We start from the raw sequence: 71,376 nt of genomic DNA on the forward strand, positions 1-71,376 counted from the left end.
CACAGTTCCCCGTCACAGTGCCCCGTCACAGTTCCCCGTCACAGTGCCCCGTCACAGTGCCCCGTCACAGTGCCCCGTCACAGTGTCCCGTCACAGTGCTCCGTCACAGTGTCCCATCACAGTGTCCCATCACAGTGACGGGCCGCCGGGCTTCCTGATCATTATTTGAAGTGTCGGGAACCAGTCCCCTCATATCTTCCTGTCACGTGACGTCTCCTCGCCGAGCCAGTCTATCTTTTATTTGCCAATCGCTTCAGAAAATGTCTCTACTCGTGAGAATTTGCTATGACACCTGCCCCGTTATCTGGCGCTGACACTCCGTAACAAAATGCAACGGTTTTATCTTATCAGAAACGTCAGTATGCTGACACCTGGTCTAACCCAGCGAGGCCGAGGGTCGGGAAAAGTCAGCATTGCGGTACTTTAATTCATGCTAATAGGCAGCATTTTTAACGCAATGGTCGAGTTGGTGAAAAGATAAAGCGATTTGTTATAAGAGTATTGACCCAACGCCCCGTCCCCAGTAGTCACTACGCGTCCCCAGTAGAGTCACTACGCGTCCCCAGTAGAGTCACTACGCGTCCCCAGTAGAGTCACTACGCGTCCCCAGTAGTCACTACGCGTCCCCAGTAGTCACTACGGGTCCCCAGTAGAGTCACTACGCGTCCCCAGTAGAGTCACTACGCGTCCCCAGTAGAGTCACTACGCGTCCCCAGTAGAGTCACTACGCGTCCCCAGTAGAGTCACTACGCGTCCCCAGTAGAGTCACTACGCGTCCCCAGTAGAGTCACTACGCGTCCCCAGTAGAGTCACTATGCGTCCCCAGTAGAGTCACTACACGTCCCCAGTAGAGTCACTACGCGTCCCCAGTAGAGTCACTACGCGTCCCCAGTAGAGTCACTACGCGTCCCCAGTAGAGTCACTACACGTCCCCAGTAGTCACTACGCGTCCTCAGTAGTCACTACACGTCCCCAGTAGAGTCACTACACGTCCCCAGTAGAGTCACTACGCGTCCCCAGTAGAGTCACTACGCGTCCCCAGTAGAGTCACTACGCGTCCCCAGTAGAGTCACTACGCGTCCCCAGTAGAGTCACTACGCGTCCCCAGTAGTCACTACGCGTCCCCAGTAGAGTCACTACGCGTCCCCAGTAGAGTCACTACGCGTCCCCAGTAGAGTCACTACGCGTCCCCAGTAGAGTCACTACGCGTCCCCAGTAGAGTCACTACGCGTCCCCAGTAGAGTCACTACGCGTCCCCAGTAGAGTCACTCCGCGCCCCCCAGCAGAGTCACTCCGCGCCCCCCAGCAGAGTCACTCCGCGCCCCCCAGCAGAGTCACTCCGCGCCCCCCAGCAGAGTCACTCCGCGCCCCCCCAGCAGAGTCACTCCGCGCCCCCCAGCAGAGTCACTCCGCGCCCCCCCAGCAGAGTCACTCCGCGCCCCCCCAGCAGAGTCACTCCGCGCCCCCCCAGCAGAGTCACTCCGCGCCCCCCCAGCAGAGTCACTCCGCGCCCCCCCAGCAGAGTCACTCCGCGCCCCCCAGCAGAGTCACTACGCGCCCCCCAGCAGAGTCACTACGCGCCCCCCAGCAGGAGAGGTCCAGCAGAGTAACTACTCCCACCCCCAGCAGGAGAGGTCCAGCAGAGTAACTACACCCCCCCCCAGCAGGAGAGGTCCAGCAGAGTAACTACACCCCCCCCCCAGCAGGAGAGGTCCAGCAGAGTAACTACACCCCTTCCCCCCCAGCAGGAGAGGTCCAGCAGAGTAACTACCCCCCCCCCAGCAGGAGAGGTCCAGCAGAGTAACTACACCCCCCCCCAGCAGGAGAGGTCCAGCAAAGTAACTACACCCCCCCCCCCCCAGCAGGAGATGTCCAGCAGAGTAACTACACCCCCCCCCCCAGCAGGAGAGGTCCAGCAGAGTAACTACACCCCCCCCAGCAGGAGAGGTCCAGCAGAGTAACTACCCCCCACCAGCAGGAGAGGTCCAGCAGAGTAACTACTCCCCCCCCAGCAGGAGAGGTCCAGCAGAGTAACTACTCCCCCCCAGCAGGAGAGGTCCAGCAGAGTAACTACTCCCCCCCCCCAGCAGGAGAGGTCCAGCAGAGTAACTACCCCACCCCCCCAGCAGGAGAGGTCCAGCAGAGTAACTACCCCCCCCCCAGCAGGAGAGGTCCAGCAGAGTAACTACCCCCCCCCAGCAGGAGAGGTCCAGCAGAGTAACTACACCCCCCCCCAGCATGAGAGGTCCAGCAGAGTAACTACACCCCCCCCCCCAGCAGGAGAGGTCCAGCAGAGTAACTACTCCCCCCCCCAGCATGAGAGGTCCAGCAGAGTAACTACACCCCCCCTCCCAGCAGGAGAGGTCCAGCAGAGTAACTACACCCCCCCCAGCAGGAGAGGTCCAGCAGAGTAACTACTCCCCCCCCCAGCAGGAGAGGTCCAGCAGAGTAACTACACCCCCCCCCCCAGCAGGAGAGGTCCAGCAGAGTAACTACACCCCCCCCCCACCAGGAGAGGTCCAGCAGAGTAACTACACCCCCCCCCCAGCAGGAGAGGTCCAGCAGAGTAACTACACCCCCCCCCCCCCAGCAGGAGAGGTCCAGCAGAGTAACTACACCCCCCCCCAGCAGGAGAGGTCCAGCAGTGTAACTACCCCCCCCCCCCCAGCAGGAGAGGTCCAGCAGAGTAACTACACCCCCCCCCCAGCAGGAGAGGTCCAGCAGAGTAACTACACCCCCCCCCCAGCAGGAGAGGTCCAGCAGAGTAACTACACCCCCCCCCAGCAGGAGAGGTCCAGCAGAGTAACTACACCCCCCCCCCAGCAGGAGAGGTCCAGCAGAGTAACTACCCCCCCACCAGCAGGAGAGGTCCAGCAGAGTAACTACTCCCCCCCCAGCAGGAGAGGTCCAGCAGAGTAACTACTCCCCCCCCCCCAGCAGGAGAGGTCCAGCAGAGTAACTACACCCCCCCCCCAGCAGGAGAGGTCCAGCAGAGTAACTACCCCCCCCCCCCAGCAGGAGAGGTCCAGCAGAGTAACTACGCCCCCCCCAGCAGGAGAGGTCCAGCAGAGTAACTACCCCCCCCCCCAGCAGGAGAGGTCCAGCAGAGTAACTACGCCCCCCCCCCAGCAGGAGAGGTCCAGCAGAGTATCTACACCCCCCCCCAGCAGGAGAGGTCCAGCAGAGTAACTACTCCCCCCCCCAGCAGGAGAGGTCCAGCAGAGTAACTACACCCCCCCCCCCCCAGCAGGAGAGGTCCAGCAGAGTAACTACACCCCCCCCCCCCAGCAGGAGAGGTCCAGCAGAGTAACTACTCCCCCCCCCCAGCAGGAGAGGTCCAGCAGAGTAACTACACCCCCACCAGCAGGAGAGGTCCAGCAGAGTAACTACTCCCCCCCCAGCAGGAGAGGTCCAGCAGAGTAACTACCCCCCCCCCACCAGCAGGAGAGGTCCAGCAGAGTAACTACACCCCCCCCAGCAGGAGAGGTCCAGCAGAGTAACTACACACCCCCCCAGCAGGAGAGGTCCAGCAGAGTAACTACACCCCCCCCAGCAGGAGAGGTCCAGCAGAGTAACTACACCCCCCCTCCCAGCAGGAGAGGTCCAGCAGAGTAACTACCCCCCACCAGCAGGAGAGGTCCAGCAGAGTAACTACACCCCCCCTCCCAGCAGGAGAGGTCCAGCAGAGTAACTACCCCCCCACCAGCAGGAGAGGTCCAGCAGAGTAACTACTCCCCCCCCCCCAGCAGGAGAGGTCCAGCAGAGTAACTACACCCCCCCTCCCAGCAGGAGAGGTCCAGCAGAGTAACTACACCCCCCCCCCAGCAGGAGAGGTCCAGCAGAGTAACTACTCCCCCCCCAGCAGGAGAGGTCCAGCAGAGTAACTACCCCCCCACCAGCAGGAGAGGTCCAGCAGAGTAACTACACCCCCCCCCAGCAGGAGAGGTCCAGCAGAGTAACTACCTCCCCCCCCAGCAGGAGAGGTCCAGCAGAGTAACTACCCCCCCCCAGCAGGAGAGGTCCAGCAGAGTAACTACACCCCCCCCCCCAGCAGGAGAGGTCCAGCAGAGTAACTACACCCCCCCAGCAGGAGAGGTCCAGCAGAGTAACTACACCCCCCCCCAGCAGGAGAGGTCCAGCAGAGTAACTACACCCCCCCCTCCCAGCAGGAGAGGTCCAGCAGAGTAACTACACCCCCCCCCCAGCATGAGAGGTCCAGCAGAGTAACTACACCCCCCTCCCAGCAGGAGAGGTCCAGCAGAGTAACTACACCCCCCCCCCAGCATGAGAGGTCCAGCAGAGTAACTACACCCCCCTCCCAGCAGGAGAGGTCCAGCAGAGTAACTACACCCCCCCCAGCAGGAGAGGTCCAGCAGAGTAACTACACCCCCCCCAGCAGGAGAGGTCCAGCAGAGTAACTACCCCCCCCCAGCAGGAGAGGTCCAGCAGAGTAACTACACCCCCCCCCCCCAGCAGGAGAGGTCCAGCAGAGTAACTACACCCCCCCAGCAGGAGAGGTCCAGCAGAGTAACTACACCCCCCCCCCAGCAGGAGAGGTCCAGCAGAGTAACTACACCCCCCCCTCCCAGCAGGAGAGGTCCAGCAGAGTAACTACACCCCCCCCCAGCATGAGAGGTCCAGCAGAGTAACTACACCCCCCTCCCAGCAGGAGAGGTCCAGCAGAGTAACTACACCCCCCCCCCCAGCATGAGAGGTCCAGCAGAGTAACTACACCCCCCTCCCAGCAGGAGAGGTCCAGCAGAGTAACTACACCCCCCCCAGCAGGAGAGGTCCAGCAGAGTAACTACACCCCCCCCAGCAGGAGAGGTCCAGCAGAGTAACTACACCCCCCCCAGCAGGAGAGGTCCAGCAGAGTAACTACACCCCCCCCCAGCAGGAGAGGTCCAGCAGAGTAACTACACCCCCCCCCAGCAGGAGAGGTCCAGCAGAGTAACTACACCCCCCCCAGCAGGAGAGGTCCAGCAGAGTAACTACACCCCCCCCAGCAGGAGAGGTCCAGCAGAGTAACTACACCCCCCCCCCCAGCAGGAGAGGTCCAGCAGAGTAACTACACCCCCCCCCCCAGCAGGAGAGGTCCAGCAGAGTAACTACACCCCCCCTCCCAGCAGGAGAGGTCCAGCAGAGTAACTACGCCCCCTCCCAGCAGGAGAGGTCCAGCAGAGTAACTACTCCCCCCCCCCCCTCCCCTGTTAGACAAGACCTGACACTATTCCCCAGTTATATATAACTGGTGGAATTTGTTTCGTGAGGGTTGCTATGGCTTACTATTTTAGTAAGTAATGTAACTACTACTTATTTTAGTAAGTAAGTACTTACTTACTAAAGTAAGTAAGTAGTGTTTTCTTTAGTAAGTTCGTGCTAGTTGCTATGGCTTACTATTATTGTAATGGTTGCCAGATTCGTGGAGAATTTCGTTGGAAAATGAATCGTGAATGGTATCATTGAAATTGAAAAATTCTCATACACTGGTTTAAACCTGTTGCAACAAGTTGAGTTAACTAATTAGCAGATCCTGTAAAGGTAATCTAAGGTAACCTCTCATCTAAGATTACGAAGCTTATTTTTGTCACATGAGGGCTGCTGGGTAACTCATCGGCAGGTGTTTTGATAGAGGTGTTTTAAATTATTTTTGATGACATTATTTTAATTCTTTCGTGTGTTCATTCGTATATGTTTTTATACAGATGTTGACTCGGCCACACAAACTGCACACTCCTGGTATCAGCTTTGCTATTGAACACGTATGCTATGCTATTGAACAATAGCTTTGAATTAATTATTGAATTAATAGCTTTGCTATTGAACACTTTATAATCAGCTTGCTGATTATAAAGCTGTTTATCCCCTAAATTAAAGGGATTTTTTTTTTATCTCCTTGACGGAGTCTCGACGTAGTTTCGATCCAAGCTCAATCGATCTTTTCGATCCATCATGGCATAAAATTTGGGGTCTCTTAGTACGCCAATCAGGAGAAAGCGCCTAGCAATTACGACTATAAAGCACTTAGAACGGGTCAGTATAAGGATTTGGGATGGGACGGGGGAAAGGAATGATGCCCAACCACTGCAACCTGCTCTCGCACAAAACAGCACATATATGATTTATTGCTTATAGTTACTATTTAGCTTATAAATAAGTACATATGTGACATATTCCAAACCATGTTTTTTTTTTCAAGGCATTAACTTTTTCTCTCAGTTTTATTAAACAATAGAGATTTTATACAAAATTTGACAATATCCTGAGTTACTTTACAATTTATTTAAATATTTAAGTTTTGTTTTATAGTTTTTATAAAGCTGTAAAATCAATATAGGTATAGGTTCAGTACTAATTGTAATATCTTAACATACTAAGAAGGTTAGGTTAGGCTATGGTTTTCTATTCAGCTTTTCAAGGTAAACTCAAATATTCACAATAAATTAGTATGTCACATATGCACTTATTCTTAAGCAAGATATTGACTATAAGCAAGTGCGAGAACGGGGATTCCCCGAACGGTCGGGAAATTGAACGCCGACCTGCATGAAACAAGACCGTCGTTCTACCGTCCAGCCCAAGTGGTTGGGGTGATGGAACTCCCACGATGGTGTATACCTAGCGTATATACATATATTTAAAAGCTTCCTGTCCCCGACGAAAGGAATTATTGAGAGACTTACGAGCGGGTGAGTCTACTGAATATTGTTGAGAAAACACGTTCTGAGATGAAGAATAAAACTAGTTTCAATACTCATTATTTTTATTTATTTTTTGTTGAATTTAAGGTAGATTAGGTTAATTTATTTTTAAATTTAAGTTTTTTTTTTTTTAATTTGAATTTGGTTTGCAGGCGATGAGTCACAATAACGTGGCTAAATTATGTTGACCAGACCACACACTAGAAGGTGAAGGGACGACGACGTTTCGGCCCGTCCTGGACCATTCTCAAGTCGACTGTGACTTGAGATTGGTCCAGGACGGACCAAAACGTCGTCGTCCCTTCAACTTCTAGTGTGTGGTCTGGTCAATTGAATTTATTTTTATTTTAATTCTCAAGGCAAATGACCTTCGACAAGCCGCCAGCTTCCTGTCTTCGTCGAGGCTACTAGGGTTAGTGGCCCTTGTGTTAAACAGGTAAATCATGTAATTTTATATTTATATGTTGTCTAGACATTTATATGTTGTCTAGACATTTATATGTTGTCTAGACATTTATATGTTGTCTAGACATTTATATGTTGTCTAGACATTTCAACGAAACTCAAGGAAAGAGTTTTTAAATATAAAGTCAGTGAACTTATAAATAATGAGTATGACAACTAACTCTCGATAGATACTTCACGCAACCCGTCCTCGACTCAAGTCCATTCCATCCAGCGGTCGACCCCAAAGATGCATTAATAAATGTTAACATGCTATTCATTCAAAACGGGAATGTTCTCAAATATAAATTAATATTATAATATATTAGTATATTGTGCATATATAGGCATAGGTTTGGTTAGGTGTTTAGGTTCTGTTGGCGATTATTTTTATTTGTAGTACGTGGGTGAAGCATATAGAACGTTGTGGTTCGAACAAAATTCGTCAGTGAAGCACTTCTTCCGGAAGTGTTTGGACGTCATCAGTTGTGAATCGTGTAAACCGTTTTTCATTCATAAACAAGGGGTTTGGCGGGTGCATGGAATGGACTTTGGGTCTCTGTTTATGAGGACGGGCTTGAATGAACAGCATTATAACATTTATGAAAGCATCAATAGGGGTCGACCGCTGGATGGAATAGCCTTGGTCAGAGGACCTGTCCTCTGGAAACCTGGAAACCCCTGGAAACACAAACCGAAACTGTCTCTATTTTCCGCTTGTTACAACTTGTAATAAAGTTGTTACATCTTGGCTTAACGTGTTTATGACGTATTAGAACGTTGTTACAACTTGCTATATTGGTTGTTATAACTGGTTAGGTGGTGTTAAAACTTGTTCTAACGTTGTACCAACGTCGTAGTTTCGGTGTGTGTTTGGCGGGAGGTTGCCACGTGATGTCTTTACAGATTTGCCAACGGAACCTGAACACCTAACCTAACCTATTCCTAATTATACATAGAACTTTAATGTAATGTAATACTATTGTAATATTAACTTATGAGAACAAACCTATTTCTCTATTTCTAATACACAACATGTTAGAACTGATGAATGTGTCTAGGGGGGGAGGGGAGGGGGGGGCATGGCCGCAGCTTTAACGAGCCTGGCTCGATGACAGGTTTCCCACAACCTGCAAATGCAAATAATTGTCAAGTACCTAAAAACTAATATATAATAGTATTCATATGTGTATTGAGAACCCCGACAATTGAAGACACAGTCGGTTCACATCAATGGGGTCGGCCGCTGCATGGAAGGACCAGGCACGAAGGTGGAGTGGGTGGGGGGGGAGGGGGGTTCTGGGTCGGTAAACAACTGCAGACTGGCCGACGACTTGCGCGGAGTTGGGAGAGGCGGGTCAGCGCAGAAGGTGGCGGTAGAGTTGGACCAAGTTGGTGTCGAAGTGTTCACCCGGAACATTGTCCATGTTGGGCTTCCTGCCCCGCTGTGTCTTGGTGTGCCACACTAGTACCTGTAGGGAGGTCACGCTGGGTCAACAGGGAGGTCACACTGGGTCAACAGGGAGGTCACACTGGGTCAACAGGGAGGTCACACTGGGGTCAACAGGGAGGTCACACTGGGGTCAACAGGGAGGTCAGACTGGGGTCAACAGGGAGGTCACACTGGGGTCAACAGGGAGGTCAGACTGGGGTCAACAGGGAGGTCACACTGGGGTCAACAGGGAGGTCACACTGGGGTCAACAGGGAGGTCACACTGGAGTCAACAGGGAGGTCACACTGGGTCAACAGGGAGGTCAAGCTGGGTCAACAGGGTCACACTGGGGTCAACAGGGAGGTCACACTGGGGTCAACAGGGAGGTCACATTGGGTCAACAGGGAGGTCAAGCTGGGTCAACAGGGTCACACTGGGGTCAACAGGGAGGTCATGCTGGGTCAACAAGGAGGTCATGCTGGGTCAACAGGGAGGTCATGCTGGGTCAACAGGGAGGTCATGCTGGGTCAACAGGGAGGTCACACTGGGTCAACAGGGAGGTCACGCTGGGGTCAACAGGGAGGTCACACTGGGTCAACAGGGAGGTCATGCTGGGTCAACAGGGAGGTCATGCTGGGCCAACAGGGAGGTCACGCTGGGTCAACAGGGAGGTCACGCTGGGTCAACAGGGAGGTCACACTGGGGTCAACAGGGAGGTCACACTGGGGTCAACAGGGAGGTCACACTGGAGTCAACAGGGAGGTCACACTGGGGTCAACAGGGAGGTCACACTGGGGTCAACAGGGAGGTCATGCTGGGTCAACAGGGAGGTCATGCTGGGCCAACAGGGAGGTCACGCTGGGTCAACAGGGAGGTCACGCTGGGTCAACAGGGAGGTCACGCTGGGTCAACAGGGAGGTCACACTGGGGTCAACAGGGAGGTCACACTGGGTCAACAGGGAGGTCATGCTGGGTCAACAGGGAGGTCACGCTGGGGTCAACAGGGAGGTCATGCTGGGGTCAACAGGGAGGTCACACTGGGGTCAACAGGGAGGTCACGCTGGGTCAACAGGGAGGTCATGCTGGATCAACAGGGAGGTCATGCTGGGTCAACAGGGAGGTCATGCTGGGGTCAACAGGGAGGTCATGCTGGGTCAACAGGGAGGTCACGCTGGGGTCAACAGGGAGGTCACACTGGGGTCAACAGGGAGGTCACACTGGGGTCAACAGGGAGGTCACACTGGGGTCAACAGGGAGGTCACACTGGGGTCAACAGGGAGGTCACGCTGGGTCAACAGGGAGGTCACACTGGGGTCAACAGGGAGGTCACGCTGGGTCAACAGGGAGGTCATGCTGGATCAACAGGGAGGTCATGCTGGGTCAACAGGGAGGTCATGCTGGGGTCAACAGGGAGGTCATGCTGGGTCAACAGGGAGGTCACGCTGGGGTCAACAGGGAGGTCACACTGGGGTCAACAGGGAGGTCACACTGGGGTCAACAGGGAGGTCACACTGGGGTCAACAGGGAGGTCACACTGGGGTCAACAGGGAGGTCGCACTGGGGTCAACAGGGAGGTCACACTGGGGTCAACAGGGAGGTCACACTGTCCCTGACTTGAAGCATTAAGTCTATGTTAAAACACTAGTCCTACACCAACATGGAGAAATAACCCACAACAAATAATAATATTTTCCCCTGTTCATAATTTGTAATCCTGGTTGATACCTGGTTGATACCTGGTTGATACCTGGTTGATACCTGGTTGATGGGGTTCTGGGAGTTCTTCTACTCCCCAAGCCCGGCCCGAGGCCAGGCTCGACTTGTGAGAGTTTGGTCCACCAGGCTGTTGCTTGGAGCAGCCCGCAGGCCCACATACCCACCACAGCCCGGTTGGTCCGGCACTCCTTGGATCCTGACACTGTGTTGTGAATGACTAAATATTGTACCATGGGCCAGAAGATACACATAACATACAGCACCATACACCGGTGGTACAGTATAACATACTGAACCACGGACAGGTGATTCAGTATTATTGATCGTAAACGAGTCTCGGCGACTATACACGAAGTAATGAATGCAATATTTAAAACGGCCTCGTACTCTACAAGTGATATCAAACCATATATATATATATATATACACGTCTAGCAAAGGCTACACTTGTATATATATGAATAAGTTTGAGAAGTTATAAATACGTGTCTCGTGCGGGTCATCAGGCCCTTCTGCGTTGATTCCTTCGTTCAACACCTGACCTCAGTGTTCACACTGAACAAACACATCGCGGCGCGAACGGTTTGTAAACAATGTTTGTGTGACTGAACAAAGCATCACTATAGAGCTCTAAGTGATTGTAGAGAGAGAGAGAGAGAGAGAGTGGCGTGCTTGGGTTTCAAGCGTGCTAAGCTGTAAATGGCTTCGTGTTCTAAGCTGTAAATGGCTTCGTGTTCTAAGCCGTAAATAGCTTCGTGTTCTAAGCTGTAAATGGCTTCCTGTTCTAAGCTGTAAATGGTTTCATGTTCTAAGCTGTAAATGGCTTCGTGTACGAAGTTGAAAAGGGCTTCGTGTTCTAAGCTGTAAATGGTATAAAAACAGTCTGAGGACTGACTGACCTGGCTACAGTCTGCAGGACTGACTGACCTGGCTACAGTCTGCAGGACTGACTGACCTGGCTACAGTCTGCAGGACTGACTGACCTGGCTACAGTCTGCAGGACTGACTGACCTGGCTACAGTCTGCAGGACTGACTGACCTGGCTACAGTCTGCAGGACTGACTGACCTAGCTACAGTCTGCAGGACTGACTGACCTGGCTACAGTCTGCAGGACTGACTGACCTAGCTACAGTCTGCAGGACTGACTGACCTGGCTACAGTCTGCAGGACTGACTGACCTGGCTACAGTCTGCAGGACTGACTGACTTGGCTACAGTCTGCAAGACTGACTGACTTGGCTACAGTCTGCAGGACTGACTGACTTGGCTACAGTCTGAGGACTGACTGACTTAGCTACAGTCTGAGGACTGACTGACTTAGCTACAGTCTGAGGACTGACTGACCTAGCTACAGTCTGCAGGACTGACTGACCTAGCTACAGTCTGTAAAACTGACTAACCTGGCAACAGTCTGAGAACTGATTGACTGACTGACTAACCTCGGTGCAGCCTGAGGCTAGAGGCTCAAGATCTTCCAGTTCCAGCCTGAGTCTCCTGAGGAAGCCATCCTCGAGGTAGGAGACTCGGTGAGGGACGGTGGCCGTTGGGTTCGCATGCAACAGCCTCAGGTTGACAGCGAAGCCCGCCATGTCCAACGCGAACTTCCTTCCGCCCTGAGGAAGAAGACAGGACTCGATCTCAGGACTGTGACGCGGCGGATACTTACTTACTTCCGCCCCTGAGGATTTATTCTACAAATGTTGATTCCTTGATCATTCATCGGTGGAGAGACTCATCTGAAAGATGTCGTATAGGGGGAGACTCGCCTGGAAGATGTCGTATAGGGGGAGACTCACCTGGAAGATGTCGTATAGGGGGAGACTCACCTGGAAGATGTCGTATAGGGGGAGACTCACCTGGAAGATGTCGTATAGGGGGAGACTCACCTGGAAGATGTCGTATAGGGGGAGACTCACCTGGAAGATGTCGTATAGGGGGAGACTCACCTGGAAGGCGTTACAAAGGTGTTAGCGGACAAAAAGAGGAGTTCTAGGTACCTGGAAAGCGTCATGGAAGCCGACCACCTTCCCGCCCCGCACGATGGGAGAGCTGACGCCCAGTTCGAGGATCATCCCCACGGGAAACACCGAGGCCTTCTTCGTCTGCCTGATCTGTTGGGACCGGTATGTGGTTACGTGGGACGGGTATGTGGTTACGTGGGACGGGTATGTGGTTACGTGGGACGGGTATGTGGTTACATGGGACCAGTATGTGATCAGTTTGGACTTTACGTTCGGGAAATCCCGATTCCGTTTAATATATAATTTTATATATAAGACATTTTAGAAACATTTGCCCAGCTCAGAGCGGAGCGAGAAAGAGGTCCCACCCCCCTACAGGAAGAGGTCCCACTCCCCCTACAGGAAGAGGTCCCACCCCCCTACAGGAAGAGGTCCCACCTCCCCTACAGGAAGAGGTCCCACCCCCCCCCCCTACAGGAAGAGGTCCCACTCCCCCTACAGGAAGAGGTCCCACTCCCCCTACAGGAAGAGGTCCCACTCCCCCCTACAGGAAGCGGTCCCACTCCCCCCTACAGGAAGAGGTCCCACTCCCCCCTACAGGAAGAAGTCCCACCCCCTACAGGAAGAGGACCCACCTATAAGAAGGCCAGCCAGGTACTCAAGACCCACCTGATGGAAGAGTCGGACGTCGTAGGAGTTGTCGTCGTCAGCGAAGTAGAGGACGCCGTGGGTCGCCTCCTGCCTCAGCCAGCGGAGACCCTCCCGTCTGTAACACCACCACACTTCCTCTCTTATTGTGCACGTGACCGTCCTCTGCACGTGCGTATGTGTGTGTACTTAACTAATTGTGCTTGCGGGGAGCTCTGACTCTTTGGTCCCGCCTCTCAACCGTCAATCAACTGGTGTACAGGTTCCTGAGCCTATTTGGCTCTATCATATCTAACTTGATGCTGTGTATGGAGTCAGCGTCCACCACATCACTTCCTAATGCATTCCATTTGTCTACTATTCTGACACTGAAAAAATTCTTTCTAACGTCTCTATGGCTCATGTGTGTGTGTGTGTGTGTGTGTTTGTGTGTGTGTGTTCTCACCTAGTTGTGCTTGCGGAGGTTGAGCTTTGTCTCTTTGGTCCCGCCTCTTAACCGTCAATCAACTGGTGTACAGATTCCTGAGCCTACTGGGCTCTATCATATCTATATTTGAAACTGTATATGGAGTCAGCCTCCACCACAACACTACTTAATGCATTCCATTTATTAAATACTCTGACACTGAAAAAAATCTTTCTAATGTCTCTGTTGCTCATCTGGGCACTAAGTTTCCACCTGTGTCCCCCCCTTGTTTGTGTTCCACCCGTGCTAAAGAGTTTGTCATTGTCCACCCTGTCAATTCCCCTGAGAATTTTGTAGGTGGTTATCATGTCTCCCCTTACTCTTCTGTTTTCCAGGGATGTGAGGTTCAGCTCCTTTTTTTTCTCTCGTAGCTCATTTCTCTCAGTTCTGGGACGAGTCTGGTGACATACCGCTGATTCTTCTCTAGCTTTGTCTTGTGTTTAACTAGGTATGGACTCCAGGCTGGAACTGCATATTCCAAGATTGGTCTGACATAAGTGGTATACAGGGTCCTGAACGATTCCTTACACAAGTTTCTAAAGGCAGTTCTTATGTTGGCCAACCTAGCATATGCCGCTGATGATATCCTTTTGATGTGGGCCTCTGGGGACAGGTTCGGTGTGATATCAACCCCCACATCTTTCTCTCAATTTAACTCTTGCAGGATTTCACCTCCCAGATGGTACCTTGTGTTCAGCCTTCTGCTCCCTTCGCCTAATTTCATTACTTTACACTTTCCTGAGTTGAACTTTAGCAGCCATTATCTAGACAATTCCTCCAGTTTGTCCAGGTCATCCTGTAGTCTCTGTCTTGATTCTTCTCATAATTTTTGCATCATCAGCAAACATTGAGAGGAATGAGTCTCTACCCTCCGGAAGATCGTTTACATATATTAGAAACAGGATGGGTCCAAGTACTGAGCCCTGTGGGACTCCGCTGGTGACATCTCGCCACTCTGATGTCTCCCCTCTCACTGTGTACTCACCTATTTGTGCTTCCAGGGTTGAGCTCTGGCTCTTTGGTCCCGCCTCTCAACAGTCAATCAACTGATGTACTGCTAGGTTCCTGAGCCTAATGGGCTATGTCATACCTATATGTGAAACTGTGAATGGAGTCAGCCTCCACCACATCACTCCCTAACGCATTCCATCTGTCAACTACTCTGACACTGAAAAAGTTCTTTCTAACGTCCCTGTGATTTATTTGGGTACTCAGTTTCCTCCTGTGTTCCCTTGTTCGCGTACCACCAGTGTTAAACAATTTATCGTTATGTATCCTGTCAATTCCCCTGAGAATTTTGTAGGTTGTAATCATGTCTCCCCTTACTCTTCTGTCGTCCAGTGTCGTGAGATGAATTTTCCGCGGCCTTTCCTCGTAACTCATGCCTCTTAGTTCTGGGACTAGCCTAGTGGCATACCTCTGAACTTTTTCAAGCTTCGTCTTGTGCTTAACAAGGTACGGGATCCATGCTGGGCCCGCATACTCCAGGATTGGTCTTACATATGTGGTATACAGGGTTCTGGATGATTCCTTACACAGGTTCCTGAAGGCTGTTCTGATGTTAGTCAGCCTCGCATATGCTGCAGATGTAATTCTTTTTATGTGGGCTTCAGGAGACAGGTTTGTTGTGATATCAACTCCTAGATCTTTCTCTCTGTCTGTTTCATAAAATACTTCATCTCCTATTCTATATCTTGTGTCTGGCCTCCTGTTTCCACCGCCTAGTTTCATTACCTTGCATTTACTCGGGTTGAACTTTTGCAGCCATCTGTTGGACCATTCACTCAGTCTGTCTAGGTCATCTTGTAGCCTCCTACGATCATCGTGTGTGTGTGTGTGTGTGTGTGTGTGTGTGTGTGTGTGTGTGTGTGTGTGTGTGTGTGTGTGTGTGTGTGTGTGTGTGTGTGTACTTACCTAGTTTTGCTTGCGGGGGTTGAGCTCTGACTCTTTGGTCCCGCCTCACAACTGTCAATCAACTGATGTACAGATTCCTGAGCCTACTGGGCTCTATCATATCTACACTTGAAACTGTGTATGGGGTCAGCCTCCACCACATCACTGCCTAATGCATTCCATTTGTCAACTTCTCTGACACAATTTTTTCTATGGCTCATTTGGGTGCTCAATTTCCACCTGTATCCCATAGTGCGTGTGTCCCCTTGTGTTAGTCTGTATTTATCCTATCAATTCCTTTGAGAATCTTGTATGTGGTGATCATGTCCCCCTAACTCCTCTGTCTTCAAGTGACGAAGTTTAATTCCTCGTAGCTCATACCTCTCAGTTCGGGTACTAGTCTGGTGGCAAACCTTTGAACCTTTTCCAGTTCAGTCTTATGCTCCATGGTGGAGCTGCATACTCCAGGATTGGTCTGGCATATGTGGTATACAAAGTTCTGAATGATTCCTTACACAAGTTTCTAAAAGGCGTTCATATGTTGGCCAGCCTGGCAGGGACCACAGGTGCATCAAGGATGGGCTGAGGGACCACAGGTGCATGAAGGATGGGCTGAGGGACCACAGGTGCATGAAGGATGGGCTGAGGGACCACAGGTGCATGAAGGATGGGCTGAGGGACCACAGTGCATGAAGGATGGGCTGAGGGACCACAGGTGCATGAAGGATGGGCTGAAGGACCACAGGTGCATGAAGGATGGGTGGAGGGACCACAGGTGCATGAAGGATGGGTGGAGGGAGTGCAGGTGCAGCTGGGGGCCTACTCTGCCCACAGGAGGATGGATGTCGGCCGTGAGGCAAATGTAATGTGGGCGGATAGCTGGTGTGTGTGTGGGGAAGGGGGGGAGATGTTGTCATGGTTACACAAGACTCGTTAATGCTCGCCACCATCCACCATCACCACTACCTCCACTACCACCAACACCATCACTACGACTACAATCACCACTACCACTATCACCACTCCTATCACCACCACTAACTCTACCATCAATACCACTACCACTTAGACGACCACTACCACTATCACCACTACCCAACACCACTAAAACCACTACCACCATCACCACCACCACCACCACTATCTAAGATAGAGATATAGGATAAGGGATAAGGATAAACAAAAATAAGAGATGACGACTCACCAGCAACACTAAACATGGTGTTTCCTCAAGACTGCCACAGACACAGAGAAGAACGTAGCATGACACGCCCAGAGAGGCAACTGACCTATCTATCGACCTATACTATATCTAGTATACAATATAGGACGATGTTATGCCCGAAACGCTTTGCGTAATAGTGGCTTTAGGCATTGTATGTACTAGCTCTACCTATAAGTCAACCAATCTTTGTAAAAATTTATTGTATGTATGTCCCTTACCTAAATAAACATTTTTTTTTTATAGTATACTGTACACTATCGTCCTCCAGTACACAGTGGAACTAAAGGAACTGGATAGACCAAGAAACAGGCTAAGGTTAGGTTAGGTTACAGATCTGGAGATTACAGTAAGGGCTCTGTAGTCTATGTAAGTCCTATAGTTCTGTAGTTCTGTAAATCTAAGTTCCGTAGTTCTGTAAGGGTTCTGTTCCCATTTCTCGAGAGGAACAGGACAACTCGAGAGGAACTTAAAAGCACGGAGAAGTACAGAGGGTTAGGACCAGAGGAAAATAGAGACCAACTACAGTGAGTTGGTTAATGGTTACACCAGAGTCAGGAGGGAAGCTGAGAGACAATTTGAAAATGACACAGCAGCGAAAGCTAAGGATCAACCAAAGCTCTTTTATAGCCATATAAGGAGAAAAACAGCAGAGACCACCTGATAAGGCTAAAGAGGCAGGGGGGGAAGTGTTACGGAAACCGACAAGGAGGTGTGTGAGGAACTAAACAAAAGATTCCAGGAGGTCTTTTCAATGGAACTAATGTGGAGACCAGACCTGAGTGATGAAAGCCCAGAGGAAACACTGGATGACATAGTAGTCAGATTGGAAGAGGTTAAAAAACACCTGATAGAACTAGATTCAATAAAAATCATTTGGGCCAGACTTAATGGTCACCAGTGGCCTCGTAGCCTGGTGGATAGCGAGCAGGACTCGTAATTCTGTGGCGCGGGTTCGATTCCCGCACGAGGTAGAAACAAATGGGCAAAGTTTCTTTCACCCTGAATGCCCCTGTTACCTAGCAGTAAATAGGTACCTGGGAGTTAGTCAGCTGTCACGGGCTGCTTCCTGGGGGTGGAGGCCTGGTCGAGGACCGGGCCGCGGGGACACTAAAGCCCCGAAATCATCTCAAGATAACCTCAAGATAACCATAGCTACGGAAGGAGGCTGCAGAGGTGCTGTGTCACTCACTGATGTTCTTAATAAAACATTCGAAACTGGAATTCTTCCAGAATCATGGAAAAAGACATATATAGTTCCAATATTCAACAAAGGGGGACAGAGATGGGACATTACAGACCAGTGTTACTGACAAGTATTCCCTGTGAAGAGCTAGAGAGAGCCCTCCAAACACACACCGAAACTACGACGTTGGTACAACGTTCGAACAAGTTTTAACACCTCCTAACCAGTTATAACAACCAATATAGCAAGTTGTAACAACGTTCTAATACGTCATAAACACTTTAAGCCAAGATGTAACAACTTTATTACAAGTTGTAACAAGCGGAAAATAGAGACAGTTTCGGTTTGTGTTTCCAGGGAGTAATCAGGTCGAGAACAATGGAGCATCTAGAGAGGATAAACTGCGCAGCAGAACGACAGCATGGGTTAAGGAAGGGAAAGTCATGCCTGATAAACTTGATCGAGTTCTATGACAGGGGCCTGACAGCTGAGTAGATAGCGCTCGGGATTCGTAGATCTGAGGTTCCGGGTTCGATCCCCGGTGGAGGCGGAAACAAATGGACAGAGTTTCTTTCAACCTGATGTTTCTCTTCACCTTGCAATAAATCGGTACCTGGGAGTTAGACAGCTGCTACGGGCTGCTTCCTGGGGGTGTGTAACAAAAGGGAGGTCGAGGACCGGGCCGCGGGGACGCTAAGCCCCGAAATCATCTCAAGATAATTTCAAGAATAATATACTACAATACGACAGGAAAAAGAGAGTTGGGTAGATTGCGTTTTCCCGGACTGTCAAAAGGCTTTTAAAACTGTTCCCATGAGTCTCGTGAACAAGATGGAGAAGCAAGCTGGGGAAATTGGGAAGAGACTAAACTGGGTAAGGGAATACCTGAAGGAAAGTTTCTTTCACCCTGAATGCCCCTGTTACCTAGCAGTAAATAGGTACCTGGGAGTTAGTCAGCTGTCACGGGCTGCTTCCTGGGGGTGGAGGCCTGGTCGAGGACCGGGCCGCGGGGACACTAAAGCCCCGAAATCATCTCAAGATAACCTCAAGAAGAAGGACAGAAGACAAAGAGTCAGAGACGAGGTCTCCAGCTGGAGGACTGTAACAAGTGGGGTCCCCCAAGGAGGGGTCCTGGGACCACTGCTGTTCCTAATTTAAGTTAATGATCGCCTCGAGGGAGTGAGCTCATACATGTCAATGTTTGCGGACGATGCCAAAATTATGAGGAATGTAAAATAGAGAGCTGCAGAATGTTACAAACCCAAACTCCATGAGAGCATAACAAATGGTTGCTGGAGTTCAATCCTAATAAGTGTAAGGTGATGAAGATGGGGAAGGAAGAAGACCAGAAGGTGTCTACACCATTAATGGACGGTAATTGCAGTAATCTGAGAAAGATTTGGGAGTGTATATAATACCATCACTAACACCAGCGGTACACACACAGGCAGGGTGACATCGGCAGCATATGTGACGCTGGCAAACATTAGACACCCGTTTAGAAGCCTAAATCAGGCCACTATCCAGGTAATCTACACAACGTATGTTAGACCAGTACAGGAATATGCAGCACCGGCCTGGAATCCTGGCAGTGTAAAGCATAAAACTAAAACAGAAAAATGTGTAGATATTTACTACCAGACTCCTGGCTGAGCTGGGTTCGATCCCAGGCGCCGGCGAGAAACAATGGGCAAAAGTTTCTTTCACTCTATACCCCTGTTACCTAGCAGTAAAATAGGTACCTGGGTGTTAGCCAGCTGTCACAGGCTGCTTCCTGGGGGTGGAGGCCTGGTCGAGGACCGGGCCGCGGGGACACTAAAGCCCCGAAATCATCTCAAGACAACCTCAAGATACCCTGTACGGCTGGTCAACAAGGAGAATGCACTGAGAGAAGAAGTTGTGGAAGCCACCTCCACCCACAACTTTAAGCAAAGGTTCGACAAAGATATTGAGTGTCAGAAGAGTTAAGCCTTAACGCAATAGGTTCATCAAGGCCAGTAGGCGGGGCACCAAGAGCTAGACCTCACTTCCCCGTTGTCACTGATAGGTAAGTAGTGATAGGTAAATACAGCCATAACCAGTACCACAACTACCACCACCACTATTACTACAACTGCCATCACTACTACTACCGCACATATCACCACGACTACCATTACTACAAATATTACCACAACCACCATTAACATTAATATTAACACTACTACAACTAATAATACTATTACCATCGCTACCAATATCACCACCACCACTATCTCTGCCGCCACTAACCTCTTTTACCACTACCACTGTCATTACTACCACCACAACCACCATTTCTCCCCCACCACCACTACGACCATCTTCACCACCACGTTCAGCACCACCACCACCATTTCACCATCCTCGACACCACCACTACGACCAACTTCACCACCATCACCACCACCTTCAAACCATGATCACCACCTTCACCACCACCATCAGCAGCTTCGCCTTAATCTCCACCACCATTTTACTACCACCACCAACTTCATCACCACCATCACATTCACCACCACTACCACCATCACCTTCACCAACACCACCACCTTCACCACCAGTACCACCACCATCAACACCACCACCTTCACCACCACCACTACCATCAACACCACCATCAACACTACCACCTTCACCACTACCACCCACCATCAACTCCACCACCTTCACCAGTACCACCACCATCCCCACTATCTTCACCACCACCATCCTCACCATCACTTTCACCACCACCACCTTTACCACCATCACAATCTTCACCACCATCACAATCTTCACCACCCCCACCATCCCGCCACTTTCACCACTATCACCACCATCCCCAGCACTTTCACTACCACGACCACCTTCACGACCACCATCACCACCACCTTCACCACCACCTTCACAACTATTGTCATCAGCAGCAATGAGGATTTTGATGATAAAAATACAGAAATTTGCTTACCGACGCGGCTGGAAGCACAAGACTTACACAAGCGCAACACACCTTACGTCATCAAGACACTGATCGTCGCCTCTGCACGAACTAACCCAGTTTTTAATCAATATTTCTAGTTTAATTTGAAACACTAGAAATTTCATACTGTTCGCATTATCTTTTATCAGGCTTATCTCGTCTATAATAATAATAATAATAATAATAATAATAATAATAATAATAATTTATTTGCAAGAAGGTATAATGAGTTAGTGAGATTATGTAGGATTGGTATTTTTACATTCATGCAAAGCCACAAATACGCATAACTTTTCGGGCAAGTCCTTAATCTAACATATCAGATAAGGTATGTTAGAGTTATATAGAGGTAAGATATGTACCCTAACATATCAGGGTACATTGTAGCAAGGTTTTTATATTAACAACTAACTACAACATAAGTTGATAGAGGTGAGTATACTGATAAGGATATATGTCTTAAGTACTAATATTGGGGAAGTGGGTAGTACAAGATACAGTGTGAGTTTGAAGCACAAGATTGGAAACTATGAGGATGAAATTAGGTAGTTTTTGGTTTTACTTTTGAACAGGGGATGGGATGGGTTGGGCTATTTTTTTTTAATTCATGAGGGAGTGAGTTCCAAAGACTGAGTCCTTTTATTTGCATGTGATGTTTGCACAGATTTAGTCTGACTCTGGGGATAGCAAAGATATATTTATTTCTGGTGTGTTGCTCATGAGTTCTATTACATCAAAGAAATGTTTCAGATCAAGATTAGCATTTCGAAACAAGGTTTTGAACATGTAGATAGCACATGAAAATATGTGGAGTGTATGTTTAGCATGTTAAGGGACTTAAACAGAGGATATGTGTGTTGTCTGAAGACAGAGTTTGTTATAGTTCTGATAGCAGATTTTTCCTGAGTGATGATAGGCTTGAAGTAATTTGCAGTGGTTGGACCTCATGCACAGATACCGTATGTAAGATAGGGATAGCTTAGTGCGTAGTATAATGAGAGGAGAGCAGTGAAGGAACATAATATCTGATTCTAGAAATTATACTAATAGTTTTTTTAGAATTTTTTGGCAGTGTTGTAAGTGGGTGCTGAAGTTCAGTCCCTTGTCTATGTATAGGCCAAGGAACTTCTCTCATTTTTATTGGCAATATTAAAATTGTCTATCTGAAGTTGAATCTGATTTGATGATTTACTACCAAATAAAATGTAGAAAGTTTTTTTCTATATTTAATGTTAGTAAATTGACTTCCACGAGTGGACTTTTTTAATTCACTGTTGACAATATTATTTAGTACTCGCCTAGTAGTACTCACCAGGTTGTGCTTGCGAAGGTTGAGCTTTGGCTCTTTGGTCCCGCCTCTCAACTGTCAATCAACTGATGTACAAATTCCTAACCCTACTGGGCTTTATCAAATCTACATTTGAAACTGTGTATGGAGTCTACCTCCACCACATCACTACTTAATGCATTCCATTTGTTAACTACTCTGACACTGAGAAAAATCTTTCAAATGTATCTGTGGCTCATTTGGGTACTAAGTTTCCACCTGTGCCCCTCTGTTCGTGTTCCACCAGTGGTAAAGGGCTTGTCATTGTCCACCCTGTCAATTCCCCCTGACAATTTTGTAGGTGGTTATCATGTCTCCTTTTACTCTTCTGTTCTCCAGGGATGTGAGGTTCAGCTCCCTAAACCTTTCCTCGTTGCTCATACCTCTCAGTTCTGGGACTAGTCTGGTGGCATGCCTCAGAATCTTATCTAACTTTGTCTTGTGTTTAACTGGGTATGGACTCAAGGCTGGAGCTGCATACTCCAGGATTGGTCTTACATAAGTGGTATACAAGGTCCTGAACGATTCCTTACACAAGTTTCTAAAGGCAGTTCTTATGTTGGCTAGTTCAGCCGCTGATAATATCCTTTTCATGTGGGCGTCTGGGGACAGGTTCGATGTGATATCAACCTTCAGATCTTTCTCTCTATTTGACTCTTGCATGATATCACCTCCTAGATGGTACAATAGTCAAATAGTATAGGTTTTTAATAGTCAATACACCCAAATAGTATAAGGTTTAAGATAAGATTAGTATAAACATAATAGGTTTAAGAATGTTAGAAACATTTGACAAATAATTGATGTATATAAGAAATAGGAGAGGTCCCAATATGGACAATATGTAGTCATCAACATGCTCTGGATCTTACATAGTCATCAACATGCTCTGGATCTTACATAGTCATCAACATGCTCTGGATCTTACATAGTCATCAACATGCTCTGGATCTTACATAGTCATCAACATGCTCTGGATCTTACATAGTCATCAACATGCTCTGGATCTTACATAGTCATCAACATGCTCTGGATCTTACATAGTCATCAACATGCTCTGGATCTTACATAGTCATCAACATGCTCTGGATCTTACATAGTCATCAATATGCTCTGGATCTTACATAGTCATCAACATGCTCTGGATCTTACATAGTCATCAATATGCTACTGATGACTATTATATTTGGTGTCTGTCATTGATATAGGAACGAATATAGTCCAGAGCAAGGCCTCGGATACCATAGTGGTGAAGTTTAAGAGGTAGTTATGATTTACAGTATCAAAGGCCTTCCTCAGGTAAATGAAGAGCTCAATTGAGTACTGATTTTAGTCAAGATAAAAATGTCCTCTTTGCAATTTATTATTTAAATTGCGACAGGATAAATGCTTTTTTATTTTATTTTAGTTTAGAATTTGAGCGAGACGGTAATGAGAGGGGAAGATGTTGAGCGGGCAGCGAGGTGGGCGCCGGGGCTGAGTATTAATATACAGGAGGGTCGGGGGCGATGATGTCTGGGAGTGCGCTCTCACGCTCCTGCCCCTTGTTGACTCCCGGGCACTCTTGCTCAACACTTCCCGCCATGCTCACCGCCACCTCCTGTGAGGAGCCTGCGTCTTCCATGTGGAAGACGCAGCCATGCGCTAAATATGACGTCGTGTTAGGAGCCTGCGTCCTGGAGGTGGAAGACATAGCCTTGCGCTAAATATGACGTCGTGTTAGGAGCCTGCGTCCTGGAGGTGGAAGACGCAGCCTTGCGCTAAATATGACGTATTAGGAGCCTGCGTCCTGGAGGTGGAAGACGCAGCCTTGCGCTAAATATGACGTCGTGTTAGGAGCCTGCGTCCTGGAGGTGGAAGACATAGCCTTGCGCTAAATATGACGTATTAGGAGCCTGCGTCCTGGAGGTGGAAGACGCAGCCTTGCGCTAAATATGACGTATTAGGAGCCTGCGTCCTGGAGGTGGAAGACGCAGCCTTGCGCTAAATATGACGTCGTGTTAGGAGCCTGCGTCCTGGAGGTGGAGGACGCAGCCTTGCGCTAAATATGACGTGTTAGGAGCCTGCGTCCTGGAGGTGGAAGACGCAGCCTTGCGCTAAAAATGACGTCGTGTTAGGAGCCTGTGTCCTAGAGGTGGAAGACGCAGCCTTGCGCTAAATATGACGTCGTGTTAGGAGCCTGCGTCCTGGAGGTGGAAGACATAGCCTTGCGCTAAATATGACGTGTTAGGAGCCTGCGTCCTGGAGGTGGAAGACATAGCCTTGCGCTAAAATGACGTATTAGGAGCCTGCGTCCTGGAGGTGGAAGACGCAGCCTTGCGCTAACTATGACGTCGTGTTAGGAGCCTGCGTCCTGGAGGTGGAAAACGCAGCCTTGCGCTAAATATGACGTGTTAGGAGCCTGCGTCCTGGAGGTGGAAGACGCAGCCTTGCGCTAAATATGACGTCGTGTTAGGAGCCTGTGTCCTAGAGGTGGAAGACGCAGCCTTGCGCTAAATATGACGTCGTGTTAGAAGCCTGCGTCCTGGAGGTGGAAGACGCAGCCTTGCGCTAAATATGACGTCGTGTTAGGAGCCTGCGTCCTGGAGGTGGAAGACATAGCCTTGCGCTAAATATGACGTATTAGGAGCCTGCGTCCTGGAGGTGGAAGACGCAGCCTTGCGCTAAATATGACGTATTAGGAGCCTGCGTCCTGGAGGTGGAAGACGCAGCCTTGCGCTAAATATGACGTCGTGTTAGGAGCCTGCGTCCTGGAGGTGGAAGACATAGCCTTGCGCTAAATATGACGTCGTGTTAGGAGCCTGCGTCCTGGAGGTGGAACACGCAGCCTTGCGCTAACTATGACGTCGTGTTAGGAGCCTGCGTCCTGGAGGTGGAAGACATAGCCTTGCGCTAAATATGACGTGTTAGGAGCCTGCGTCCTGGAGGTGAAAGACGCAGCCTTGCGCTAAATATGACGTCGTGTTAGGAGCCTGCGTCCTGGAGGTGGAAGACGCAGCCTTGCGCTAAATATGACGTGTTAGGAGCCTGCGTCCTGGAGGTGGAAGACGCAGCCTTGCGCTAAATATGACGTCGTGTTAGAAGCCTACGTCCTGGAGGTGGAAGACGCAGCCTTGCGCTAAATATGACGTCGTGTTTGGAGCCTGTGTCCTAGAGGTGGAAGACGCAGCCTTGCGCTAAATATGACGTCGTGTTAGGAGCCTGTGTCCTAGAGGTGGAAGACGCAGCCTTGCGCTAAATATGACGTCGTGTTAGAAGACTGCGTCCTGGAGGTGGAAGACGCAGCCTTGCGCTAAATATGACGTCGTGTTAGAAGCCTGCGTCCTGGAGGTGGAAGACGCAGCCTTGCGCTAAATATGACGTCGTGTTAGAAGCCTACGTCCTGGAGGTGGAAGACGCAGCCTTGCGCTAAATATGACGTCGTGTTTGGAGCATATAAAATACTTTTTCTGGATTGACAGTGACTGTTTATAGTGTATACGAATAAAACCAGGGGTCATGGATAGAAACTTAGGAAAATAATAAATCTAATTTTCAAAACCCAGACATTATATTTAAATTGATGATTTCATATTCTAAATTAGGTTAATATTTTGTTAACACTATACATAATCCTTAATACATTTTCATTCATTCTATAATTCGGTGCTCAAAACTATATTTCATAATTTAAGAAAGACTCTTAGAAGGGCATGATAAATTATAAAGAAAATATTAGATTTTCCATATTTTTTTTTTTTAATTTTTGTATTACTAAGATTCTATCTGCTTGTTCTCATCCTATCTCCTTATCCTCATATGCCAGCTTTTTGTCCTCATTTCACAGCTTTTTTTCCTCATTTCAAAGCTTTTTTCCTCGTATCCCAGCTCTTGTCCTCATATTCCAGCTCCTTGTCCTCATATCCCATCTCATTGTCCTTATATCCCAGCCCTCGTCCTCATATCCCAGATCCTTGTCCTCATATTCCAGCTTCTTGTCCTCATTTCCTCAGATCCTTGTCCTCATATCCCAGCCTCTAGTCCTTATATCCCAGATTCTTGTCCCTCCTGATGGCAATATAGTCTTATCTGCTTGAGGCTTTCTCCTCATAATTATCTTAATTAGTTTTATTGTCAAATCTTTTCGCTATTACTTTTATTACCAGTTTTGATCATTTTTATATGCCAAATTTTGAACCTTGATTGATCACCGTCTTTATGTTAGAGCTTTTTAAACAATTCTGTTTCAGAATTTCACAGTTGTTCGGCTGTTATGTGGTACCTGTTTTCTTTTCTGTCAACCGGTCAAAAATGTGACTTTTTTGACATCCAAAGAAAGTTTAACGTTTTTTAATACATTTTGTAGAGGGCCGGGAGGGGAGGTAAGAAACTAAATCTAACGTTCCCTAGACGTATTATGGTACGTCTTTAGGGTACTGAATTATTATGCTTAATCTTGCGAATTTTAGGTCTTGGATTCCTTATTTAGCCCTGTGACAGGTTAGCTGGAGATTCAGATCACTTTGTTTCACCTTATGAATGTTTATGGACGCAATTTCATACCGACTCTTGTAGGATTGTAAAACCAAGCCCCCCCCCCCCCAAAAAAAAAAGGAAAATAATTAAAAAGCAATTCCATTAAAATTATTGCAGCTATAGCTGCCAACCCTTGATAATTATTAATGAATTATATTATTACTATAATAATTATTACTATAATAATTGTTGTATTTAATAATTATCACTCTTCCTTCTGCTTGGTCTTGAAGGAAGCCGGCCTCGGGTGAACGAGGGCTGTGACGATCTCTGTCTGGGACCCGTTGGTGCGGGACCGGGACGTCCACCTCCTGGGGCTCGTGCGGTCCCCCAGGCTCTGCTTCAGGAGGCTGGGGTCGTTCCTGCCCTTGCTGGGGTGGTTCTTCTCCGGCCCCGACCACGGCGGTCTCCGGGTTTGGAGTCCCTGTGCCTTCTTTCACCGACTTCGAGGTCAACTCCGGAGCTGGAGCCTCTAGGGCAGTTCGTTGTTGCCTTCAACAGCGTTCTGACAGTTCCAGCGACGGCTCTGGAATCAATCGTATTGGCGTTTGCCTTTCCATTGGAGACTTTCGGCGTCGTGGAGAAGGGGATGACTTGCTGCATGGATAACAGCTTCTCCACAGTATCAACCTACCCTGGCTTTGCGCTCTGGAGAGGCCACTCCAGAGCGCAACTCCATAGTCTCCTGAGACTGACGGATGCCTACTAATACTACTCTGACCTTCAGATTTTCTCTAAGAAAAAGCGTGATTTTTTTATATGCAACTTACAGTCAATCGTTTGTACATTTCTTCCATTGGCAATTATTGGTAGTCACCTATTTGTACTCACCTATTTGTGCTTGCGGGGGTTGAGCTTTGGCTCTTTGGTCCCGCCTCTCAACCGTCAAGCAACTGGTGTACAGATTCCTGAGCCTCATTTATATAAGTGATGGTGCTATCATTTTAATGATTTTTTTTTTAAATTATTACCTTTTTTTTGGGGGGGGGGTGGGGGGGGGGGTGGGGGGGGGGGGGAAGGGCTTGATTTTACAATCCTACAAGACTCGGTATAAAATTGCGTCCATAAATTTTCAGTCTATTTAAAAGTCTGTTTAAATCCCCCTGCGATGTTTCTGCGTCATTGTTTGAATGTATTACTTGTCGTATTGTAGTGTTCTGGCAAATTACCAAATGTTGATGTACACCCTGAACCCTTAATCATGGAGGTGTTGAGTGAATACTGAAGGTCCTGAGGCTGAGGGTTACGGAGCTCCTCTGGTGACTGTTTGCACACTCTTGTGATACCTAGCTTGGTGGGGTGGTGGGTGTGTTGCTTGGTGGGGTGGTGGGTGTGTTGCTTGGTGGGGTGAGTTGCTTGATGGGGTGGTGGGGTGTGTTGCTTGATGGGGTGGTGGGGTGTGTTGCTTGATGGGGTGGTGGGTGTGTTGCTTGATGGGGTGGTGGGGTGTGTTGCTTGATGGGGTGGTGGGTGTGTTGCTTGGTGGGGTGGTGGGGTGTGTTGCTTGATGGGGTGGTGGGTGTGTTGCTTGGTGGGGTGGTGGGGTGTGTTGCTTGATGGGGTGGTGGGTGTGTTGCTTGGTGGGGTGGTGGGTGTGTTGCTTGGTGGGGTGGTGGGTGTGTTGCTTGGTGGGGTGGTGGGTGTGTTGCTTGGTGGGGTGGTGGGTGTGTTGCTTGGTGGGGTGGTGGGTGTGTTGCTTGGTGGGGTGGTGGGTGTGTTGCTTGGTGGGGTGGTGGGTGTGTTGCTTGGTGGGGTGGTGGGTGTGTTGCTTGGTGGGGTGGTGGGTGTGTTGCTTGGTGGGGTGGTGGGTGTGTTGCTTGGTGGGGTGGTGGGTGTGTTAGTTGGTGGGGTGACTATGTAGCCTGGTGTTTCGCGCCTGTGTGTCCAGAATGGGTAAGTGTGTTGCCTTGTTATTTTGCCCACCGCAAAATCTATCTTTTTCCATCTTGCAAATTAATATCTTATACACATGCCACATCTTTTCAATTCCCCTGAAAATGCATATTTTGTCCATCTGCAAATTATTATTTCCCCGACTTGCAGGGAGCAAACTCTCACCTGTTGAACACTCCTTGTCCGAGCAACTCTCACCTGTTGAACACTCCTCGTCCGAGCAACTCTCACCTGTTGAACACTCCTCGTCCGAGCAACTCTCACCTGTTGAACACTCCTCGTCCGAGCATCGTCTTATTCCTGTACTCTAGAGGCGTAGAGGCGCAGAGGTGAGTGAAAGGGAGCCTTGTCCTCTCCAGCAGCTCTCTTACCACCTCGCTCGTCTCCTGTCGAGGGATGAAGGGTAGTATTAGAGGGGCCAGGCGCTTGGAGCTATAGCCTCACCCAAAATTTGAAAGATGAAGGGTCTGCGGTATGGGACGAACATAGGCTGGTTGGGGGGTAGGCCTGAGTTAGGTGATTTTAGAGTAGTCTGTAACCCAACAACCTCCCGTGTGATTCTCGCGAGTTCGGGAATTAGGTTATGGGTTGGCCGGAGTGTTAAGAAGTTTCTCATGCCGTTTACCTGCTAATTTTTCATGATTTACTTAATATATAAATGGAAATGTCTATCTGTTTGATGGGGGGGGGGAAGGGGTATGGAGATGGGGTAACGAGGGAGAGAGGGTAATAGGAAAAGGGGAGGGGGGAATGGTGGAAATGATAAGGAAGAGGGGGAGATTAAGGGGATAGGGGAGGGGGAGCAGAAGGGGGGGGGGGGGAGAAAGAGTGAGTGAAGATGGGGAGTACTTGGAAAGATGGGCAAAAAAAAGAGAGGTTACGTTATCTTGAGATGATTTCGGGGCTTAGCGTCCCCGCGGCCCGGTCCTCGACCAGGCCTCCATTTTGTTATACATCCCCAGGAAGCAGCCCGTAGCACCTGTCTAACTCCCAGGTACCTATTTACTGCTAGGTGAACAGTTGCATCAGGGTGAAAGAAACTCTGCCCAATTGTTTCTGCCTCCATCGGGGATCGAACCCGGAACTCTCAGGACTACGATTCACAAGCGCTGTCCACTCATCTGTCAGGCTAGTTTGCTTGTTGTAACCCTCGTCTCCTGCTTATGTGGATTCAGGGAATCAGCATAAGGTCGAGGTGGTAAGGACTTTATTGTACTTGGCGGGGATTGCGGTTTATAAATATTATATTAAGTTAATTGTTGATTGTAATGTTCCATAACTTTCACTGTCTCGGGAGTTAGGAAATCACTCTAGACAACAGACCATTTATTTGGCTTTCCATTGGAGACATTCGGCGCCGTGGAGAGGATGGGGGGGTCCCTGCTGCTTGGGTAACAGCTTCTCCACAGTATCAACCTACCCTGGCTTTGCGCCCTGGAGAGGCCACTCCAGACCGACAACCAGAGCACAACTTCATAGCCTTCTGAGACTGATGGGTGCCTGCTATCTTTTTGCTGGGAATAGTTTCCCTAGGGGCCGGGCCTTACCTAATCCCACAAGTTGGAACTCCATTGCCTTAAACATTGACTCTACAGAGCAAGCACTTCGCTTTATAACGAGTGGGGTGGAGAGATAGAGTACCCCGGGCACGGCCGGGTGCGCCTCCTAGTAATATAGATGTTGAATCAGAACCGTTAGTCGTAACAACGTTCATAAATAGATGTAGTTCTGGCTGGACTACACAACTCTCCAGAGATCCTTCCTTATCTTGAGCATCCATTGGTACGACAATAGTCTCGCACTTTTGAGGCTCAAGTTCGAATCCCTTGTGTAAGATAAGTAGGAGTGAGAGGTAATATCGAGCGAAACGAAATGTGCAATGAATCTGGGGCCAGATTCATGAAGCAAATACGCAAGCACTTACGAACCTGTTCAGCTTTTCTCAATCTTTGGCAGCTTTGTTTACAATTATTAAACAGTTAATGAGATCCGAAGCACGAGGAGGCTGTTCATAACAATAACAGCAGTTGATTGGGAAGTTTTCATGTTTGTAAACTGTTTAATAAAGGTAACCAAAGCCGTCAAAGATTGAGGGAAAGATGTACCCGTTCGTCAGTACTTGCGTAACTGCTTCGTGAATCTGGCGCCTATTTTCTTCGTCGCTTGTGCTCCGAGAACCTGTGGTGGAGGACGCTGACAAGTGCCAACCACATTAGAGGGTAAGAAGCATTGTTAACGACTCCCAGAATGGAACACTAACCAGTGCCAGCGTTAAGTACCCAGGACGCGTCCTGGGCGCCCTGCTTCCCCGCCATTCTCCCGGCTGCCCTCCACCCCAGCCCTCCACCCCAGCCCTCCACACCAGCCCTCCACCCCAGCCCTCCACACCAGCCCTCCACCCCAGCCCTCCACACCAGCCCTCCACACCAGCCCTCCACACCAGCCCTCCACACCAGCCCTCCACCCCAGCCCTCCACCCCAGCCCTCCACCCCAGCCCTCCACCCCAGCCCTCCACACCAGCCCTCCACACCAGCCCTCCACACCAGCCCTCCACACCAGCCCTCCACCCCAGCCCTCCACCCCAGCCCTCCACCCCAGCCCTCCACCCCAGCCCTCCACCCCAGCCCTCCACCCCAGCCCTCCACACCAGCCCTCCACACCAGCCCTCCACACCAGCCCTCCACACCAGCCCTCCACACCAGCCACTCCACAACAGCCCTCCACACCAGCCCTCCACACCAGCCCTCCACCCCAGCCCTCCACACCAGCCCTCCACACCAGCACGCAGGCATTCCTCCCTGGCTCCCATTACGGGCGCTGTAATGAATTTTGATCGCACTTAAGAGCGCTTTCATGTGTTGTAATTTACAAGTAGCTTTTAAACGCCTTGACTTGGACCCGAGTCTGCGGGCAGAACGTGCTCTGGTTGGTTGTTAGTATTGGGGAGGTGGCTGGTGCAGGTGAGGGGAGTAGTGAGGTGGTCGTAGTAGTGAGGTGGTCGTGAGGGAGATTGAAGGTGGTTTACATTTATTTTTACTACCTTAGTATACTCTTTACTGCCCCAGTACACTGCCTCAATACACTGCTCTAGTAACATTGCCTCGTTATGCGTCTTCTGTAAAAATAATTTACAGTCTCCGTGGTGTAGTGGTAAGACACTCGCCTGGCGTTCCGCGAGCGCTATGTCATGGGTTCGTATCCTGGCCGGGGAGGATTTACTGGGCGCAATTCCTTAACTGTAGCCTCTGTTTAACGCAACAGTAAAATGTGTACTTGGATGAAAAAACGATTCTTCGCGGCAGGGGATCGTATTCCAGGGACCATAGGATTAAGGACTTGCCCGAAACGCTACGCGTACTAGTGGCTGTACAAGAATGTAACAACTCTTGTATATATCTCAAAAAAAAATAATAATAATAATATAATAGTCTCCCATTGACGTGTGGGTGGTCCATAAGTAGGAGTTTTGTGCTGTGAAATATTGTGAAAGAAGAATACCTGGTTGATACCTGGTTGATACCTGGTTTACCTGGTTGATGGGGTTCTGGGAGTTCTTCTACTCCCCAAGCCCGGCCCGAGGCCAGGCTTGACTTGTGAGAGTTTGGTCCACCAGGCTGTTGCTTGGAGCGGCCCGCAGGCCCACATACCCACCACAGCCCGGTTGGTCCGGCACTCCTTGGAGGAATAAATCTAGTTTCCTCTTGAAAATGTCCACGGTTGTTCCGGCAATATGCTGGACTAAGAATGATGCTGCTTAATACCTCACTCTTGCAAATAAAGTGTAAGACGTGTGTCTAGTCAATGTATTCACGGTATGTCCAGTGTAGCATATGTTTCAGAGTGCCCAGTCTCCAGAGCTGCATTTGTACTGATACACAACATTAGTACACCTCAGTGTGTCAGAGGAGGCAGAGATGTTATTTCTCATAATGAGGGAAGATGTATGAGGGTTGTTACAATAAATGACAGGACGAATCCTGGCATTTTCACTGCAAGGTTTACAATTCCTGTCAGTTATGTCTCGTATCACCTTTTCACCCTTCTTGTGTGCCTATGTAAATGTATTTTTATAATACACTACCATGTCTTCACTTGCGGGCCCATTTTCCACCCCTGGAGCCTGATTATCCTCAGTCAGATGGCGGACTTGCTTCTTACGATTTCGTCGAATTCAGTTTTTCTGTAATCGTTGTTCACAACAATTTGGCGGATGTGATCAAGTTCGTGGTGCAAAAGCTGCCAAGAAGAGCATTTACGTATTGCACGATCTTCATGAGTATTGATGACGCTTCTCTTATACCTGTCAGTGCTCTTACCGTTCACACATTTTCCTGCATCAGTTGGTTTACGATACACATCTGTGATGAACCTCCCCGAGTTATCTTGAGGTTATCTTGAGATGATTTCGGGGCTTTAGTGTCCCCGCGGCCCGGTCCTCGACCAGGTCTCCACCTCCCAGGAAGCAGCCCGTGACAGCTGACTAACACCCAGGTACCTATTTTACTGCTAGGTAACAGGGGGCATAGGGTGAAAGAAACTCTGCCCATTGTTTCTCTCCGGCGCCCGGGATCGAACCCGGGACCACAGGATCAGAAGTCCAGCGTGCTGTCCGCTCGGCCGACCGGCTCCTGTAACGCTGCAACTATGTATGTACTGTTGCTAAATAAATTATTATTATTATTATTATTATTATTATTATTATTATTATTATTATTATTATTATTATTATTATTATTATTATTATTATTATTGTTATACTTTGCTAAAGCTTTTGACAAGTTACCCTATGAAAGGAAATTACAGGCACGTGAAATAAATGGTAGAATACTAGAATGAATAAAACAATGGTTAAAACAAAGAAAACAACGGGTCGTGCTAAATGGGAATGAATCTGACTGGAGAAATGTGGTGAGAGGGGTGCCACAGGGGTTCATGTGGTGAGAGGGGTGCCACAGGGGTTCATGTGGTGAGAGGGGTGCCACAGGGGTTCATGTGGTGAGAGGGGTGCCACAGGGGTTCATGTGGTGAGAGGGGTGCCACAGGGGTTCATTTTGGGGACAACCCTTTTTTTTTATATACATCAATGACAAAGACAATTTATGCAGACGACTCAAAGATTTATGCTAAAGTAGGAAGTGAAAATTATATTGAGGCCTTACAAAAAGATTTATATGAACTCCACAAATGGTCAGAACACTGGCAAGGGCTTTGTAATATCGAAAAATGCAAGATGTTGTATGTCGGGCATAACAACTCGTGTCTCAACTAGCCAATTAACATTACCTTGCAGCAGATTGACGAAGAAAAGGACCTTGGAGTCAGAATCCATCATTCACTGAAAGTTGTAAAACAAATGCAACAAAGCAGTAATCAAGGGAACCTCTGGCCATAAGGAAAAGCAGGAAGTTATTCAACTATAGATCTCTGGTGCGCCTTCACTTGGATTATTGTTTCCAAAGCATGGAGACCTCATCTTCAGAAGGACACAGCTGCTTCGAAGAAAGTCCAACAACGGGAAACACCTGAACTAGGTCGACTCTCATACCAGGAACGATTGAGGGCCACAGAACTAACAATACACACCAGGCATGACAGGGCGGATCTAATCGAATCTTTTACAATACCTAACAATTTGCAGGGTATCGATCCAGACAACGTCTTCAAAAGGTCAGATGTAACATAAACAAGGAGCAACGGTTTCAAGCTCAACAAGCCACAATGCAGGACTGAAAACACGAGATGCTTCTACACTCACAGGGTTATAAACCCTTGGAACAGCCTACTCGCCGAAGCCGTAAATGCCAAAATACTGCTGAATTTTGAAATCTAGCTTAAAAAAATCATTGGGATAAATTGACAAGCCGATCAAGCCGGCTATCTCTCTCTCTCTCTCTCTCTCTCTCTCTCTCTCTCTCTCTCTCTCTCTCTCTCTCTCTCTCTCTCTCTCTCTCTCTCTCTCTCTCTCTCTATATATATATATATATATATATATATATATATATATATATATATATATATATATATATATATATAATAATAATAATAATAATAATAATAATAATATGAGAGAGAGAGAGAGAAGGCACGGAAAATGCAGCCAGAGATGTGTAAATGTTGTAATTAAATTCGTGTATAGTATTGACGTTGTAATGACTGAGATCGTGTTTGTATTAAAGGTCTATAACTCCTATTCCCCACCCAAACAGCGCCGTGTACCCCACACAGTAAGATAATGACGACAGTTTCGTTATCGTAAGAGCTCTCCCACCCCCGCTCACCCCCAGCTTGCTTAAGATATTCACGTAGCGTAGCTTCATTACTTCTAAAACTCATCACAGGCGAGGAATGAAATGTAGCCAGAAAGCAGAGCGGAGAGCCCCGCCCGCTCTCAGGCAGCGGTGCGGGGTGTCGACACATCCGTGGTCACACTACTGATGCTGCATCGACTTCCGAAAGTTTATTTCCCCTAAGGCGAACAGTTTGCGTCCGGTCTGGAAGCACAGCCTATGATATGACCCGAGGACTAGGTTGACTGTGTGTAACTGACGAAGTCTAGCAGGCCGGATGAAGCACGAAGCGTATCAAACCACATGAAATATACAAAGGGAAAATATCCAGGAAATGAAAAATATCCAAGAACGGAAAAATATCCAAGAAATGGGAACGTTCCAAGAAAATGAAAAAAAAAGCGACTGCCGGAAACTAAGCGAACCAAGGGTTAAGACGATCTCGGGGATGATAACAGACAGCAAAGGCTGCCAGAAAATGCTTCCGGACCGAAACAAGGTCATCTAAACGTCTTCAGACCTTCCCGGAACCATCCGAGGGATGATATGTACCCCAGAGGTTATTGGGCATTCTTGTCCTGAGCCAGCAGCCTCTCTCCACTACCTGATGACTTCGTCATGCCCACGGTGTCTCCCGGGCAGGACTGGTGGGCACGGTGGGGCCCTTCTCCAGACATGCATTATTTGTTAAATTAGTCATGCATTGTTCATAGGATTTCTTAGACTGCAGAAGTAGTGGGGTGGTGGGCGTGGTTGATTCATGATGTGGCGAGCCAAGCTTGTTGTATGTGAATGGTGTAGGTGGGTGGCTGGGGTAGGTGAGTGTGGATAGGGTAGGTGGATGTGGCTGATGCAGGTGGATGTGGCTGGTGTAGGGGGATGTGGCTGGTATAGGGGGATGTGGCTGGAGCAGGTGGATGTGGCTGGTGCAGGAGGATGTGACTGGTGCAGGAGGATGTGGCTGGTGCAGGAGGATGTGACTGGTGCAGGAGGATGTGGCTGGTGCAGGAGGATGTGACTGGTGCAGGAGGATGTGGCTGGTGCAGGAGGATGTGACTGGTGCAGGAGGATGTGGCTGGTGCAGGAGGATGTGGCTGGTGCAGGAGGATGTGGCTGGTACAGGTAGATGTGGCTGGAGCAGGTGGATGTGGCTGATGCAGAAGGATGTGGCTGGTGCAGGTGGATGTGGCTGGAGCAGATGGATGTGGCTGGTGCAGGTAGATGTGGCTGGTGCAGGTGGAAGTGGCTGGTGCAGGTGGATGTGGTTGGTGCAGGTGGATGTGGCTGGTGCAGGAGGATGTGGCTGGTACAGGTAGATGTGGCTGGAGCAAGTGGATGTGGCTGGTGCAGGAGGATGTGGCTGGTGCAGGTGGATGTGGCTGGTGCAGGAGGATGTGGCTGGTGCAGGTGGATGTGGCTGGTGTAGAAGGATGTGGCTGGTACAGGTAGATGTGGCTGGAGCAGGTGGATGTGGCTGGTGCAGAAGGATGTGGCTGGTGCACGAGGATGTGGCTGGTGCAGGTGGATGTGGCTGGTGCAGGAGGATGTGGCTGGTACAGGTAGATGTGGCTGGAGCAGGTGGATGTGGCTGAAGCAGAAGGATGTGGCTGGTGCAGGTGGATGTGGCTGGAGCAGATGGATGTGGCTGGTGCAGGTAGATGTGGCTGGTGCAGGTGGAAGTGGCTGGTGCATGTGGATGTGGTTGGTGCAGGTGGATGTGGCTGGTGCAGGAGGATGTGGCTGGTGCAGAAGGATGTGGCTGGTGCACGGGGATGTGGTTGGTGCAGGTGGATGTGGCTGATGCAGGAGGATGTGGCTGGTGTAGGTGGAAGTGGCTGGTGCAGGTGGATGTGGTTGGTGCAGGTGGATGTGGTTGGTGCAGGTGGATGTGGCTGGTGCAAGTGAATGTGGATGGTGTAGGTGGATGTGGCTGGTGCAGGAGGATGTGGCTGGTGCAGGGGGATGTGGCTGGTGTAGATGGATGTGGCTGGTGCAGGTGGATGTGGCTGGTGCAGGAGGATGTGGCTGGTGCAGGGGGATGTGACTGGTGCAGGTGGATGTGGCTGGTGCAGGAGGATGTGGCTGATGCAGGAGGATGTGGCTGGTGCAGGAGGATGTGGCTGATACAGGAGGATGTGGCTGGTGCAGGGGGATGTGGCTGGTGCAGGAGGATGTGGCTGATGCAGGAGGATGTGGTTGGTGCAGGTGGATGTGGCTGGTGCAGGAGGATGTGGCTGGTGCAGGAGGATGTGGCTGATGCAGGAGGATGTGGTTGGTGCAGGTGGATGTGGCTGATGCAGGAGGATGTGGCTGGTGCAGGAGGATGTGGCTGATGCAGGAGGATGTGGTTGGTGCAGGTGGATGTGGCTGGTGCAGGAGGATGTGGCTGGTGCAGGAGGATGTGGCTGGTGCAGGAGGATGTGGCTGGTGCAGGGGGATGTGACTGGTGCAGGTGGATGTGGCTGGTGCAGGAGAATGTGGCTGGTGCAGGGGGATGTGGCTGGTGTAGATGGATGTGGCTGGTGATGGTGGATGTGGCTGGTGCAGGAGGATGTGGCTGGTGCAGGAGGATGTGGCTGGTGCAGGGGGATGTGACTGATGCAGGTGGATGTGGCTGGTGCAGGGGAATGTGGCTGATGCAGGTGGATGTGGCTGGTGCAGGTGAAGGTGTCTGGTGCAGGAGGGTGTGGCTGGTGCAGGAGGGTGTGGCTGGTGCAGGAGGATGTGGCTGGTGCAAGTGGATTTGGCTGGTGCAGGAGGATGTGGCTGGTTCAGGTGGATGTGGCTGGTTCAGGTGGATGTGGCTGGTGCAGGTGGATGTGGCTGTTGCAGGTGAAGGTGTCTGGTACAGGAGGATGTGGCTGATGCAGGTGGATGTGCCTGGTGCAGGTGGATGTGGCTGGTGCAGGTGAAGGTGTCTGGTACAGGAGGATGTGGCTGATGCAGGAGGATGTGGCTGATGCAGGTGGATGTGGCTGATGCAGGTGGATGTGCCTGGTGCAGGTGGATGTGGCTGGTGCAGGTGAAGGTGTCTGGTACAGGAGGATGTGGCTGATGCAGGAGGATGTGGCTGATGCAGGAGGATGTGGGTGATGCAGGTGGATGTGGCTGATGCAGGTGGATGTGCCTGGTGCAGGTGGATGTGGCTGGTGCGGGTGGATGCGGCTGGTATAGGTGAAGGTGGCTGGGGGCCAGATCACTCACCTCAGCGTCCTCCACCACTATCCAATGAAGGTTGGGGATGTGCATAAGTGTTTGGGCCATCCTGGTCATATCAGCCAGCTGTGTACTGCGACGGTACGTGGGAGTGATGACGTAGATCGTTGGCTCGGCTGTGGGAGGAGCACAGTGTTAATAACACCCTCGTGAGTCAGGCTGTGGGAGGAGCACAGTGTTAATAACACCCTCGTGAGTCAGGCTGTGGGAGGAGCACAGTGTTAATAACACCCTCGTGAGTCAGGCTGTGGGAGGAGCACAGTGTTAATAACACCCTCGTGAGTCAGGCTGTGGGAGGAGCACAGTGTTAATAACACCCTCGTGAGTCAGGCTGTGGGAGGAGCACAGTGTTAATAACACCCTCGTGAGTCAGGCTGTGGGAGGAGCACAGTGTTAATAACACCCTCGTGAGTCAGGCTGTGGGAGGAGCACAGTGTTAATAACACCCTCGTGAGTCAGGCTGTGGGAGGAGCACAGTGTTAATAACACCCTCGTGAGTCAGGCTGTGGGAGGAGCACAGTGTTAATAACACCCTCGTGAGTCAGGCTGTGGGAGGAGCACAGTGTTAATAACACCCTCGTGAGTCAGGCTGTGGGAGGAGCACAGTGTTAATAACACCCTCGTGAGTCAGGCTGTGGGAGGAGCACAGTGTTAATAACACCCTCGTGAGTCAGGCTGTGGGAGGAGCACAGTGTTAATAACACCCTCGTGAGTCAGGCTGTGGGAGGAGCACAGTGTTAATAACACCCTCGTGAGTCAGGCTGTGGGAGCAACAGAACAGCACTAAAACAGCTGATCAATACTCTTTCCACCAATCTGTATGTTGATCACCTTTGCTGACGCCATGAACGCAATATCAGATTCCATTAAGACTTATTCTTCTGCATTTGTTGAAGTAAAATAAAGTCATTTGCGAACATGTATGGAAGATATTTGTAGAGACGAGACAATAATACTCACGAAGTTGTGTGGCGTCCCTCCTGGCGTCAGGTCCGGTGTCGTTCCCACACTGATCCTCGAGGTAGGCCAGCCGCTGGAGCACCATCACCAGGAACACTGACTCCACCACCAGCAACATCAGGAACACACCTCCGTCACAGTTCTTACGCCTCATATTGTTCCTTTCTGGTTAAATATCAGCACAATTATCACAGTTTCTGTAATCAAGAATTGGGGTTTGCTGCTGTGGAGGAAACGTGTTTTAGTTAGTCCTATAAAATATTTTCGGTGGGAACGTTTTCTGTGATGTTTTTATTCCATTTTCTAAATTATTATTTGACGTAAACTTAAGAACATTGTGTTTTTATCAACACTATAATAGTAATTTATTTATAATACACTGTGGCGGGGGACAGGAAGCCAGACTATATTCATACACGTTAGGCTTTTATCGAAGTCTCCTCCTCCCAGTGTCGAATTACTGACCCCGCCCAGGATGAAACCACATAACAAGCTGCTACACTGGTTCGCAGGTTCGAATCCTCGTCACGGCCCTTGTGGATTTGTTCATTTACAGAACAAGCTGCTTTCAGGCAACATTAGCACCCCCTCTTTATATCCCTAAACATGCTAAACATAAACATATATATATATATATATATATATATATATATATATATATATATATATATATATATATATATATATATATATATGCATTTGGGTGAGGTGATATGTTACAACAGTTTTGGATGAGGTGAAAACAAACTTTCAACACACGACAGAACACGAAACAATGGGTATAATATTGGGTAAGTTAAAGGAAAGAATTGAAGTAACTGCAAAGGGCCTATTGCCCCATATTTCTTGATGCTTCTATATTGGAGCGGAGTCTTGAGGTGGGTAGAATATAGTTGTGCATTAATTGGCTGTTGATTGCTGGTGTTGACTTCTTAATGTGTAGTGCCTCGCAGATATCAAGCCGCCTGCTATCGCTATATCTATCGATGATTTCCGTGTTTTTTGTTAAGACTTCTCTGGTGATGGTCTGGTTATGGGAAGAGATTATATGTTCCTTAATGGAGCCCTGTTGCTTATGCATCGTTAATCGCCTGGAAAGAGATGTTGTTGTCTTGCCTATATACTGAGTTCTTTGAGGCTTACAGTCCCCAATTGGGCATTTGAAGGCATAGACGACATTGGTCTCTTTTAAAGCGTTCTGCTTTGTGTCTGGAGAGTTTCTCATGAGTAGGTTGGCCATTTTCTTGGTTTTATAGTAAATTGTCAGTTGTATCTTCTGATTTTTGTCTGTAGGGATAACGTTTCTATTAACAATATCTTTCAGGACCCTTTCCTCCGTTTTATGAGCTGTGGAAAAGAAGTTCCTGTAAAATAGTCTAATAAGGGGGTATAGGTGTTGTGTTAATTGTCAATTCAGAGGTTGCATGGCGTTTCACCTTCCTTCTTATGATGTCTTCAACGAAACCATTGGAGAAGCCGTTGTTGACTAGGACCTGCCGTACCCTACAGAGTTCTTCATCGACTTGCTTCCATCCTGAGCTGTGGCTGAGAGCACGGTCGACATAAGCGTTAACGACATTCCTCTTGTACCTGTCTGGGCAGTCACTGTTGGCATTGAGGCACATTCCTATGTTTGTTTCCTTAGTGTAGACTGCAGTGTGGAGTGGATGAAACAATCAGGATGATAGCGGACAGAGTGTATCGTGATCCGGCCTGTGCTCCTCTTGACATACCAGAAAACATTCTAAGGAAACTACTCCAAGCTGTGATTTTATTGACCACTGTGTAGTTTCTTTCTAACTAATCACATTTTACTCCTCAGTAGTGATGTAAGTGTTATCTTGGTCGACAGGAATCAGTTCACTCAGGGCAGTTATCAACTCAAGACGTGTTCCAGTGGGATCAAGTGGGCCGAGTCTGTGTAGACTGATATTTGTGACACTTAGTGAAGTATTGGTAATTGGGTCGACGTTATCTCGGGATGGCCAAGTTGAGTTACCAGATGGAAGTACTGTCCGTCTGTTAAGGCTTATTATAGGTGAAGCCTGTGTGGAAGTCTGCCAGTGTGTTGCTGGAGCCCCCTGCCAGTGTGTTGCTGGAGACCCCTGCCAGTGTGTTGCTGGAGACCCCTGCCAGTGTGTTGCTGGATACCCCTGCCAGTGTGTTGCTGGAGACCCCTGCCAGTGTGTTGCTGGAGACCCCTGCCAGTGTGTTGCTGGACACCCCTGCCAGTGTGTTGCTGGAGACCCCTGCCAGTGTGTTGCTGTAGACCCCTGCCAGTGTGTTGTTGTAGACCCCTGCCAGTGTGTTGCTGTAGACCCCTGCCAGTGTGTTGCTGGAGACCCCTGCCAGTGTGTTGCTGTAGACCCCTGCCAGTGTGTTGCTGTAGACCCCTGCCAGTGTGTTGCTGGAGACCCCTGCCAGTGTGTTGCTTTAGACCCCTGCCAGTGTGTTGCTGTAGACCCCTGCCAGTGTGTTGCTGGAGCCCCTGGCAGTGTGTTGCTGTAGACCCCTGCCAGTGTGTTGCTGGAGACCCCTGCCAGTGTGTTGCTGTAGACCCCTGCCTGTTTGTTGCTGTAGACCCCTGCCAGTGTGTTGCTGTAGACCCCTGCCAGTGTGTTGCTGGAGACCCCTGCCAGTGTGTTGCTGTAGACCCCTGCCAGTGTGTTGCTGGAGACCCCTGCCAGTGTGTTGCTGTAGACCCCTGCCAGTGTGTTGCTGGAGACCCCTGCCAATGTGTTGCAGTAGACCCCTGTCAGTGTGTTGCTGGAGACCCCTGCCAGTGTGTTGCTGGAGACCCCTGCCAGTGTGTTGCTGTAGACCCCTGCCAGTGTGTTGCTGGAGACCCCAGCCAGTGTGTTGCTGGAGACCCCTGCCAGTGTGTTGCTGGAGACCCCTGCCAGTGTGTTGCTGTAGACCCCTGCCAGTGTGTTGCTGGAGACCCCTGCCAGTGTGTTGCTGGAGACCCCTGCCAGTGTGTTGCTGTAGACCCCTGCCAGTGTGTTGCTGGAGCCCCTGCCAGTGTGTTGCTGTAGACCCCTGCCAGTGTGTTGCTGGAGCCCCTGCCAGTGTGTTGCTGTAGACCCCTGCCAGTGTGTTGCTGTAGACCCCTGCCAGTGTGTTGCTGTAGACCCCTGCCAGTGTGTTGCTGTAGACCCCTGCCAGTGTGCTGCTGGAGCCCCTGCCAGTGTGTTGCTATAGACCCCTGCCAGTGTGTTGCTGGAGACCCCTGCCAGTGTGTTGCTGTAGACCTCTGCCAGTGTGTTGCTGGAGACTCCTCCCAGTGTGTTGCTGTAGACCACTGCCAGTGTGTTGCTGTAGACCTCAGCCAGTGTGTTGCTGTAGACCCCTGCCAGTGTGTTGCTGGAGACCCCTGCCAGTGTGTTGCTGTAGACCCTGCAAGTGTGCTGCTGGAGCCCCTTCCAGTGTGTTGCTGGAGACCCCTGCCAGTGTGTTGCTGGAGACCCCTGCCAGTGTGTTGCTGGAGACCCCTGCCAATGTGTTGCTGGAGCCCCTGCCAGTGTGTTGCTGTAGACCCCTGCCAGTGTGTTGCTGTAGACCCCTGCCAGTGTGTTGCTGGAGCCCCTGCCAGTGTGTTGCTGTAGACCCCTGCCAGTGTGTTGCTGGAGACCCCTGCCAGTGTGTTGCTGGAGACCCCTGCCAGTGTGTTGCTGGAGACCCCTGCCAGTGTGTTGCTGGAGACCACTGCCAGTGTGTTCCTGGAGACTCCTGCCAGTGTGTTGCTGGAGACCCCTGCCAGTGTGTAGCTGGAGACCCCTGCCAGTGTGTTGCTGGAGACCCCTGCCAGTGTGTTGCTGGAGACCCCTGCCAGTGTGTTGCTGGAGACCCCTGCCAGTGTGTTGCTGGAGACCCCTGCCAGTGTGTTGCTGGAGACCCCTGCCAGTGTGTTGCTGGAGACCCCTGCCAGTGTGTTGCTGGAGACCCCCGCCAGTGTGTTGCTGGAGACCCCCGCCAGTGTGTTGCTGGAGACCCCCGCCAGTGTGTTGCTGGAGACCCCCGCCAGTGTGTTGCTGGATACCCCTGCCAGTGTGTTGCTGGAGACCCCTGCCAGTGTGTTGCTGGAGACCCCTGCCAGTGTGTTGCTGGAGACCCCTGCCAGTGTGTTGCTGGAGACCCCTGCCAGTGCGTTGCTGGAGACCCCTGCCAGTGTGTTGCTGGAGACCCTTGCCAGTGTGTTGCTGGAGACCCCTGCCAGTGTGTTGCTGGAGACCCCTGCCAGTGTGTTGCTGGAGACCCCTGCCAGTGTGCTGCTGGAGACCCCTGCCAGTGTGCTGCTGGAGACCCCTGCCAGTGTGCTGCTGGAGACCCCTGCCAGTGTCTTGGTGGAGACCCCTGCCAGTGTGTTGCTGGAGACCCCTGCCAGTGTGTTGCTGTAGACCACTGCCAGTGTGTTGCTGTAGACCCCTGCCAGTGTGTTGCTGGAGACCCCTGCCAGTGTGTTGCTGGAGACCCCTGCCAGTGTGTTGCTGGAGACCCCTGAAAGTGTGTTGCTGGAGACCCCTGCCAGTGTGTTGCTGGAGACTCCTCCCAGTGTGTTGCTGTAGACCTCTGCCAGTGTGTGGCTGGAGACTCCTCCCAGTGTGTTGCTGGAGAGTCCTCCCAGTGTGTTGCTGTAGACCCCTGCCAGTGTGTTGCAGTAGACCCCTGCCTGTGTGTTGCTGGAGACCCCTGCCAGTGTGTTGCTGTAGACCCCTGCCAGTGTGTTGGTGTAGACCCCTGCCAGTGTGTTGCTGGAGACTTCTGCCAGTGTGTTGCTGGAGACCCCTGCCAGTGTCTTGGTGGAGACCCCTGCCAGTGTGTTGCTGGAGACCCCTGCCTGCGTGTTGCTGGAGACCCCTGCCAGTGTGTTGCTGGAGTCACCTGCCAGTGTGTTGCTGGAATCCTGCTAATGTGTTGCTGGAGACCCCTGCCAGTGTGTTGCTGTAGACCCCAACCAGTGTGTTACTGGAGACTCCTGCCAGTGTGTTGCTGGAGACCCCTGCCAGTGTGTTGCTGGAGACCCCTGCCAGTGTGTTGCTGGAGACCACTGCCAGTGTGTTGCTGGAGACCCCGACCAATGTGTTGCTGGAGACCCCTGCCAGTGTGTTGCTGGGGACCCCTGCCAGTGTGTTGATGGGGACCCCTGCCAGTGTGTTGATGGAGACCCCTGCCAGTGTGTTGCTGGAGACCTCTGCCAGTGTGTTGCTGTAGACCTCTGCCAGTGTGTTGCTGGAGACTCCTCCCAGTGTGTTGCTGTAGACCTCTGCCAGTGTGTTGCTGGAGACCTCTGCCAGTGTGTTGCTGGAGACTCCTCACAGTGTGTTGCTGTAGACTTCTGCCAGTGTGTTGCTGGAGACTTCTCCCAGTGTGTTGCTGGAGACTCCTCCCAGTGTGTTGCTGTAGACCCCTGACAGTGTGTTGCTGGAGACTCCTGCCAGTGTGTTGCTGGAGACTCCTGCCAGTGTGTTGCTGGAGACTCCTGCCAGTGTGTTGCTGGAGACCCCTGCCAGTGTGTTGCTGTAGACCCCTGCCAGTGTGTTGCTGGAGACCCCTGCCAGTGTGTTGCTGGAGACCCCTGCAAGTGTATTGCTGGAGACTCCTGCCAGTGTGTTGCTGGAGACTCCTGCCAGTGTGTTGCTGGAGACCCCTGCCAGTGTGCTGGTGTAGACCCCTGCCAGTGTGTTGCTGGAGACCCCTGCCAGTGTGTTGCTGGAGACCCCTGCCAGTGTGTTGCTGGAGACCCCTGCCAGTGTGTTGCTGGAGACCCCTGCCAGTGTGTTGCTGGAGACCCGTGCCAGTGTGTTGCTGGAGACCCCTGCCAGTGTGTTGCTGGAGACCCCTGCCAATGTGTTGCTGGAGACCCCTGCCAGTGTGTTGCTGGAGACCCCTGCCAGTGTGTTGCTGGAGACCCCTGCCAGTGTGTTGCTGGAGACCCCTGCCAGTGTGTTGCTGGAGACCCCTGCCAGTGTGTTGCTGGAGACCCCTGCCAGTGTGTTGCTGGAGACCCCTGCCAGTGTGTTGCTGGAGACCCCTGCCAGTGTGTTGCTGGAGACCCCTGCCAGTGTGTTGCTTTAGACCCCTGCCAGTGTGTTGCTGGAGACCCCTGCCAGTAGTGTTGCTGGAGACCCCTGCCAGTGTGTTGCTGGAGACCCCTGCCAGTGTGTTGCTGGAGACCCCTGCCAGTGTCTTGCTGGAGACCCCTTCCAGTGTGTTGCTGGAGACCCCTGCCAATGTGTTGCTGGAGACCCCTGCCAGTGTGTTGCTGGAGACCCCTGCCAGTGTGTTGCTGGAGACCCCTGCCAGTGTGTTGCTGGAGACCCCTTCCAATGTGTTGCTGGAGACCCCTGCCAGTGTGTTGCTGGAGACCCCTGCCAGTGTGTTGCTGGAGACCCCTGCCAGTGTGTTGCTGGAGACCCCTGCCAGTGTGTTGTTGGAGACCCCTGCCAGTGTGTTGCTGGAGAGTACAAGTGGTGTTTGGGCACCTTGACGATACTGTGTTAGACTGGCCTATGATATACCGAGTAAGGTGAACTCGCCGGCGTGAGGTCCACGGAAGACAGACTCAGGGAGGGAACCATGAGTGGTGCACGATACACGTGGACTCGCCCGAGAAAAAAGATGACCGAAGTTTTATAGTGTCCTGTGCGAAAGATGACACCTGCAGTGTTATGTGGTGTACGCAAGTCTATATATAGTTAAGAAGTACACTTGGTGATTTTTTTTTTTTTTTTGCAGGGATTTTCCTGCGGGGACCCTAAGCCTCTGGCTGGCCCACTGCGCGGGCCCTAAGCCTCTAGCTGGCCCACTGCGCGGGCCCTAAGCCTCTGACTGGCCCACTGCGCGGGCCCTAAGCCTCTGGCTGGCCCACTGTGCGGGCCCTAAGCCTCTAGCTGGCCCACTGCGCGGGCCCTAAGCCTCTGACTGGCCCACTGCGCGGGCCCTAAGCCTCTAGCTGGCCCACTGCGCGGGCCCTAAGCCTCTAGCTGGCCCACTGCGCGGGCCCTAAGCCTCTAGCTGGCCCACTGCGCGGGCCCTAAGCCTCTAGCTGGCCCACTGCGCGGGCCCTAAGCCTCTAGCTGGCCCACTGCGCGGGCCCTAAGCCTCTAGCTGGCCCACTGCGCGGGCCCTAAGCCTCTAGCTGGCCCACTGCGCGGGCCCTAAGCCTCTAGCTGGCCCACTGCGCGGGCCCTAAGCCTCTGACTGGCCCACTGCGCGGGCCCTAAGCCTCTGCCTGGCCCACTGTGCGGGCCCTAAGCCTCTGGCTGGCCCACTGCGCGGGCCCTAAGCCTCTAGCTGGCCCACTGCGCGGGCCCTAAGCCTCTAGCTGGCCCACTGCGCGGGCCCTAAGCCTCTAGCTGGCCCACTGCGCGGGCCCTAAGCCTCTGGCTGGCCCACTGCGCGGGCCCTAAGCCTCTAGCTGGCCCACTACGCGGGCCCTAAGCCGCCTCTAGCTGGCCCACTACGCGGGCCCTAAGCCTCTAGCTGGCCCACTGCGCGGGCCCTAAGCCTCTAGCTGGCCCACTGCGCGGGCCCTAAGCCTCTAGCTGGCCCACTGCGCGGGCCCTAAGCCTCTAGCTGGCCCACTGCGCGGGCCCTAAGCCTCTGGCTGGCCCACTGCGCGGGCCCTAAGCCTCTAGCTGGCCCACTGCGCGGGCCCTAAGCCTCTAGCTGGCCCACTGCGCGGGCCCTAAGCCTCTGACTGGCCCACTAAGTGTTGCTTGTTTCTACTTTACTTGGGCGGAGTATGAGTGTTTATGACTCGTATGGTCGCTTCAGTAAGACACTTGGTGATGGATCTGTCTAGTGTTGTTCATCACCTTTCCCTTCAGATTGATTATTACTGTCAGTTCTTAATTAATAACTTACACGATCTCACCCCGAGTCACAGGTAAGAAGAGGCACTAAGGCCCTCATATACAGTTTGATAAGTAAAGAACCCGGTTACTGGCTCAAAGTGAGGCCGTAACAAACAAGTTGTTAATTCATTAGGAAATGAGTTCTATTGACCGAGTCCTTATATGTGCATGGAGTGCTGCTTGCACGGATTTAGTCTGACTCTGGGGATATCAGAGATATTGATTTCTACCAATCCTGGATGGGTATGGAATGCATAATAAATTAATCAAACTAAACTGGCAATACGTCCTCAGACTAAGTTCATTCCATCCAGCGGTCGACCCCAAAGTCAGATTCATCAATTTAAACAAGTTCTTCATTCAAAATAGGAATTTTCTCAAATATAAATTAATATTGTTATATATTAGCATTCTGTGCACATTTAGGCATTGGTTAGGTTAGGTGTTTAGGTTCTGTTGCCGATTGTATGTATCTGTAGTACGTTGGTGAAGCATTTAGCGCGTTGTGATTCGAACAAATGTCGTCAGCGAAGCACTTCTTCAAAGTGTTCGAATGAAACAGAGCCTGACAGCTGAGTGGACAGCGCTCGGGATTCTTAGTCCTAAGGTTCCGGGTTCGAGTCCCGACGGAGGCGAAAACAAATGAGCAGTGTTTCTTTCATCCTGATGCCCTTGATCATCTAGCAGTAAATAGGTACCTGGGAGCAGCTGCTATAGGCTGTTTCCTGGGGGTGTGTAACAAAAAGGAAGCCTGGTAGAGGACCGGGCCGCGGGGACGCTAAGCCCCGAAATCATCTCAAGATAACCTCAAGAAGATGTCATCAATTGTGTGTCGTGTGTAAACCGTTTTTCATTCATAAACAACGGGTTTGGCGGGTGCATGGAATGGACTTTGGCCTTTGTTTAGAGGACGGGCTAATTTCTGGTGAGGTGCTCATGGGTTCTATTACATATATCAAGGAAAAGTTTCATATCAGGATTAGCATTTAAGAAAAAGGTTTTGTACACGTAAATAGCAAAATAATAATAATAATAATAATAATAATAATAATAATAATAATAATAATAATAATAATAACTTATTTACAAGAAGGAACAATGGGTTTGTAAGATAGCATAATATTGGTATTTTTACATTCTTGCAACGTCACTAGCACGCATAGAGTTTCGGGCAGAAACGGTGAAAACATGAAAACATTGAATATAACGCAAAAAAAAACATTGAATACAAGAGTGTATGTGGAGCGATTGTATGTTTAACATGTTTAGAGATTTAATCATTCATGTTTGGAGATTCAATCAGGCATTTCTGGGTTCGAATCCTGGGCGAGATAGGAATAGTTGGGTGCGTTTCCTATCACTTGATGCCTCTCTTAATCTTGTTGCAAATTGGTACCCATAAGACAGGCAATGGATGTGTGGTTACATCCTGGAGAGGGTCAGTAGTTCGACCTTGTGGGAGGGAAAGGGAATTATCAGCGGGGAAAAGCGCCAAGCCATTACGACTATATAACATTTGGAAGGGGTCAGGATAAGGATTAAGGATGGACGGGGGAAGGGGGGGAAAGGAATGGTGCCCAACCACTTGGACAGTCGGGGATTGAACCTGTATGACTTGAGACCTTTCGCTCTACCGTCCAGCCCAAGTGGAGGGGGGGGACCTTGATACAAGTTTCTATATGCATATATACACTGGTTTCCTGTACCCCGATACAATAAATTACATATCTTAAAGACAGATGTGGATAATATATATTTACTTGATATGAACATTGACTATAGTACGCTTTTTAGTGCGCTCCGATCATAAACCTCTATGTTAAATAATTATCTTAATTCATGTTAAAATCACTAATATTTGTAATGTTAGGCTCTTCATCATTGTAACATTTTCCCTACTATGGCCGAGTGTCAGAGTAGTAGACAAATGGTATGCATTAGGAAGTGATTTGGGAGAAGCTGACTCCATTCACAGTTTCAAGTGTAGATATGATAGAGTCCAATAGGCTAAGAAACCTGAACATTAGTTGAATGCCAGTTGAGAGGCGGGTCCAAAAAGCAAGAGCTCAACCCCCGCAAGCACAACTAGGTAAGTGCAACTAGGAAAGTACACACACACACACACACGAAAGTGTAAGGTAATGAAATTAGGCGAAGGGAGCAGGAGGCTGAACACAAGGTACCATCTGGGAGGTGAAATCCTGCAAGAGTCAAATAGAGAGAAAGATCTGGGGGTTGTTATCACACCGAACCTGTCCCCAAAGATCCACATTAAAAGAATATCATCAGCGGCATATGCTAGACCGGCCAACATAAGAACTGCCTTTAGAAACTTGTGTAAGGAATCGTTCAGGACCCTGTATACCACTTACGTAAGACCAATCCTGGAGTATGCAGCTCCAGCCTGGAGTCCATACCTAGTTAAACACAAGACGAAGTTAGAGAAGATCCAGCGGAATGCCACCAGGTTCGTCCCGGAACTGAGAGGAATGAGCTACGAGGAAAGGCTAAAAGAGCTGAACCTCACATCCCTGGAAAACAGAAGAGTAAGGGGGGACATGATAACCACCTACAAAATTCTCAGGGGAATTGACAGGGTGGACAAAGACAAACTCTTCAGCACATGAGGGACGCGAACAAGGGGACACAGGTGGAAATTTAGTACTCAGATGAGCCATAGAGACGTTAGAAAGAATTATTTCTGTGTCAGAGTAGTTAATAAATGGAATGCACTAGGAAGTGATGTGGTGGAGGCTGACTCCATACACAGTTTCAAATGTAGATATGATACAGCCCAGTAGGCTCAGGAATCTGTACACCAGTTGATTGACGGTTGAGAGGCGGGACCAAAGAGCCAGAGCTCAACCCCCGCAAGCACAACTAGGTGAGTGCACACACACACACACGCACACACACACACACACACACACACACACACACACACACACACACACACACACACACACACACACACACACACACACACACACACACACAGGGGGGAAGGGCGGTGGCTGAGCGGACTGCACGCTGGACGCGTGATCCTGTGGTCCCGGGTTCGATTCCGGGCGCCGGAGAGAAACAATGGGCAGAGTTGCTTTTACCCAGATGCTCCTGTTACCTAGCAGTAAATAAGTACCTGGGAGTTAGTCAGCTGTCACAGGCGGCTGCCTGGGATGTGTGTTGTTGGGGGGGGGGGATAGAAGTAGTTAGTAACAGTTGATTGACAGTTGAGAGGGGGGACCAAAGAGCACAGTTGAGAGGCGGGACCAAAGAGCCAAAGCTCAATCCCCGCAAGCACAACGAGGTGAGTACAACTAGGTGAATACACTACTTAGGATAGTAGGAATACTACCTACTAATACCACTACACCTTGCGGCTGAGTGGATAATGCTTGGGGGGTCGTAGTCCTAATGGTCCAGGTTCGATTCCCAGCGGAGGGGAAACAAATGCTCAAAGTTTCTTTCACCCTGATGCCCTGTTCACCTATCAGTAAATTGGTACCTGGGAGACAGCTGCTATGGGCTGCTTCCTGGGGATGTGTGTGTGTGTGTGTGTGTTTGTGTGTTTGTGTGTGTGTGTGTGTGTGTGTGTGTGTGTGTGTGTGTGTGTGTGTGTGTGTGTGTGCGCGCGCGCGCGCCCCTAGTATTCACCTAGTTGTGATTGCGGGGGTTGAGCTCTGCTCTTTCGGCCCGCCAACTGTTTCTAACTACAGAACTACTAACACTATTTTTTTTCAACACACACACACACACACACACACACACACACACACACACACACACACACACACACACACACACACACACACACACACACACACACAGTGTGTGTGTGTGTGTGTAGGCACCCACAGGAGGTAGGCACACTCTGTGCCTGCCACTCTCCATGGTGTACAAGAAGTCACTGGTAACAGGTGAACTGCCAAAAATTTGGAAGACGGCCAATGTAGTCCCAATATACATGAAGTGTGATAGACAGGAGGCACTGAACTATAGGCCAGTGTCCCTAACTTGTATTCGATGCAAGATGATGGAGAAGATTGTGCGAAAAAAGCTAGTGGAACATCTTGAGCGGAAGAACTTTGTAACACAACATCAACATGGGTTCAGGGATGGAAAGTCATGCCTAACAGGATTAATTGAGTTCTATAACCAGGCAATAAAAATCAGGCAAGAGAGAGAGAGAGAGAGAGAGAGAGAGAGAGAGAGAGAGAGAGAGAGAGAGAGAGAGAGAGAGAGAGAGAGAGAGAGAGAGAGAGAGAGAGAGAGAGGGCTGGGTAGACTGCATATTTCTGGACTGCCAGAAAACTTTTGACATAGTACCACATAAGAGACTAGTGCACAAACTGGAGATGCAGGCAGGAGTGAAAGGGAAGGTACTCCACTGGATAAGAAAGTACCTAAACAACAGGACACAGCGAGTCACCGTGAGGGGTGAGGTTTCGGATTGGCGGGGAGTCACCAGTGGAGTCCCACAGGGATCAGTCCTTGGACCTATACTGTTTCTGATATACGTAAATGATCTCCCAGAAGGAATTGACTCGTTCCTTTCGATGTTTGCTGATGATGCAAACATTATGAGGAGGATCAGGACAGAGGAGGATATTATGAGGTTACAAGATGACCTAGACAAACTGAAGGAATGGTTCGACAAATGGCTATTAAAGTTCAACCCAAGTAAGTGTAAAGTAATGAAACTAGGAGGAGGAACTAGGCCAGTCCCTGGATACCGAATGGGAGATGAAGTCCTTCACGAAACAGAGAGAAAGATCTGGGAGTTGATATCACGCCAAACCTGTCTCACGAAGCCAACCTCAAAAGAATAACATCAGCGGCCTATGCGAGGCTGGCTAACATCAGAACTGCTTTCAGAAACCTGTGAAAGGAATCCTTCAGAACCTTGTATACCACATATGTAAGGCCAATCCTGGAGTATGCGGCCCTAACATGGAGCCCGTATCTAGTCAAGGATAAGACGAAGCTGGAAAAAGCTCAGAGGTATGCCACTAGGCTAGTCCCAGAACTAAGAGGTATGAGTTATGAAGACAGACTACGTGAACTGCACCTCACGTCGCTGAAAGACAGAAGAGCTAGGGGAGACATGATCCCCACATACAAAATTCTCAGGGTAATTGACAGGGTGGACAAGGATGGATTATTTAACACGGGTGGTACACGCACAAGGAGACACAGGTGGAAGCTGAGTACCCAAATGAACCACAGAGACATTAGAAAGAACTTTTTCAGTGTCAGATTAGTTAGTAAATGGAATGCATTAAGCTTTAACAGTTTAACAGTTTAAAATTAACAGTTTCAAATGTAGATATGATAGAGCCCAGTAGGCTCAGGAATCTGTACATCAGTTGATTGACGGTAGAGAGGGGGGGGGAGGGGACCAAAGAGCCAAAGCTCAACCCCCGCAAGCACAATTAGGTGAGTACACACACGGGGGGAGAGGGGGACCTGTGTGGCTGAGTGTGTGGGGCCTGTGGCTGAGTGGATAGCGCTTGGGACTCGTAGTCCTAAGGTCTGGGTTCGATCCCCGGTGATGGGGGAAAACAATTGGGCAGAGTTTCTTTCACCCTAGCGCCCCTGTTACCTAGCAGTAAATAGGTACATGGAAGTTAGAGAGCTGTTACATGCTGCCTGGGAGTTAGAGAGCTGTTACATGCTGCCTGGGAGTTAGAAAGCTGTTACATGCTGCCTGGGAGTTAGAGAGCTGTTACATGCTGCCTGGGAGTTAGAAAGCTGTTACGTGCTGCTTGCTGGGTGTGTGTGTGTCGGGGGGGGGAATGATTGAAAGTTGAGAGGCGGTACGAAAGAGCCAGAGCTCAACCCCCGCAAGCACAACTAGGTGAATACACCCACACACGGTCACTAATAGTGAACACCCACATTGCAAACAGTTTCACTTACATAAGAAAGTCACAACATTGTTATACATCCTTGTGAAAATATTTCACAAGGATGAACATAACATTTTTCACGTTTGACAAAGTCCCTCACGTCAACGTGATAAACATTTACATTAACGTCAAAGTATTAAAAGATGGTTAGAAGGATCTGACGCAACATTATCAAGACCTGTAACAAACATTACTAAGGAAGTTAGTGGGCATAATTTCTACCCCACAGTAACGCATGGTGTCCTCACACGGGTCTGAAGATCTCCACATTACAGGTGCCCATGTTCCGGTGAAGTCAGTAAACATACTTGAAGCAACACTTCCTCATCATCAAAGGCCAAATGCTCGTGAAGTCACCCGCTATACGCCCAGTTTACGATTGAAAGCATGGCGTACACGACTGACGTGTATTCATTCCTCGAGCAACGAGAACGAGATAGGACTTGCAAAATACCTCCTGAATGGAGTTAATAAACCCTGTAAGATTCCATAAGGACATGGAAGGTCCATGCGGAAATCAGTTCACCAGGAATCAGAAGGAGTATAAGATATACAGATGGGCATTAGTTTCAGTCACCCAGGAAATCAAATTAACAAAGAAATTTTGAAAGAAAACTTGTTCAAACATTAAGAAAGTTCTCAAGCCTTATTATGCCTATAAACGAAGTAAAACCAAGACAAAAGACAAGGCAAAAGGACCCTTAAAAGGTGAGATCAACCACGATATAATTGATGAACAAATGGTGGAAGCTTTACATCAGCTTTGATGCTTTACATCAGTGCTCACACTTGAAAGATTAGACAAAACCCCAAAACCCACACAAATGTTTGAAGCAAGAGAAATAAATGTATTAAGAGATATTCCCATAACGTACAAACAATCAGGAAGAGCACTCACAAACTAAAGGATTCACAAGCCACAGGTATGGATGGAATTCAATCCAAAGTTGGAAACGAACTTACAGATGAAATGTGTCTACTACCGAAACTCATTTTCAGAAAATCCCTGGATATTTCTGCAAGATTGGAAATATGCAAATGTCACCCTTATCTTCAATTAGGGCAAAAAGAGTTCAGCAGAAAACTACTGACCTGACCCGTCTGACCTCACATATCTGGAGGGAATGACTTCATGGAGAGAATCCTGTAGGAGGGAAAGCATTCACCATTTCATAGTGCACAATCTAAAAAAAATATCAACGCAACATGGTTTTGTCTTAAAATATATATTTACTTACTAACCTGCTCGCATTTCGGAGATGGTAACCAGCTATTCAGACAAAGAGCTTCAAGCAGACGAAGTATAATAGCAGGGAAATTACAATCACATGAAATAAATGGTAAAGTACTAGAATGTATAAAACTAGAATGTGTGGTGGTGGTAGTGACTGTGGTGGTGGCGTTGGTGACTGTGGTGGTGGTGGTGGTAGTGACTGTGGTGGCGTTGGTGACTGTGGTGGTGGTGGTAGTGACTGGTGGTGGCGTTGGTGACTGTGGTGGTGGTGGTAGTGACTGTTGTGGTGGCGTTGGTGACTGTGGTGGTGGTGGTAGTGACTGTTGTGGTGGCGTTGGTGACTGTGGTGGTGGTGGTAGTGACTGTTGTGGTGGCGTTGGTGACTGTGGTGGTGGTGGTAGTGACTGTTGTGGTGGCGTTGGTGACTGTGGTGGTGGTGGTAGTGACTGTTGTGGTGGCGTTGGTGACTGTGGTGGTGGTGGTAGTGACTGGTGGTGGCGTTGGTGACTGTGGTGGTGGTGGTAGTGACTGGTGGTGGTGGCACTGACACTGAGTGTGGTGGTGGTGGTGACTGTGGTGACTGCAGGTGGCACTGACACTGAGTGTGGTGGTGGTGGTGACTGTGGTGACTGCAGGTGACACTGACACTGAGTGTGGTGGTGGTGGTGACTGCAGGTGGCACTGACACTGAGTGTGGTGGTGGTGGTGACTGTGGTGACTGCAGGTGGCACTGACACTGAGTGTGGTGGTGGTGGTGACTGCAGGTGACACTGACACTGAGTGTGGTGGTGGTGGTGACTGCAGGTGACACTGGCACTGAGTGTGGTGGTGGTGGTGACTGCAGGTGACACTGACACTGAGTGTGGTGGTGGTGGTGACTGCAGGTGACACTGGCACTGAGTGTGGTGGTAAGGTAGTGTTGTGGGTGATGGTAAACGTGAGCACACCTGGTCTCCTCTGCTCCAGGTGTTCATTTGATTTATATGAAGCTCTGCAAATGAGATTTACTGAGAATTAAACATTTGAGTGTGGTGTGGTGTGGTGTGGGCGTGTGTGGTGTGGGCGTGTGTGGTGTGGGCGTGTGTGGTGTGGGCGTGTGTGATGTGTGCGTGTGTGGTGCGGTGTGGTGTGATGTGGGTATGTGTGGTGCGGGTGTGTGTGGTGTGGGCATGTGTGGTGTGGTGTGGTGTGATGTGGGTATGTGTGGTGTGGGCGTCTGTGGTGTGGTGCGGTATGGTGTGAGTGGTGTGATGTGGGTGTGTGTGGTGTGGGTATGTGTGGTGTGGGTGTGTGTGATGTGGGCATGTGTGGTGTGGGCGTCTGTGGTGTGGTGCGGTATGGTGTGAGTGGTGTGATGTGGGTATGTGTGGTGTGGGTGTGTGTGGTGTGGGCATTTTTGGTGTGATGTGAGGTGGGGTGGTGTGTGCATGTGTGGTGTGGGCTCAACCCGTCCTCGACTCAAGTCCATTACATCCAGCGGTCGACCCTACAGACGCATCCATAAATTTTAACATGCTGTTCATTCAAAACGGGAATTTTCTCAAGTATAAATTAATATTATAATATATTAGCATATTGTGCATATAGAGGCATAGGTTAGGTTAGGTGTTTAGGTTTTGTTGACGATTATTTGTTTATTGGCGATTTATTTAATTATAGATTATTATATATATATATATATATATATATATATATATATATATATATATATATATATAATATATATATATAATATATATATATTATATATATATATTATATATATACATATATTATATATATAAGGCACAACTCTCCTAAACACGAGAGTCAAGTATACAACTTTAGAACACTTTCCCACCAGGAGACTCGAACCCTAGCCAGCACAGAAGCCTTCCAGCAACTGGCATAACAGGTACGCCTTAACCCTCTCCACCACCTGCTCAGACCCTTAAAAGAGATGGTAATTTCGGAGTATTTAAATACCACAAAGATCACCACCTCCCAAGAGCACTAGAGCAAGTGAGGGGTCATTTAGACGTTAATTTCATCAAGTCCCTGTTAATATGGGAAGACACAGTGTCTATGCTTAAGGCACAACTCTCCTAAACACGAGAGTCAAGTATACAACTTTAGAACACTTTCCCACCAGGAGACTCGAACCCTAGCCAGCACAGAAGCCTTCCAGCAACTGGCATAACAGGTACGCCTTTGCCTTAGCGGGCAAAAATCGTGCGATTTTTGCCGTTAGCGGGCAAAAATCGTGCGAATTTTGCCGCTAGCGGGCAAAAACCGTGCGATTTTCGCAGCTGGCGGGCAAAAATCGCGCGATTTTCGCCGCTAGCGCCCAAAAACCGAGCGATTTTCGCCTCTAGCAGGCAAAAATCGCGCGATTTTCGCCCTAGCGCCCAAAAACCGAGCGATTTTCGCCGTTAGCAAGCAAAAATCGCGTGATTTTCGCAAGTAGCGGCCAAAAATCGCGCGATTTTCGCCGCTAGCGTCCAAAAATCGGGCGATATTCGCCACTACAGGGGCAAAAACCGGGCGATTTTCGCCGCTAGCGGCCAAATATCGCGCGATTTTCGCCGCTAGCGGCCAAAAATCGGGCGATTTTCGCCGCTACCAGTCAAAAATCGCGCGATTTTCGCCGCTAGCGGCTAAAAACCGCGCGATTTTCGCCACTAGCGGCCAAAAACCGCGCGATTTTTGCTGCTAGCGGCGAAAATCGCCCGATTTTTTCCCCGATTTTTGCCCTCCAGCGGCGAAATTCGCCCGATTTTTGCCCACTACCGGCGAAAACCGCGCGGTTTTTGGCCGCTAGCGGCAAAAATCGACCGATTTTCGCTGCTAGCGGCCAAAAAAGGGGCTATTTTCGCCGGTAGTGGGCAAAAATCGTGCGAATTTCGCCGATAGCGGCCAAAAATTGTGCGAATTTTGCCGCTAGTGGCCAAAAATCGCGCGATTTTCGCCGCTAGCGTCCAAAAACCGTGCAATTTTCGCAGCTGGCTGGCAAAAATCGCGCGATATTCGCCGCTACCAGCCAAAAATTGCGCGATTTTCGCCGCTAGCGTCCAAAAACCTCGCGATTTTCGCCGCTAGCGGCCAAAAATCGCGCGATTTTCGCCGCTAGCGGCCAAAAACCGCGCAATTTTCGCCGCAAGCGGCAAAAAATCTGGCGATTTTTGCTGCTAGCGGCGAAAATCGCCCGATTTTTCCCCTCCAGTGGCGAAATTCCCCCAATTTTTTTTCCCTCCAGCGGCGAAATTCGCCCGATTTTTGCCCGCTAGCAGCGAAAATCGCACGGTTTTTGGCCGCTAGCAGCGAAAATCGCGCGGTTTTTGGCCGCTAGCTGCAAAAATCGACCGACTTTCGCCGCTAGCGGCGAAAAAAAGGGGCTATTTTCGCCGCTAGCGGACAAAAATCGGGCGATTTTCGCCACTAGCGGGCAAAAACCGTGCGATTTTCGCAGCTGGCGGGCAAAAATCGCGCGATTTTAGCCGCTAGCGCCCAAAAACCGAGCGATTTTCGCCTCTAGCGGACAAAAATCGCGCGATTTTCGTCGCTAGTGCCCAAAAACCGAGCGATTTTCGCCGTTAGCGGGCAAAAATCGCGTGATTTTCGCAAGTAGCAGCCGAAAATCGCGCGATTTTCGCCGATAGCTGCCAAAAACCGTGCGATTTTCCCTGCTAGCGGCCAAAAATCGCGCGATTTTCGCCGCTAGCGGCCAAAAATCGCCCGATTTTTGCCCTCCAGTGGCGAAATTCGCCCAATCGGCATAAATCGTTCGATTTTTGGCCGCTATCGGCAAAAATCGACCGATTTTCGATGCTAGCGGCCAAAAAAGGGGCTATTTTCGCCGGTAGCGGGCAAAAATCGCGTGATTTTCGCAAGTAGCAGCCGAAAATCGCGCGATTTTCACCGATAGCGGCCAAAAACCGTGCGATTTTCGCTGCTAGCGGCCAAAAATCGCGCGATTTTCGCCGCTAGCGGCCAAAAATCGCCCGATTTTTGCCCTCCAGTGGCGAAATTCGCCCAATCGGCATAAATCGTTCGATTTTTGGCCGCTAGCGGCAAAAATCGACCGATTTTCGATGCTAGCGGCCAAAAAAGGGGCTATTTTCGCCGGTAGCGGGCAAAAATCGTGCGAATTTCGTCGTTAGCGGCCAAAAATCGTGCGAATTTCGCCGCTAGTGGCCAAAAACCGTGCGATTTTCGAAAATCGCGCGATTTTCGCTGGTAGCGGGCAAAATTCGCGTGATTTTCGCCGCTAGCGGCCAAAAATTGACAAATATTCGCAGCTAGCGGCCAAAAATCAGGCGATTTTCGCCGCTATCAGCCAAAAAATCGGGCGATTTTCGACGCTTGAGGCCAAAAACCGTGCTATTTTCGCCGCTACCAGCGAAAAATCGCCCGATTTTTGGCCGCTAGCAGCAAACTAATCTGCAAACTACTTTACAAAGTAGCGAATGTAGCCCAATTTTAGGCTACAAAGTAGCGAAAGTAGCCCAATTTTGGGCTACAAAGTAGTGAAAGTAGCCCAATTTTGGGCTAAAAAGTAGCGAAAGTAGCGAAAATTTGGGCTAAAAAGTAGCGAAAGTAGCGAAAATTTGGTCTAAAAAGTAACGAAAGTAGCCCAATTTTGAGCTAAAAAGTAGCGAAAGAAGCGAAATTGTGGGCTAAAAAGTAGCAAAAGTAGCGAAATTTTTGGGCTACAAAGTAGCGAAATTAGCCCAATTTTGGGCTACAAAGTAGCGAAAGTAGCCCAATTTTGGACTACAAAGTAGCGAAAGTAGCCCAATTTAGGGCTACAAAGTAGCGAAAGTAACCCAATTTTGGGATACAAAGTAGCGAAAGTAGCCCAATTTTGGGCTAAAAAGTAGCGAAAGAAGCGAAATTTGGGCTAAAAGTAGCGTAAGTAGCTAAATTTTGGGCTAAAAAGTAGTGAAAGTAGCCCAATTTTGGAATAAAAAGTAGTGAAAGTAGCCCAATTTAGGGCTAAAAAGTAGCGAAAGTAGCGAAATTTTGGGCTACAAAGTATCAAAACTAGCGAAATTTTGGGCTACAAAGTAGCGAAATTAGCCCAATTTTGGGCTACAAAGTAGCGAAAGTAGCCCAATTTTGGGCTACAAAGTAGCGAAAGTAGCCCAATTTAGGGCTACAAAGTAGCGAAAGTAACCCAATTTTGGGATACAAAGTAGCGAAAGTAGCCCAATTTTGGGCTAAAAAGTAGCGAAAGAAGCGAAATTTGGGCTAAAAGTAGCGTAAGTAGCTAAATTTTGGGCTAAAAAGTAGTGAAAGTAGCCCAATTTTGGAATAAAAAGTAGTGAAAGTAGCCCAATTTAGGGCTAAAAAGTAGCGAAAGTACCGAAATTTTGGGCTAAAAAGTAGCGAAAGTACCGAAATTTTGGGCTAAAAAGTAGCGAAATTTTGGGCTACAAAGTAGGGAACGTAGCCCAATTTTGGGCTACAGAGTAGCGAAAGTAGCCCAATTTTGGGTTAAAAAGTAGCGAAAGTAGCGAAATTTTGGGCTACAAAGTAGCGAAAGTACCAAAAATTTGGGCTAAAAAGTAGCGAAAGTAGTGAAACTTTGGGCTACAAAGTAGCGAAAGTAGCGAAATTTTGGGCTACAAAGTAGCGAAAGTAGCGAAATTTTTGGCTACAAAGTAGCCCAATTTTGGGCTACAAAGTAGCGAAAGTAGCCAATTTTGGGCTACAAAGTAGCGAAAGTAGCCCAAATTTGGGCTGAAAAGTAGCGAAAGTAGCGAAATTTTGGGCTAAAAAGTAGCGAAAGTAGCCCAATTTTGGGCTAAAAAGAAGAAAAGTACCGAAAATTTGGGTAAAAAAACAAAGTAACCCAATTTTGGGCTAAAAAGTAGCGAAAGTAGCAAAATTTTGGGCTACAAAGTAGCGAAAGTAGCCCAAATTTGGGCTACAAAGTAGCGAAAGTAGCGAAATTTTGGGCAACAAAGTAGCGAAAGTAGCCCAATTTTGGGCTAAAAAGTAGCGAAAGTAGCGAAATTTTGGCCTACAAAGTAGCGAAATTTTGGGCTACAAAGTAGCGAAATTTTGGGCTACAAAGTAGCGAAAGTAACCCAATTTTGGGCTACAAAGTAGCGAAAGTAGCAAAATTTTGGGCTACAAAGTAGCGAAATAGCGAAATTTTGGGCTAGAAAGTAGCAAAAGTAGCCCAATTTTGGGCTAAAAAGTAGCGAAAGTAACCCAATTTGGGCTAAAAAGTAGCGAAAGTAGCCCAATTTTGGGCTAAAAAGTAGCAAAAGTACCGAAAATTTGGGCTAAAAAAAACGAAAGTAGCCCAATTTTGGGCTAAAAAGTAGCGAAAGTACCGAAAATTTGGGCTAAAAAAAACGGAAGTAGCCCAATTTTGGGCTAAAAAGTAGCAAAAGTACCGAAAATTTGGGCTAAAAAACCGAAAGTAGCCCAATTTTGGGCTACAAAGTAGCGAAAGTAGCGAAATTTTGGGCAACAAAGTAGCGAAAGTAGCCCAATTTTAAGCTAAAAAGTAGCGAAAGTAGCGAAATTTTGGCCTACAAAGTAGCGAAATTTTGAGCTACAAAGTAGCGAAAGTAGCCCAATTTTGGGCTACAAATTAGCGAAAGTAGCAAAATTTTGGGCTAAAAAGTAGCGAAAGTAGCGAAATTTTGGCCTACAAATTAGCGAAATTTTGGGCTACAAAATGGCGAAAGTAGCCCAATTTTGGGCTACAAAGTAGCGAAAGTAGCAAAATTTTGGGCGAAAAGTAGCGAAAGTAGCAGAATTTTGGGCTACAAAGTAGTGAAAGTAGCCCAATTTTGGGCTACAAAGTAGCGAAATAGCGAACTTTTGGGCTACAAAGCAGCGAAAGTAGCCCAATTTCGGGCTACAAAGTAGCGAAAGTAGCCCAATTTTGGGCTAAAAAGTAGCGAAAGTAGCGAAATTTTGGGCTAAAAAGTAGCGAAAGTAGCCCAATTTTGGGCTAAAAAGAAGAAAAGTACCGAAAATTTGGGCTAAAAAACCAAAGTAGCCCAATTTTGGGCTAAAAAGTAGCGAAAGTAGCAAAATTTTGGCCTAAAAAGTAGCGAAAGTAGCATAATTTTGGCCTAAAAAGTAGCAAAAGTAGCTCAATTTTGGCCAAAAAAGTGGCGAAATTTTGAGCTAAAAGTAGCAAAAGTAGCCCAATTTTGGCCTAAAAAGTAGCGAAAGTAGCCCAATTTTGGCCTAAAAGTAGCGAAAGTAGCATAAATTTGGCCTAAAAAGTAGCGAAAGTAGCCCAATTTTGGCCTAAAAAGTAGCGAAATTTTGGGCTAAAAAGTAGCAAAATTTTGGGCTAAAAAGTAGCGAAAGTAGCCCAATTTTGGGCTACAAAGTAGCGAAATTAGAGAAATTTTCTGCTACAAAGTAGCTAAAGTAGCGAAATTTTGGGCTAAAATGTAGTGAAAGTAGCCCAATTCTAGGCTACAAAGTAATGAAAGTAGCCCAATTTTGGGCTACAAAGTAGTGAAAGTAGCCCAATTTTGGGCTTAAAAGTAGCGAAAATAGCGAAATTTTGGGCTAAAAAGTAGCGAAAGTAGCCAAATTTTGGGCTAAAAGTAGCAAAAGTAGCCAAATTTTGGGCTACAAAGTAGCGAAAGTAGCCCAATTTTGGGCTAAAAAGTAACGAAAGTAGCCCAATTTTGGGCTATAAAGTAGCGATATTTTGGGCTAAAAAGTAGCGAAAGTAGCCCAATTTTGGGTTAAAAAGTAGCGAAATTTTGGGTTAAAAAGTAGCGAAAGTAGCGAAATTTTGGGTTAAAAGTAGCCCAATTTTGGGCTAAAAAGTAGCAAAAGTAGCCCAATATTGGCCTGAAAAGTAGCGAAAGTAGCATAATTTTGGCCTTAAAAGTAGCAAAATTTTGGGCTTAAAAGTAGCGAAAGTAGCCCAATTTTGGGCTACAAAGTAGCGAAATTTTCTGCTACAAAGTAGCGAAAGTAGCCCAATTCTAGGCTACAAAGTAGCGAAAGTAGCCCAATTTTGGGCTACAAAGTAGCGAAAGTAGCAAAATTTTGGGCTGAAAAGTAGCGAAATTTTGGGCTAAAAAGTAGCGAAATTTTGGGCTAAAAGTAGCGAAAGTAGCCCAATTTTGGGCTTCAAAGTAGCAAAAGTAGCCCAATTTTGGGCTAAAAAGTAGCGAAAGTAGCCCAATTTTGAGCTAAAAAGTAGCGAAATTTTGGGCTAAAAGTAGCGAAAGTAGCCAATTTGGCTAAAAAGTAGCGAAAGCAGAAACTATGCGATTTTTGCAGCTGGCGGGCAAAAATAGCGCGATTTTCACCGCTACCGGCCAAAAACCGCACCATTTTCGCCGCTAGCGGCCAAAAACATGCGATTTTTGCAGCTGGCGGGCAAAAATCGCGATTTTCGCCGCTACCGGCCAAAAATAGCGCGATTTTCGCATCTAGCGGTCAAAAACCATGCGATTTTCGCAGCTGGTGTGCAAAAATCGCGATTTTTGCCGCTACCGACCAAAAATAGCGCGATTTTCGACGCTTGCGGCCAAAAACCGTGTGGTTTTCGCCGCTAACGGCCGAAAATCGACCGATTTTCGCCGCTAGCGGCCAAAAAAGGGGCTATTTTCGCCGCTAGCGGCCACAAAAGGGGCTATTTTCGCCGCTAGCGGGCAAAAATCACGCGATTTTCGCCGCTAGCGGCCAAAAATCGTGCGATTTTCGCCGCTAGCGGCCAGAAACTTTGCGATATTTGCAGCGGGCGGACAAAAATAGCGCGATTTTCACCGCTACCGGCCAAAAACCGCACCATTTTCGCCGCTAGCGGCCAAAAACATGCGATTTTTGCAGCTGGCGGGCAAAAATCGCGATTTTCGCCGCTACCGGCCAAAAATAGCGCGAATTTCGCCGCTACCTGCCAAAAATCGACCGATTTTAGCCGCTAGCGGCCAAAAAAGGGGCTATTTTCGCCGCTAACGGCCAAAAACCGCGCTATTTTCGACGCTAGCGGCAAGAAACCATGCGATTTTTGCAGCTGGCGGGCAAAAATCGCGCGATTTTCGGCGCTTACCACCAAAAATCGACCGATTTTCGCCGCTAGCGGCCAAAAAAGGGGCTATTTTCGCCGCTAGCGGCCAAAAATGGGGCGATTTTCGCAGGTAGCGGCCAAAAATCGTGCAAATTTCGACGCTAGCGGCCAAAAATCGTGCGAATTTCGCCGCTAGCGGCCAAAAATCGCGCGATTTTCGCCGCTAGCGGCCAGAAATTATGCGATTTTTGCAGCTGGCGGGCAAAAATAGCGGTTTTCGCCGCTACCGGCCAAAAATAGCGCGATTTTCGCCTCTAGCGGCCAAAAACCATGGCCGCTAGAGGCTTTTTTTTTAGATTTTTACAGCTAGTGGGCAAAAATCGCGCGAATTTTGCCGCTACCTGCCAAAAATCGACCGATTTTCGCCGCTAGCGGCCAATAAAAGGGCTATTTTCGCTGCTAGCGGCCAAAAATGGTGCGATTTTCGCCGCTTGCGGCCAAAAATCGTGCAAATTTCGCCGCTAGCGGGCAAAAATCGGTCGATTTTCGCCGCTAGCGGCCAAAAACCGCGCGATTTTCGTCGCTAGCGGCCAAAAACCGCGCTATTTTCGACGCTAGCGGCAAGAAATCATGCGATTTTTGCAGCTGGCGGGCAAAAATCGCGCGATTTTCGCAGTTACCTGCCAAAAATCGCGCGATTTTCGCCGCTAGCGGCCAGAAACTATGCGATTTTTGCAGCTGGCGGGCAAAAATAGCGCGATTTTCGCCGCTACCGGCCAAAAACCGCGCGATTTTCGCCGCTAGCGGCCAAAAACATGCGATTTTCACAGCTGGCGGGCAAAAATCGCGATTTTCGCCGCTACCGGCCAAAAATAGCGCAATTTTCGCCGCTACCGGCCAAAAATAGCGCAATTTTCGCATCTAGCGGTCAAAAACCATGCGATTTTCGCACCTGGTGTGCAAAAATCGCGATTTTTGCCGCTACCGACCAAAAATAGCGCGATTTTCGCCGCATGCGGCCAAAAACCGTGCGGTTTTCGCCGCTAACGGCCGAAAACCGCGCTATTTTCGACGCTAGCGGCCAGAAACCATGCGATTTTTGCAGCTGGCGGGCAAAAATCGCGCGCATTTTGCCGCTACCTGCCAAAAATCGACCGATTTTCGCCGCTAGCGGCCAATAAAAGGGCTATTTTCGCTGCTAGCGGCCAAAAATGGTGCGATTTTCGCCGCTTGCGGCCAAAAATCGTGCAAATTTCGCCGCTAGTGGGCAAAAATCGGTCGATTTTCGTCGCTAGCGGCCAAAAACATGCGATTTTCGCAGCTGGCGGGCAAAAATCGCGGTTTTCGCCGCTACCGGCCAAAAATTGCGCGATTTTCGCCGCTAGCGGCCAAAAATCAGGCGATTTTTGCCACTAACGGCCAAAAACCGCGCTATTTTCGACGCTAGCGGCAAGAAATCATGCGATTTTTGCAGCTGGCAGGCAAAAATCGCGCGATTTTCGCAGTTACCTGCCAAAAATCGCGCGATTTTCGCCGCTAGCGGCCAGAAACTATGCGATTTTTGCAGCTGGCGGGCAAAAATAGCGCGATTTTCGCCGCTACCGGCCAAAAACCGCGCGATTTTCGCCGCTAGCGGCCAAAAACATGCGATTTTCACAGCTGGCGGGCAAAAATCGCGATTTTCGCCGCTACCGGCCAAAAATAGCGCAATTTTCGCATCTAGCGGTCAAAAACCATGCGATTTTCGCACCTGGTGTGCAAAAATCGCGATTTTTGCCGCTACCGACCAAAAATAGCGCGATTTTCGCCGCATGCGGCCAAAAACCGTGCGGTTTTCGCCGCTAACGGCCGAAAACCGCGCTATTTTCGACGCTAGCGGCCAGAAACCATGCGATTTTTGCAGCTGGCGGGCAAAAATCGCGCGCATTTTGCCGCTACCTGCCAAAAATCGACCGATTTTCGCCGCTAGCGGCCAAAAAAGGGGCTATTTTCGCCGCTAGCGGCCAAAAAAGGGGCTATTTTTGCCGCTAGCGGCCAAAAATCGTGCGATTTTCGCCGCTAGCGGCTAGAAACTTTGCAATATTTGCAGCTGGCGGGCAAAAATAGCGCGATTTTTGCCGCTACCGGCCAAAAACCGCACCATTTTCGCCGCTAGCGGCCAAAAACATGCGATTTTCGCAGCTGGCGGGCAAAAATCGCGATTTTCGCCGCTACCGGCCAAAAATAGCGCGATTTTCGCCTCTAGCGGCCAAAAACCATGCGATTTTCGCAGCTGGCGTGCAAAAATCGCGATTTTTGCCGCTACCGGCCAAAAATAGCGCGATTTTCGCCGCTTGCGGCCAAAAACCGTGCGGTTTTCGCCGATAACGGCCGGAAACCGCGCTATTTTCGACGCTAGCGGCCAGAAACCATGCGATTTTTGCAGCTGGCGGGCAAAAATCGCGCGAATTTCGCCGCTACCTGCCAAAAATCGACCGATTTTCGCCGCTAGCGGCCAAAAAAGGGGCTATTTTCGCCGCTAGCGGCCAAAAATGGGGCGATTTTCGCCGCTAGCGGCAAAAATCGTGCGATTTTCGCCGCTAACGTCCAGAAACTTTTGATTTTTGCATCTTGCGGGCAAAAATAGCGCGATTATCGCCGCTACCGGCCAAAAACCGCACCATTTTCGTCGCTAGCGGCCAAAAACATGCGATTTTCGCAGCTGGCGGGCAAAAATTGCGATTTTCGCCGCTACCGGTCAAAAATAGCGCGAATTTCGCCGCTACCTGCCAAAAATCGACCGATTTTCGCCGCTAGCGGCCAAAAAAGGGGCTATTTTCGCCGCTAGCGGCCAAAAATCGGGCGATTTTTGCCGCTAACGGCCAAAAACCGCGCTATTTTTGACGCTAGCGGCAAGAAACCATGCGATTTTTGCAGCTGGCGGGCAAAAATCGCGCGATTTTCGCCGCTACCTGCCAAAAATCGACCGATTTTCGCCGCTAGCGGCCAAAAAAGGGGCTATTTTCGCCGCTAGCGGCCAAAAATGGGGCGATTTTCGCGGGTAGCGGCCAAAAATCGTGCAAATTTCGACGCTAGCGGCCAAAAATCGCGCGAATTTCGCCGCTAGCGGCCAAAAATCGCGCGATTTTCGCCGCTAGCGGCCAGAAACTATGCGATTTTTGCAGCTGGCGGGCAAAAATAGCGCGATTTTCGCCGCTACTGGCCAAAAACCGCGCGATTTTCGCCGCTAGCGGCAAAAAACATGCGATTTTCGCAGCTGGCGGGCAAAAATCGCGATTTTCGCCGCTACCGGCCAAAAATAGCGCGAATTTCGCAGCTACCTGCCAAAAATCGACCGATTTTAGCCGCTAGCGGCCAAAAAAGGGGCTATTTTTGCCGCTAGCGGCCAAAAATGGGGCGATTTTCGCCGCTAGCGGCCAAAAATCGTGCAAATTTCGACGCTAGCGGCCAAAAATCGTGCGATTTTCGCTGCTAGCGGCCAAAAACATGCGATTTTCGCAGCTGGGGGGCAAAAATCGCGATTTTCGCCGCTACCGGCCAAAAATAGCGCGATTTTCGCCGCTAGCGGCCAATAACCGTGCGATTTTCGCCGCTAGCGTCTAAAAATCGGGCTGTTTTTGCGGCTAACGGCCAAAAACCGCGCTATTTTCGACGCTAGCGGCCAGAAACCATGCGATTTTTGCAGCTGGCGGGCAAAAATCGCGCGATTTTCGCCGCTACCTGCCAAAAATCGACCGATTTTCGCCGCTCGCGGCCAATAAAGTGGCTATTTTCGCCGCTAGCGGTCAAAAATGGGGCGATTTTCGCCGCTAGCGGCCAAAAATCGTGCAAATTTCGCCGCTAGCGGCCAAAAATCGGTCGATTTTCGCCGCTAGCGGCCAAAAACCATGCGATTTTCGCAACTGGCGTGCAAAAATCGCGATTTTCGCCTTTAGCGGCCAAAAACTATGCGATTTTCGCAGCTGGCGAGCAAAAATCGCGATTTACGCCACTACCGGCCAAAAATAGCGCGATTTTAGCCGCTTGCGGCCAAAAACCGTGCGATTTTCGCCGCTACCTGCCAAAAATCGACCGATTTTCGCCGCTAGCGGCCAATAAAGGGGCTATTTTCGCTGCTAGCGGCCAAAAATGGGGCGATTTTCGCCGCTAGCGGCCAGAAACTATGCGATTTTTGCAGCTGGTGGCCAAAAATCGGTGGATTTTCGCCGCTAGCGGCCAAAAACCGCGCGATTTTCGCCGCTAGCGGCCAAAAATATGCAATTTTCGCAGCTGGCGGGCAAAAATCGCGCGATTTTCGCCGCTACCTGCCAAAAATAGCGCGATTTTCGCTGCTAGCGGCCAAAAATCAGGCGATTTTTGCCGCTAACGGCCAAAAACCGCGCTATTTTCGACGCTAGCGGCAAGAAACCATGCGATTTTTGCAGCTGGCGGGCAAATATCGCGATTTTCGCCGCTACCGGCCAAAAATAGCGCGATTTTCGCCTCTAGCGGCCAAAAACCATGCGATTTTTACTGCTGGCGGGCGAAAATCGCGCGAATTTTTCCGCTACCTGCCAAAAATCGACCGATTTTCGCCGCTAGCGGCCAAAAAAGGGGCTATTTTCGCCGCTAGCGGCCAAAAAAGGGGCTATTTTCGCCGCTAGCGGCCAAAAATGGGGCGATTTTCGCCGCTAGCGGCCAAAAATCGTGCGATTTTCGCCGCTAGCGGCCAGAAACGTTGCGATTTTCGCAGCTGGCGGGCAAAAATCGCGATTTTCGCCGCTACCGGCCAAAAATAGCGCGAATTTCGCCGCTACCTGCCAAAAATCGACCGATTTTAGCCGCTAGCGGTTAAAAAAGGGGCAATTTTCCCCGCTAGTGGCCAAAAATCGGGCGATTTTTGCCGCTAACGGCCAAAAACAGCGCTATTTTCGATGCTAGCGGCAAGAAACCATGCGATTTTTGCAGCTGGCGGGCAAAAATCGCGCGATTTTCGCCGCTACCTGCCAAAAATCGACCGATTTTCGCCGCTAGCGGCCAAAAAAGGGGCTATTTTCGCCGCTAGCGGCCAAAAATGGGGCGATTTTCGCGGGTAGCGGCCAAAAATCGTGCAAATTTCGACGCTAGCGGCCAAAAATCGTGCGAATTTCGCCGCCAGCGGCCAAAAATCGCGCGATTTTCGCCGCTAGCGGCCAGAAACTATGCGATTTTTGCAGCTGGCGGGCAAAAATAGCGCGATTTTCGCCGCTACCGGCCAAGAACCGCGCGATTTTCGCCGCTAGCGGCCAAAAACATGCGATTTTCGCAGCTGGCGGGCAAAAATCGCGATTTTCGCCGCTACCGGCCAAAAATAGCGCGATTTTCGCATCTAGCGGCCAAAAACTATGCGATTTTCGCAGCTGGTGTGCAAAAATCGCGATTTTTGCCGCTACCGACCAAAAATACCGCGATTTTCGCCTCTTGCGGCCAAAAACTGTGCGGTTTTCGCCGCTAACGGCCGAAAACCGCGCTATTTTCGACGCTAGCGGCCAGAAACCATGCGATTTTTGCAGCTGGCGGGCAAAAATCGCGCGATTTTCGCCGCTACCTGCCAAAAATCGACCGATTTTCGCCGCTAGCGGCCAAAAAAGGGGCTATTTTCGCCGCTAGCGGCCAAAAAAGGGGCTATTTTCGCCGCTAGCGGCCAAAAATGGGGCGATTTTCGCCGCTAGCGGCCAAAAATAGCGCGATTTTCGCCGCTAGCGGCCAAAAATCAGGCGATTTTTGCCGCTAACGGCCAAAAACCGCGCTATTTTCGACGCTAGCGGCGAAAATCGCCCCATTTTTGGCCGCTAGCGGCGAAAATAGCCCGTTATTGGCCGCTAGCGGCGAAAATCGGTCGATTTTTGGCAGGTAGCGGCGAAAATCGCGCGATTTTTGCCCGCTAGCTACAAAAATCGCATGGTTTCTGGCCGCTAGCGTGGAAAATAGCGCGGTTTTTGGCCTTTAGCGGCAAAAATCGCCCGATTTTTGGCCGCTAGCGGCGAAAATCGCACGGTTTTTGGCCGCAAGCGCCTACTATCGCGCTATTTTTGGCCGGTAGCGGCGAAAATTGCGATTTTTGCTCGCCAGCTGCAAAAATCGCATGGTTTTTGCCCGCCAGCTGCAAAAATCGCAACGTTTCTGGCCGCTAGCGGCGAAAATCGCGCGATTTTTGGCCGCTAGCCGCGAAATTCGCACGATTTTTGGCCGCTAGCCGCGAAAATCGCCCCATTTTTGGCCGCTAGCGGCGAAAATAGCCCCTTTTTTGGCCGCTAGCGGCGAAAATCGGTCGATTTTTGGCAGGTAGCGGCGAAATTCGCGCGATTTTTGCCCGCCAGCTGCAAAAATCGCATGGTTTCTGGCCGCTAGCGTCGAAAATAGCGCGGTTTTCGGCCGTTAGCCGCAAAAACCGCCCGATTTTTGGCCGCTAGCGGCGAAAATCGCACGGTTTTTGGCCGCTAGCGGCGAAAATCGCGCTATTTTTGGCCGGTAGCGGCGAAAATCGCGCTATTTTTGGCCGGTAGCGACGAAAATTGCGATTTTTGCCCGCCAGCTGCGAAAATCGCATGTTTTTGGCCGCAAGCGGCGAAAATCGCGCGGTTTTTAGCCGGTAGCGGCGAAAGTCGCGCTATTTTTGGCCGCCAGCTGCAAAAATCGCATAATTACTGGCCACTAGCGGCGAAAATAGCGCGGTTTTTGGCCGTTAGCCGCAAAAACCGCCCGATTTTTGGCCGCTAGCGGCGAAAATCGCACGGTTTTTGGCCGCAAGCGGCGAAAATCGCGCTATTTTTGGCCGGTATCGGCGAAAATCGCGATTTTTGCACGCCAGCTGCGAAAATCGCATGGTTTTTGGCCGCTAGAGGCGAAAATCTCGCTATTTTTGGCCGGTAGCGGCGAAAATCGCGAATTTTGCCCGCCAGCTGCGAAAATCGCATGTTTTTGGCCGCTAGCGGCGAAAATCGCGCGGTTTTTTGCCGGTAGCGGCGAAAATTGCGCTATTTTTGCCCGCCAGCTGCAAAAATCGCATGGTTTCTAGCCGCTAGCGTCGAAAATAGCGCGGTTTTCAGCCGTTAGCGGCAAAAATCGCCCGATTTTTGGCCGCTAGCGGCGAAAACCGCACGGTTTTTGGCCGCAAGCGGCGAAAATCGCGCTATTTTTGGCTGGTAGCGGCGAAAATTGCAATTTTTGCACGCCAGCTGCGAAAATCGCATGGTTTTTGGCCGCTAGAGGCGAAAATTGCGCTATTTTTGGCCGGTAGCGGCGAAAATCGCGATTTTTGCCCGCCAGCTGCGAAAATCGCATGTTTTTGGCCGCTAGCGGCGAAAATCGCGCTATTTTTGCCCGCCAGCTGCAAAAATCGCATAGTTTCTGGCCGCTAGCAGCGAAAATCGCGCGATTTTTGGCCGCTAGCGGCGAAATTCGCACGATTTTTGGCCGCTAGCGTCGAAATTTGCACGATTTTTGGCCGCTAGCGGCGAGAATCGCCCCATTTTTGGCCGCAAGACATGTTGCCAAAGATGGAAGCCAAAGCAACAAACTTACGAACGTCATGGGCCCGGGGATAGACCACAGGCTGGCTAGACTTAACCCTGCAGACGACCTGAGACACCCGAGACCGGAAACAGGGAAGGAGGGGAAACCGGGTCAACCTAAAGCTCATCCCTGGCCACCGAAGCCGTGGCGCGCAAATAACGGCGGAGAGCCACAACTGGACACAGCACATGATGCTCCCCCGGCCTGCATCAAGAACCTAAGGACCCTTCCAGAAAGCAGCAGTCTCATTCAACTCCAGAAAAGAAGAAGACGGCTGCAACCGAACCTACCATCAGGAGTAAAAAGAGCAGAAACCCCTGCACCGGAGGAGAGCATGAAGCTCCCCAACCCGACCCCCAGTGGCCAATGCCAAGAGGAAAAAGACCCTTAGAAAAACAATCCTGAACCGAAGGGGCCAAAGCAAACCGAGGAGGAGAGAGAAAAGAGAAGGAACCAAGGGTCGACGAAAGGCAGACATCCCCCCCCCCCCCCACCAGGCAGGAAGACAAAAACAAAAACACACAAGAGAACACCGTACTTAGGCGGAACAGAGCCAGCTGCTGTAAGTGGTAAAAACTAGCTGTGCAATACTCTGCACTGCTACCAGTGACGAAAACTACCTTCAACCTAGAGAAAAACAAGAGCAGCAAGACCCGAGCAGACTCCAACAGCGGCCAAGTATCTAGCAGTAAAAAGTACAGCGGAGGTAGACCCAAAGGTGACTTGTGGTTGCCCCAAGCCCCAAGGTAAGACAACCCTAGGAGCATGCAGCTCGAGTACTGTAGAATATTACTCCTGGCTCGCACACGCCCTGTAGAGACAGACTATGCCACAAGGCACACTAACCGAGAACAAAACTGAAACCAGAGGCCAATAACCGACCAGCCAATAACACATCAACAAAGACCTGCGGGTTGGATCGCTGGCGCGAGGGGTCTGGGGCGCCCCCATCCCCCTCCCTGGAAAAGGGGGGAGGGGATGCAGATGGCAACGCGGAGACGTGATGTCT

At 49.7% G+C, this 71,376-nt stretch overlaps 1 protein-coding gene across 1 annotated transcript; it reads right to left on the minus strand.

Annotated features, from left to right (window-relative positions):
• Positions 1-6,745: 6,745 nt before the first annotated feature.
• Positions 6,746-54,755, minus strand: LOC123763107 (galactosylgalactosylxylosylprotein 3-beta-glucuronosyltransferase S). The gene is made up of 8 exons (XM_069302194.1): positions 53,857-54,755; positions 38,850-39,014; positions 37,878-38,005; positions 28,650-28,771; positions 12,925-13,021; positions 12,292-12,405; positions 11,734-11,907; positions 6,746-8,617 (listed from the first exon to the last, which is right to left on the minus strand). Exons 1-8 carry the CDS (start codon positions 53,864-53,866, stop codon positions 8,504-8,506), a joined length of 924 nt encoding a protein of 307 aa, XP_069158295.1. The 5' UTR covers positions 53,867-54,755; the 3' UTR covers positions 6,746-8,503.
• Positions 54,756-71,376: the final 16,621 nt, after the last annotated feature.

This window comes from Procambarus clarkii, chromosome 47, assembly GCF_040958095.1.
Source record: "Procambarus clarkii isolate CNS0578487 chromosome 47, FALCON_Pclarkii_2.0, whole genome shotgun sequence".
NCBI classification, from domain to species: Eukaryota; Metazoa; Arthropoda; class Malacostraca; order Decapoda; family Cambaridae; genus Procambarus; species Procambarus clarkii.

Excerpts from the sequence above, each read along its gene's own strand:
- LOC123763107 (XM_069302194.1), bottom strand. Across the intron at positions 38,006-38,849 it reads GAGGGACGCCACACAACTTC|CCGAGCCAACGATCTACGTC; the intron begins GTGAGTATTATT and ends CTCCTCCCACAG. Across the intron at positions 28,772-37,877 it reads TAGTGGTGGAGGACGCTGAG|GAGACGAGCGAGGTGGTAAG; the intron begins GTGAGTGATCTG and ends ATCCCTCGACAG.